At 38.0% G+C, this 72,089-nt stretch overlaps 3 protein-coding genes across 7 annotated transcripts; all 3 read right to left on the bottom strand.

Annotated features, from left to right (window-relative positions):
• Positions 1 to 28,768: 28,768 nt before the first annotated feature.
• ubash3bb (ubiquitin associated and SH3 domain containing Bb) lies at positions 28,769 to 49,437 on the bottom strand. Of its 2 annotated transcripts, none has more exons than XM_056263337.1 (14): positions 49,187 to 49,437; positions 39,820 to 39,873; positions 36,171 to 36,357; positions 35,883 to 36,081; positions 34,424 to 34,593; positions 34,102 to 34,277; positions 32,238 to 32,382; positions 31,997 to 32,117; positions 31,797 to 31,919; positions 31,611 to 31,703; positions 30,598 to 30,742; positions 30,402 to 30,508; positions 29,035 to 29,144; positions 28,769 to 28,949 (listed from the first exon to the last, which is right to left on the bottom strand). In XM_056263337.1, exons 1-14 carry the CDS (start codon positions 49,312 to 49,314, stop codon positions 28,812 to 28,814), a joined length of 1,896 nt encoding a protein of 631 aa, XP_056119312.1. In that variant the 5' UTR covers positions 49,315 to 49,437; the 3' UTR covers positions 28,769 to 28,811. The 2 variants fall into 2 exon arrangements, with proteins under 2 accessions (XP_056119312.1, XP_056119311.1); XM_056263336.1 differs by having other exon boundaries at positions 34,102 to 34,310; positions 49,187 to 49,435.
• A 951-nt stretch (positions 49,438 to 50,388) lies between these two features.
• gkup (glucuronokinase with putative uridyl pyrophosphorylase) lies at positions 50,389 to 58,575 on the bottom strand. The gene is made up of 23 exons (XM_056263338.1): positions 58,441 to 58,575; positions 58,149 to 58,255; positions 58,017 to 58,061; positions 57,690 to 57,843; positions 57,491 to 57,562; positions 57,147 to 57,235; positions 55,911 to 56,067; positions 55,725 to 55,802; positions 55,105 to 55,196; positions 54,916 to 55,021; positions 54,757 to 54,836; positions 54,477 to 54,545; positions 53,629 to 53,689; positions 53,513 to 53,529; positions 53,256 to 53,313; positions 53,068 to 53,160; positions 52,924 to 52,984; positions 52,321 to 52,434; positions 52,182 to 52,239; positions 52,006 to 52,074; positions 51,752 to 51,815; positions 51,540 to 51,611; positions 50,389 to 50,651 (listed from the first exon to the last, which is right to left on the bottom strand). Exons 1-23 carry the CDS (start codon positions 58,495 to 58,497, stop codon positions 50,565 to 50,567), a joined length of 1,860 nt encoding a protein of 619 aa, XP_056119313.1. The 5' UTR covers positions 58,498 to 58,575; the 3' UTR covers positions 50,389 to 50,564.
• A 4,276-nt stretch (positions 58,576 to 62,851) lies between these two features.
• usf1 (upstream transcription factor 1) lies at positions 62,852 to 67,739 on the bottom strand. Of its 4 annotated transcripts, none has more exons than XM_056263331.1 (10): positions 67,701 to 67,739; positions 67,561 to 67,610; positions 67,332 to 67,477; positions 66,817 to 66,930; positions 66,581 to 66,731; positions 66,361 to 66,448; positions 65,202 to 65,260; positions 65,023 to 65,117; positions 64,492 to 64,620; positions 62,852 to 63,184 (listed from the first exon to the last, which is right to left on the bottom strand). In XM_056263331.1, the coding sequence occupies exons 1-10, from the start codon at positions 67,706 to 67,708 to the stop codon at positions 63,095 to 63,097; spliced, it is 930 nt and encodes a 309-aa protein (XP_056119306.1). In that variant the 5' UTR covers positions 67,709 to 67,739; the 3' UTR covers positions 62,852 to 63,094. The 4 variants fall into 4 exon arrangements, with proteins under 4 accessions (XP_056119306.1, XP_056119308.1, XP_056119307.1 ...); XM_056263333.1 differs by having other exon boundaries at positions 66,394 to 66,448; XM_056263332.1 differs by having other exon boundaries at positions 67,362 to 67,477.
• Between the last annotated feature and the right edge of the window lie 4,350 nt (positions 67,740 to 72,089).

The following is a 72,089-nucleotide window of genomic DNA, read 5'->3' as shown; positions in this document are numbered from 1 at the left end:
TCCGGAAAATAAGGTGAGGCTGTCAAATGTGAGGGTGTAGCCTGTCCTCAGTAAATACAGTCCTGTTGATTCAGCTTTCACAACTCATCTGACAGCAGCGGGGAGCCACTTACACAAACCCTGGGCTGATCTGAGACTTTGAACATATTGCTCCTCTTGTACATGGGTAAATCTAGAAATATCTACAAAGATCGGATCAGCGGCTATTTTCGAACATTTCTAGATTACAACCACACTCATATTGGTATCATATTTCATATTTATAATCATAAATCAAAGCAGACTGATTTACAGACCTGTCTGTCCCCTCCAGACGTCTGATTCTTCAGGGCGTGGAGATGTACAAATCGGCCCAGGTGATTTACAAGCCCTGTCCCCACGTATAAGAGCCATCAAGAGTCACCCTCCCCCAAAACATGGGTGTCCTGCTCATGTCATAAAACACCAGGTAAAGATGCTCACTGCCCCAGACAGCAGACAAATCTGGCAGAGAGAGGAGGAGGAGGAGGAGAAGGAACAGAAAGGAAAGGGATGCTGAAGGCCCAACAGCTAAAAGCACTGCATGGCCCACATTCCTCTCACTTATCTGGGGCGGCAAAACAGAAAGTCATTTGGCAGAAAAGGCCAAGAGAGAGAGGGAAAATCGAGAGCACAGGTTGGCAGCACTAAGCCTAAATAATTACCTGTCACACCAGCAACAGTGTGACCGGCAGACACGTTTTGCCCTGTGAAATAATATGGAAAGATTAATAGTTCCCTGTCTATCCAACTTTCTCCCCTCTGCTGGGCAAATCTCTCTCTGCCTAACATTGTCTACACACAGGGAATTCTGAGCAAATGGTGATTACCAAACAGAGAAAAGGCACAGCAAGAACAAAAATACTGCAGACCTTGACAACAAAGAATGTAGATCAAGAGCAGTGATTCTCAGCCAGAGGTGTGTGTGTACTGCAGGAATACTTGGAATGTATATTCCAAGACTTTGCTTTAATAAACCTGGAAAGTAAATAAAACATTATGTTTTATTTTGTAAATATAATATTTTAAATTGAATATTAATAATACATTTTATTATGAATACAAAATAAATGAACTTATTAAATAAAGTGGAAAAAAAAACGATTAACTAAAATAATAGTAATTATGTATATGTATATATAATATAATAATAATGAAAATGCTGGTTGGGCAGATGATCTCTAAGCTTGAGCAAATGAAAAGCATGCAAAAACTCTATAAAACCTACAAAACAAATCATCTTAACCAGCTTGGCCAGACTAGGAGACCAGCCAAACACATTAAGCTGGTTTATGGTTTTGTTCAGTGATCTATTTTAAAAAGTAATGATATAGTATAAAACCATGTCATAGGTTTGATATCTAGGGAATATATGAACTATTTAAATGTACACTGTATACTTTGAATGCAATGAAATGTGCTTTGAATAAAAGTGTCTGGAAAATGCATGTACATTCAAAAAACTACAACTTGCTGACGTTGCGTCCAATAAGTAATTTGGTGTATAATTTACTACGTTATTATACAGTACATATTAATTATAACGTGTTACCCAAAACTGTATTTAGAAATGATAAAGTATATACAAATCCCTGTCAGGAGCTATAAATGTAAAAAGAAAATATACGTGAAATACTTTCCAATTACTGTGCTCTGTTGCTTATGTATATTTTATGCAAACAAAAAAAGCAAAAAAAAGCAGCGGAGAGTTTAGCCAGGCTGAGTTGAGGTGTGGTGTCCAGAGCAGCTGTGGGGGCCCGACCGCAGGGAGAGCTGCAGTCATTCTTCAACTCCCTGAGAGACACATTCAGCCATCACACCCCGTGGCAAAACAAACAAGATCTGTGATGATTGGAGCATGGCCAGCTTTTAGGCGAAAAAAAGAATAAATAAATCTCCCTCCATCAACCCTCGTCATCTTGCCTAAAAGCTATTAGGGCCCAGGAGAGTCACGCACCCTCTGACTCCTCTCATGGCGGGCTAGCAAATTAAATTAATAAACTAATCAAATAGAGCAGGACTGGGCTCCGGCCCTTTAGCCTGTCGGACAGTATGTGCCCATCTCTACAAAGTTGTAAGCATACAGTCATATAATTTTCCCCATATTACGCCTGAGGATGCAGTGAATTGTCCCGCTCTGTACTGGCTGTCAAACATGTTGGCCATTTCATGTCTCCTGAGAAATATGGGTCAGTGATTTTTAAATAACAGTTTTGCATCGTACAGTAAATGGGAAACATCTGATCTGTTATGGACAAAAGTGGATTGACATATAGTATACATTTCACTATATTGTTAAATATACTCATCAGCCACTTTGTTATGTCTGTTCAACTGCTCGTTAATGCAAATCAATGTATTTAGGCATGCAGATATGGTCAAGACAATCTTTTGAAGTTTAAAGTGAGCATCAAAATGGAGAAGAAAGGTGATTTAAGTGGCTTTGAACATGTTATGGTTGTAGATAAACAGAAGAGCGTCTCTGAACACACAACATGTCGAACCTTGAAGCAGACCACACCAAGTGCCACTCCTGTCAGCTAAGAACAGCAAACTGAGGCTACAATGCGACAATAGAAGATTAGAAAAACGTTGTCTGGTCTGATGAGTCTCGATATCTGGCGTTCAGATGGTAGGGTCAGAATTTGCCATAAACAACATGAAAGCATGGAACCATTATGCTGGCAAATTTTCTTGGCAAATTTTGAGCCCCTTAGTACCAACTCAGTATTGTTTAAACGCCACATGAGTATTGTTGCTGTCCATCCCTTTATGACCACAGTGTACCGATGGCTACTTCCAGTACACAGCTTCTGATGGCTTCTGATCACAGCTTCTGATGGCTACTTCCAACAGGATAATGTGCCAAGTCACAAAGCTCAAATCATTTCAAACTGGTTTCTTGAACATGACAATGAGTTCACTATACTCTCTCTCTCTCTCTCTCTCTCTCTCTCTCTCTCTATATATATATATATATATATATATATATATATATATATATATATGAAGAGTTCAAATGCAAAAGCCTCTAAGTGCCATTTGAAATTTTCTTCTAGAATGATCATTTTTATGAAGCTTGTATATTTAAGTTCAGTAATTTCACTCAAATGACAATTAATAGGTAATCTTCATTGCCATTTAAGTGAAATGACTGAACTTAAATATACAAGCTTGATAAAAATGATCATTCTAGAAGAAAATTTCAAATGGCACTTAGAGGCTTTTGCATCTGAACTCTTCATATATATACACAGTATATATATATATACAGGATGCGTCTGGTTAAGTAAAATAATGTAGTAGTAAATCGCTTCAGTGTACCGGTGATCATCTTTAGATTCAGCGCATGCAGCTCAGACAGCAATGCACAACATTAATACCTATGATTGTCATATTACATAACATTATAATGAGAACGTTATTTTAATAAAATGTTGTGAATTAATTTGGTTTAGTTGCCACGTTTTTAGCGCGTTGTTGCGTGAAGAGCACATCCACAACAGGAGTTACACATTCTGACTATAGCACAGTCAAGTTCGCTTGTGCATTCGCAGCCTTTTGTGCAATTGTAAGTTGCAATATTGTGTTTATTATCCGATTTATCTCATATAGGTTGTGTTTGGTTAAGTTAATTAATGTGGTTTTTTAAGGCAGTTCTGAAGGCAAAAGGGGGTCGAACCCGGTACTAGCAAGGTGTACCTAATGAAGTGGCAGGTGAGTGTATATAGAGTATATAAATATCATGTACCATCAGAGGAATAAATTACATTTTAAAATATATTAAAATAGAAAACAGTTCGGTTAAATTGTAATTTTTCCACAGTAATAGCTTTTTACAATATTTTTATGAAAAAAAATAAAGGCTTGGGTGAGAATAAGAATAAATAAATAAAAAAATCTTACCAACCCCAAACAGACATTAATGAAACATGCTCATAGTTAAAGCTGCATTCCGTAACTTTTTTGGGTTAAAAATTATCCAAAATAAATTGAGCATTACCAGTACATAACCAGCCAGTGTTCAAAACTATCTGCTTGCCTTAGCTCGATTCAAAACGGTAAGCTTGTAATAATGTTTTTAATTCCAGTGGTACTGGTGGATTTCCGCGGGAGATTCGAGCGTGTCTTTGCGTCATTACATCACATCTGTACACATAAAGAAGGAGTCTCGGCTAGTATAAGCTATATTGCGTGTGAGGATGTTGGAGGTGGAGATTTATAGCCTTTTCTCACAGCACTTGATATAATTAAACTTATCAATTTGATGGCGGATCCAGAAAGGTTCAAACGACAATCACCAGTGACAACTAGAGATTCACCCACTGTAAGACTTCGTTCGGACTTCGGAGTGGCTACAGAAAAAAAGAGACTGCAACCGGACCCATGCGAAAACAAGGATACATATCGGAAGGGCATTAAATGTAGTCACGCAATGCTGATGTTGTTAACATTAATAATTTGATAAAGTATAATTTGCACGGTTTGACGTGATATGATAAGCGATCATTTAATCAGCGCAAATTACGGCAATGCTTTTTTTCCCTTAGTTGGCCAGAACAAAAGTGGATGTTACTTACTTGTTCAGATGACATTTTCCGGTGAAAATTCTTATGTTGGTCATACTTCCAAAAAGAAGAATCTGTGATTCCGAATGACAGTATCGACATCGGCACGGCGACTGACAGCTGCACATTCTGACAACCCACGAAAAGTTGATAATTCCGCGAATAACTGCAATTGCAGATTTCGAACAAAGATGGCGACAAAGAGGAAAAAATACGGACTGCAGCTTTAAGGTGATAAATTGCACCTGTGGTTACCCTGTTAGGACGCATGTGTGAACTTGAGGGAATCTTACAGCCACTAAATCACAGTTACTAGAAACTGTAAAAATGGCTCAGAAAAAGTGATTCTATTCATTTGTTTGCACATTTAGACTTTAAGTGCGACATAAGCATCCAAATACTTTTAGGGGACGCTGTATAATAAATACAGTCAAATGGAAATAATAAAGCAAAAAATAAAACCCTGGCATGGACACTAGACATACACCCGTGACTCCAATCTGACCCAGCTAATGTTACATCATTTATAACAGCAGGGAGTTGTAGGATCCTCTCAGAGCATTTCTTTTCTATTCCATTTCTCAGTCTTTACACAAACACAGACCAGGCTGTATAGTTGATGAAAGATGAAACCCAAGACAATCATCCAGCGGAGAAAGAAAACGCACACTGAAGCAGGTCTTGTCTTATGCTAAATTGCAATCAAATAAAACTATTCCTTATATCAAGCATAGAGCTGCTCTGATTGGCCACAAAGTGCTACATATATTTTATCTAGTTCTGCTATGGGTGACAGGAATAATAAACCTGTAGGACTATACTGTACAATTATCACACATTTTCTCAAAATTGCTCCTAATTGCAGGCTCGAGTTGTTATTTTAAGCTTGGTCCTATGTTTTTGCAAGTCCCACCTTTTGGAGCTAAAGGGAAAAAAGGCTATATTAATCATTGAAGCCCTGTTTGTGTGCATTCTGCATCAGCAAGCACAGAAGATTTGTGGTTGCCCTAGTGATTGCACATCGTGAGAGTAACTCGAGAAAAAGAAAAAATGGCCTCTCTTTGCACAGCGACTGCAAACCGGTCCAAACGCCATTAAAGGAATAGTTCAACCAAAAAACTAAAAATCAAATCGTTTCAATCCTGTATGACCTTCTTTTTTTTGTGGACCATTAAAGAAGATATTTTGAAGAACAGGTTTTAAACATTCAGTTACAATGGGGTCCAAAACAACATTAAACCCATCGTATGGACAAAAAAAAGACATTCTTCAAAATATCTTTTTTTGTGTTCCATAGAAAAAGAATGTCACACAGGTTTGGAATGACAAGAGAGTGAATAAATAAAAACACAAATGGGTGAACTACCCCTTTAAATGGTACCACTTTCAGAAATGGCATGTGGGCCCTTAACTAAAGAGTACGAGTGAATACAGAGTCAGACTTGTATTAGAAGTGGTGTGAGGAACTTCCAGAATAGTTCAACAATGCCATGGAATTGCAGGGTATGCGTCGGGGACCGGTACCATTTGCTAAATAACCATCCTCAGAAAGGAACTGATCAGTAGACCAGGAACAGGCCAGTAAGATTAAAGAAACACACAGCCATGCCTCGTTTAGCCGGTCCCCTAGGAGAGCAAGAAACGCTACAGTGGGCATCTCACATTTATCCAATATCAGCAGCTGCTGTACCGCCCCTGCCCTCCCCTTCACTACCCTCCCAGTCCCGCTGGGGCATTCAGCAGATTTTAATTTCACTTCTAGCTTCTGTTCTGCAGCTTGTGCTTTAGGCACACAAAAGCCTGAGTTTCAAGTTGAACGTGAGAACCACCTCATCTCCTGAACCCTATTAGCATATGAATCCTCTGGCAAAATGATGGAACGGAAAGAGGAACGGGAAGACATAAGAGAATGACTGAACAGGAGGCAAAAAGTGTGCCCACCACCAAGTTAAAATCTCAGACAAGATTTTTTTTCTTTTCTTTTTTTTTTGTTGACAAAAAGGCACAAATTATGTCCTTTTGCGCTTTTTCAAATATGCTTGGTTCTTTGGGCATTACGCTTTTTATTAGCAATTCTTTTTGCAAGGTTTACAGACTTAAAATGTACGACAGGGAATGCTGCCATTTAAAATGTTCTTTTGATGCTTGAACTCGACCTTAGTGCACTCACTGTTTGTGCAGGTAAATGTGCCCATCTGGAACTAGCTCTGAAAGGGTTTTGAAAGAAGGTTATAACTGCTATTTGGCCAGGGTTTCATCCTCAGATCATTTATTGGCTGAGCAGCTAATCTGCCGGCAAACCCAAGATTGACCCCATTCTTCAGGGTTGATCTGATGGGTCTAGCTGGGGTGTTGCTGGGGGATGTACGATGGGGGGAAGAAATGACAACAGTTGCACTGACCCGATCCGTCTCTCTCAGCATGGCAAACAAAGGACCCCATACTTGTTCTTCTCTCCAGCTGTGGACAGAGAAACACCACTGTCAGTAAAGCAGAACAAGAGAAAATACACACAGAACAAATTGATGTGGACCCTTGTGACACCCAAAATGATTCATGATAAGTGTTCGAGTAAAATGTCTTTCAAAGATTTATTATGCAGGTCATTATGAGTCAAAGGATCATTTAAAAAATCCTTGTTAATAAAGCATCCTGAGCCAGCGACCCTGTACACAAGGCCATTTAAAACCGCACTTTTTCGTTTTTAGTGAAAGTTTCCAAAAATGGGGTTAGGAGCAAAGTATACTCATAATCATATTTCATCATCAACATAGTATGTGCGTATGTTCGCATGCATGCAGCCATTTTTCTAACCGCGTACAGTGTGCGCAGTAAGCACCGGAACGTAGTACCGACACTTTTATATTTTAATCTGTAGCGTACCCTCACTTTTTCTTGCACACTACCAGCACTTTTCATATGTTGCCGGTACTCTGGCCGCCCCACCCCAAGAACGATTTCCACCATGCTGTCTGAACTCTTGGCTACAGTTGGTCAATTCATTGCTGATATAGCGCTTAAAAAAACAAAACATGTACTATATAGGGATTAGTGAATACGTGAGTAATTGCAGTCATTTTAGCCTGCTGTCAAGAGATAAGCAATGGCATCGGCCGCTGAAAAACCCATATCGTTCAGCCACTACCAAGGGTCATGGAATATGTTCCGAATGAATCCAATAAATGCAAGACAGCACACATAAAATTGTTGTACCAAGCAGATAGTTGTAGATTTATGATCTGTTTTTATCATTGGTAGTCTGCTGGACCATTACACAACAAAAAGCGGCATCAATCTCCACTTCTGTCAGGCCATTAATGATGGTGGCGGTCGCTACCCCACTCTTCCTCTCTGCCCAAGTCCCATCAGCTTTTTGTTCCCTCTTATTTTATAGTGATGAATGATGGATGTTATCACAGACTAAGAGACAGGCTTTTACAAGCATGGATTACTTCTGTACATGACCAAAAACTACCACACTACAAGAGGCCAGGAGCATTAGATCAAAACACATAGCCACAAAGCTCTTCATTGTGACAGCAATCGAGATAAGCACCACACATGTAAGGGGATCATATTGTCTAATGTCTTCCACAGGACATCATTTATACATTTTTATTTGTCTTTCTCTCTGAGTTTGCAGAGGACTGGGGACACAGCAGTACAAGACGGGAGCGAGGCTCAGAGCAGCTGCCTGTGTCATTATTGCTCTACACCGCTTTTATCATTCCCATAAATCTGGTTCTGCAGAGCCCCATAAAATGGCAACCTGTGAGTGTCTGGCACGCCGAACACCCCGTGGAGAAGGAGAGATCGAGACAGAAAGAAAGAAGGAGAACCCCGGGAGCTGTTAACCTGACTAATGACAAACTCCACTTGTTCAAAAGCCCAGCGGACTCTATGACTGTGTTTACTGCTGCTTCTAATGAGTAAACGGAGATGGAAAAACAGAACCTTGGCATTATCAGTTTCAAAAATGACAACAACAATACATACTTGTACAAGAAATTGAATTGTAGTACAAGTGCTAGGCAATTTGGACTAATACAGTGTCCAATCCAGTCGCAAGAGCAACAGGACTTGCTTTCCTTGATTCAGTTCCGATTCATTTGGGTATATTTTGCTTATACATTAAATAAATTTGGTGCTCAAGAAAATGTTTGCATTATCAATGTTCAAAAAAGATGTGCTTTACATTTTTTCAGCATTCTTTCATTGATAGAAAGTTCAAAAGAACAGCATTTATTTGAAACAGAAATCTTTCGTAACAAACGTAAAAGTCTTTACTGTCACTTTTGATTAATTTAATTCTGAATAAAAAAAATCCTAATGACCCCAAACTACCAAATGAATTATAGTTTAAATTGCACTTCCTTGCACTGTGTAAATCTGTTATTATAGCAATATGTAAAATAATTACAAAATTAGGGTTAGGTCTATTAGTTTCCATTTACACTCCAAGACTCAATGCAGCATCAGTTTGGTTTGTCCCATCTGTTGCTATGGTTATATCACGGTCAACATAGGCGCCAATTCATGTTTCTACCATGGGTGCCCACCCCCCAAACCCCTGCCGTGAAGACAAACTCACCTCCTCCTAAAATTAAAAAAGTGGTCTACAGTGTACAGTACATCTATTATTTACATAGTGTTTACACTTTGTTGGTAATAATGAAAGGATTTGTGAGAACTCACTTTTTTTCATACAGAAGTCTTTTGAGTGGACTGGACTGTTTTGAGTGGTGTTGAGCAGATTGTGACTAACTTAAACATGTCTGATCGGCCTTTACATTTCCACGCCCCTAAACATGACGCGGAACAAAACGAACTGTGATTGGTTGCTTGCTTTACATGTTTTTGGCCAATGAAAGCTGCGATGGAGTCCAGAACTTCTGCCGTCAGTCTGAAGGTCTAGCTACACGAGACTAGCCATTAGTGTATAATATGCGTTGCAGCATTTAAACTTACAGCAAAGACGTAAAATGTTTAAAACAACACCCAAATTCAAATATCAACAGCAAAATTGCTGCCAGTTGCTGCCCATAAACCTTATAGAAACTCACATGTGAACAATTCCAGCTTCCACTACAGCATATGCTGCTTTTATCAGCTGATCTAATTTCACACTCAGCCTTCAAATCAATCACAGGGACAGGTACGATAGCTGAGAAAACAAAGAGCTCAGAAATAATATTGTTTCCAAGGGTAACCACAGTGTCCTGCTATTGTGGGAAAGGAAACACCTCATATAATACTTAGGACATTTTAAAAGTCGGAAAATGACTGCTTTCCTTCAAGGCTCAGTGGCCTTCTGCTGTATGCTTTTAGTGTTGTGTTAACAACTGAACTCTTTCACCCTTTACTCAAAACACACAGCTGATGTCAGTATGATAACGTTGCGTGAGCAATGACGTGTGTCTGCCAGACCAAACAAAAGATCTGACACATTCAATGTACTTTGGCCCAAAGCAGAGTGAGCCAAGACTTCATACAACAGGTTAAGGTTGCCCTGCAACAAAGCTACAGCTGTTATGCTATGCTATGCTATATACTACTTAATATTATCTTTAAAAATCAAACAATAAATTGCCCTAAATATAAATACAATACATTTAAATAAGAATAATAAATTATTATAATTAAAATAAAATAAAAATACATTTAAAAATGTAATAATGAAATAATAAGCTGTCATTTGAGGATTGTGTTCATTTGATTAAAGGAGCTGTATGTAAGAAATTTATTTCAATTAATCATAAAATGGCCCTGATATATCACTAGACATTAAGAAATCATGTACATTTCAAATACTTATATCACTGACAACAGTAGTCCGGCCAGGATATTGTCATTTAAAAAGTGCAGTTGCAGCCCTCAACTGATGTTGATGTTGTCATGTTGTGTTTTGGTCTGATGCTCCACCCTCCACCTATCTACCAATCACGAAGTCAGTAGTGTTGCGGCATCCGGGTTGCCAGCTCTGCTCTAGTTACCACAGCTGCAGCTCAGCACGTTCCTGCTGAATCCTGCAGCCTATCTGGCAACCTTGAGTCAGGGGGGAGGGGGAGGGGATACACCACTCTACAGTAATTTGAAAGTGATTGCAGTACCAGTTTTGGCCACAATCTTACATACAGCTCCTTTAAGTCTAAACGCTGCCCTCCGAACCCTGGTGCGCACCAAACAAGCAAACCAAGACCCCTGAAAAGGTGGGTCTCGGTTCGCTTCCAAAAGAACTCTGCGGTCCGGCTGAAATATGAACGCAACACGGACCACAGACATCTAAATGAAACAAAAACACCCCAAAAAAGACGTCCCGTCTCATATCAACCCGTTTCCGTTGCACACAAACAAAGATCTGCATGAGGGATGGAATTCCTGACGCTGTTTTTACTCCTTTACACATTTTATAAACTCTTCACGAGTTCTCAGCTTGTCAAAATACCATTATATGTTGTCTACGCACATAAAACGAGCGCATTTAGTCCAGAACACAATCATTGTTTTGGATGTTCGTTAAGCTCTGTCACAAAACATGTTTTTTTTAAGACACAAAACAAAAAACGGCTTTTGTGACGTGTATTTTGAGACGGAGTTTGTCGAACATCCAAAACAATTATGTGTGCTGGGCTAAATGCGCTCGCTATGTGCGTGCATATGATGGTATATGATGGAGCTGACAACACATGAAGAGCTTAGAAAATGAGTAAAGGAGTCAAAACAGCAGAGGAATCCCTCTTTCACACAGACAAAGAAGATCTGCTGGGAGGAGACACGGTTCTGATGCCTTTACCAAACTATAATGGCAACATCGTGACTATGAAAGGAAAAACAGGCATGCTTGAGCATTCTTTTTTGGGGTTGTATCTTGTGACATCATGTCCTTTTTTGGTTTGTTTACATGTCTTTGGTCCGTGTTGCGTTCATATTTAATTCAAACCGCACCGGAGTTCATTTGAAAGTGAACCGAGACCCATCTTTTCAGCAGTCTCTGGGAGGGCAAAGTTCACACTTAATCAAATGAACCGCACTAACAGAGCAATCGCACCAGGGTTTATTTTATTCAAACCAAACCTGCCAAGTGTGAACAGGCATTATTTTCTTTATTTTTCATCCGGACCAAAAGAACCAAACTACAAGTGTGAAAAATCTTCACAAGTTTTAATTCATTTTTTTTTTGTCCCTCTATTTTTGCGACTTTGAAGGACACAGCAAGGCAAGTAGAAATGATTTTTGACCATGAAAGTTCTGATACTAAACACAATAGGACAAAGTGTTGGCATTGGACAGTAAACCAAAAAGCTTTCATGGCCTCTGGCACATTGAGTGTGATGCTCAAGGTTGGTGGTTCTATCCCCGGTTCCACCTGACCAAGTGTCGAGGTGTCCATGAGCTAGCTAGACACCTAATCCCAGCTGCTCCCGACGAGCTGGATGGCGCCTTGCATGGCTGACATCGCAGTCGGTGTATGAATGAGAGAATGAATGGGTGAATGTGAGGCAATATGTAAAGCGCTTTGGTGGCCATGGGTCTGTTGAAAACGCTATATAAATGCAGCCCATTTACCATTTACCATGCTCTATGAATTGAAGATTTAGACTTCAGCATTCAGGACAAAGAAAATCTGTCTGCATCTATTATCGTGAACGGTTCAAGGATCTTCAGCAAATAAATGAATTTACTAAATAAATCAAGTTCAAGTTTCAAGTTTGTATTTATTTATACAGCACATTTAAAAACAGCAAACAGGGCTGAACAAAGTGCTGAACAATAGACAAGATAAATAACAAGGACAAACCACACATTCATGACAAAATATCACAATGAATTAAAAGCTAAAGAAAAAAAAAAGGGTTTTAAGAGAGGATTTAAAAACAGTTAGAGATTGAGCCGCTCTGATATAAACCGGAAGGCTGTTCCACAGCCTAGGGCCAGCAATCGCAAATGCTCTGTCTCCTCTATTCTTTAACCGTGATCTGGGGACTCTGATCACCAGACCTCAGGTTTCGTGTGGGATTGTGTGGACAGTAGGGCTGCAACAACTAATCGATAAAATCGATAATAATCGATAATGAAAATCGTTGTCAACGAATGTCATTATCGATTAGTTGGTCTACTTACGTCACGGGGAGCGTTTACTGGTGATTGGTTGAAACAGGCCAATCATAATGCTCTCTGTCTTACATGCGCTTCATGAGGCACACACACACGCAAGGTCTCTCCATAGATAGTAAAAGAATTGGACACAGCGACCCCATTGATTTCAACGGAGAAAATTGAAGCCCGTTAAAAGCTGATAGGCAGGCGTACTGCGCAGGCTCAAACTGAGCCTGTCACGTGAGCAACCTGTATGTCTTCTAGTAGCTGTGCCGAGTGAAATCTGAATAATTCCCTCCCGAATCTCACAGAGACGGAGAGAGTGAGTATTAGCTGCCCATGAACTAGCAGCAGGATCAACTTTATGACTCTCAATGGGCTTCTCCCTCGACTTTATGCCTCCACATCCCCCCAATTGCCTGCGAGCTTCTCCTCCTGTCTATACGGTAATTTCTCTGCTGTGCGACGGAGAGTCGATTCGCTATGACGCAATCGTTAGCCTATTTTTTACAAAAACTGCTTCTACGGGGCCATAACGTAAGATACAAGGTAATGGAGCCTTTTATACATTGTCGTGTTTATTTAGAAATAAATAATGGACAAATAGAGTCTTTGGACGCCTCAGATGTAAAGTTATTCGCTGTCAAAGAGACGCCAAAATGAATGGGAGTCAATGGAATGCTAACAGCAGGTGAAGTTCTGCTACAATGGCGGCTCCCGCGAGGCTTCAACTTCCGGCTGATGGATTACCCCCTTGGGTCTCTCTCGCTCTGCCGCGCGCACACAGTCTCTTCTGTCTCGCATGCGCGCTGTACTAGATTCCGGGAGTTTGAACTAATTTGCGGGCATCAGGGAGCCGCTATCAATATGCGGGTGACTCCCGGAACTTCCGGGAGACTTGGGATGTCTGTATTTTGTCTCGAGCATCAGGTTGCGCAAACAGTTCGCTCGCAACATAAGTGATGGATTAAAATAGTGCTATCGCAGAAATAGGTTAAATTAAAACGGTGTACAAAGTGAAGCACTAAATATAAAGGCTGTTAATAACAGCAGCAGTAAAATATTGTTTTTTAGTCACTGTACTCAGTGGTTTTCAGCGAATGCTTGTGCACTAATGCATCATTTTTCATGTCCTTTTAATCAAGCCTGTTAGCTTGCTGCGTACCTCCTTTCCGTTTATAGCATTTGTCTACTATTAGGTTTTAATTGTTTTTCAAACGCGATACTGCGGCTAAACCTTCACACACTTGTTTTTAGTCTTTCTATATTTATTTTATCAATTTATCCTTATAATTCAATTAATTTTAAATAAAAATTAAATGAATTATATATTTGAGATGTTTTTAGTTTATATCTTCACATCTGAACAACATGTCTGTGTAAATTTGTTTGAACAAAAATTGTGTTAAAACATTATATGTTGGATATGGTTGTCAACTTGCCATCAGCAATTATCATTAAAAACAATGCAAATATTGATATTAGTAAAACTCAATGTGTGGCTTCTGCACTTTTAAAGTACACTTTTACACATAAAAACCCTTGTGGCGAGCAGGACGAGGCCAAGGGACATGAGAGAGCGGCGCGAGTCCGGTGGCGTGAGTGATAATGAACGACACCTGTGAGACGCACCGGTCTTGCATCTCTCACGTCCCTCGGCCTCGTCCTGCTCGCCACAACCCTTATTTAGGGTTGTATTTAGTTATAATAAACAAAAAAATCAAATTGAAATTTTTATCCGATTAATCAAAAAAATAATCGTCTGATTAATCGATTATCAAAATAATCATTAGTTGCAGCCCTAATGGACAGAGTAGCTCAGACAAATAGCTCGGTGCCAGATTATTTACGGATTTAAAAACAAAGAGAAGAATTTTAAACTCAATTCTAGAATGCACAGGTAGCCAATGCAGTGATTTTAAGATAGGTGAAACATGACCAAATTTATGTTTTCTTTTGAGGAACTTTGCAGCAGCATTCTGTACTAATTGGAGACGAGCAATAGAGTGTATGGGTATGCCATAGTAGAGAGAGTTGCAATAATCCAATCGCGATGTAATGAGCGCATGGACAGCAATCTCTAAGGTTTTCTCAGAGAGAGAGAGAGAGAGGATTTGATCTTAGAGAGAAGACGTAGCTGGAAAAAACAAGAACTAATCATAAATGCTTCTGGTTAGCTAGAAATGAATTAAAAATATATATTGTGATGGGGTAAGTAGAAAAAATTGCTTTACAAGAAAACCATGGGCACATTTCCATCGGAAGACATATTTACTTGTATTCAATGGAAACATAAAAACTGACCACTAACCAAGAGTGTTTGGGTCCATAAAATTACACTCTTCCTTAAGTTTGTGAGTTTCTTTTTGAACGCGATGCATGTGTCTAAGTGCTAAAACAAGTACCTAAGAGTCAATGATTTAGAGTGCAAACACACTTTTCATATGCAGTATTGTGTAAGTTACTTACAAACAGTGCCACAGGGTGCAATGAAAATAAACAATATTAGTGGGTTATGGGATTGTCATACTGCTGTTTGTTGCCAAGCAGCACTTCCCAGATGTGAATTCCCAGTATCAAAGCATGGGAGTAAGTGTTATGTCTGGTGAGCCTTTATGACAAAACAAACAGGCTGTCAGAAAACACAGTTCATCTTTACATCTCCTGCTGCTGGAGAAGGGAGCTGCACAACAGCTGAGTGAGAAAATGATTTCATCGACTGTCACTGTTCCCTTCAGGACATTAAAATAAGAGCTTAACTTTTCTTTTCAAAAATTAAACAACAAACACAAAAGTTGCAACAATAGCATAAATAATAAATGGAACAAATAATACCAAATATAATGAAGTTGTGTTAGAATTTAAACCGTGTGCGGCTGTGCGCTCAAAAATCTGGACTGAAATAGTGTTAATAATGCCATTACTAATATGACGACATATTAGCTATGTAAATATATAGAAAATAATAAGTTTGACACTTCTGAGGAACTTCTGTTTCACAGGACAAATGACACAAACTATGTAGTGTACTAATTTAAAAGTTCGATTTAAAGGTTTAAAAGGCAGACAAACTTTACAGCCCTTCTAAGTGGGCGGCAACACAGTGGTGTCAAATGTGTAAATATGTTGCTCAGTACGCAATTAAGATCTAGCTTCTTGATTTCAAACTAAAAGTATATATATCTTAGCCAGAGGCCTTGAATCAACTTCCTGGTCTGACATATTAAAATAACACATACTGGTGGTTTCAGCATAGAGGATACGGTAACACTTTACTTTACTTTCCCTTATAGTTAATGTATTAACTACCATGAACTAACAATGAGCACTACATTTGTTACAGTATTTATTAATCTTCGCTAATGTTAGTTAAAAATAAGTTGTTCATTGTTTGTTCATGTTAATTCACAGTGCATTATCTAATGTTAACAAATACAACTTTTGATTTTAATAATGCTGAAATTAACATTGATTAAGATTAATAAATGGTGTAGAAGTATTGTTTATTCTTCGTTCATGTTAAAAGTAGTTAACTAATGTTGCCTAATGAAACATTGTAAAGTGTTACCAAAAATACATCGATTAGACTACATACAGTGAAATGGTTACATTAAATATTTTTGTACATCAAGGTAACATCTTGTAATTTTAGCTTTTATAAGTGTGACCAGAAATGATACGTTCCTGCTTATAGTATTGCTGCATTGCTGTATTACTTCAGATGCAGCAGGTGACATGTATATGTTAGTGCTAAGAAATCACAACATCTGACAACAGCTTGTGCCCCTGCAAGAACACACAAAAATCTGAGACTTTTTGAAAAACACATGACTACAGAAACTCTAGGAGTTGCAGGAAGAATTCAGAAAAACAACCACGTGTTTCGCACTTTCTGAAATCTGCCTTTTTTCATGGTACCCACGTGGCTGCAGTTGAGACAAATCCCTTCCGCCCTGCCGTCACATCCCAGACAGACATTCACCCTGAATGAGAGCAGCCACACATGAAGTGGTGATGAGACACTTCGAGCAGTTATGTAAAACTCTGAGCCCTGTGTCAATGTAGCAGTTCTCAGAATGTGTCCACGTGTCTTTCCAATCATAACACAAGTACAAGCCTCCTAACGCCTTTTTGCCAGCATGTAAACATACCTCCTGACCTTTTTTTATACTTCACTGGTTGCTTTCCATTTGAGCTTAACAACACTTCAAACTAAAGTTTCTTTGACCTCATTATTTCTAAAAAAAAAATATACAGACTGCTTCTTATCTTTCTGATAAAGTTTTCCTTGCTTAAAAGAGAAAATGTACAGGGGTAGAAAAGAAATGAATTAAGAAAAAGTGCACGCACCCATCTCATAAGTCTTCCTTTCAATGCTCTCCATCTTTTCCGGTGTAATCCACGTTCACCTTTTCAACCGTATACGCCATAGGTGCAGAAGGAACCATGCAGGGTGGAAGCCAAACAGACACAGAAGAGTATAACACAAGAGTCAGCGGCGTAACTTGCCCTCCCGCCAGTTCAAATTTGGGGGCTGGAGCCGAGCGTGCCTCAGTGAGCATGCTCTGAAACGAAAGGCACACTTTTATAGGCACATGACAAGTGATTTCCAGTCCCTCCTCCCATCCACATCCTCCCTCCCTTCTGCCTCCGAGCTGAACAGAACCCAGGAATGCGGCTCAGACCAAAGTCCGGCCTCCATCAGGAGTAGAGGAGCAAGAGAGAGACTCCCCCACTGGATCAATAACACGTCCAGCTGCCCGAGGCAAACGCTGAATTTTACCGGCCGCTTGCTTTTTCTTTATTGGAGGCAGGTGGCTAAATGGCAGAGGTCTGTACCACAAATGGGAGGGTCCCAGTTCCCAGTGCTGGGAGAATGGCACCTAACAACCCCCTGACCCTTCATCTGCCCCAGGGGCATCCCAAAATGACTGGCTTTCCCAACAAAGTGCGTTTTCTACTAAGAATAGGAATGTGTGAGGTCAAAAGACGTCTGAGCTAAAGCTTTTCAACTGGTTAAGTGAGTTGTGAAATATCCTCTTATGTTACTGCTCACAAGTTCTCACAAATCACAGGTCACACGCCTCCCTTAGTCAACCCCATGACCTCCATTGAAACTTAAACAGGTCTTAAATTGTTTCTTTATTCAATACCATTCAAATGTTTAGGACCAGTAAGATTTCTCGAAAAGTTTTTGAAGGAAGCCTCTCATGCTCCGATGCTGCATTTACTTATTCAAATAGAAAACATTTATCTTAAATTGTAATATTACTATTTATCTGAATTTTTTATTATTTTAAACTGTAATTTATTCCGGCGATGAAGTTGAACTTTCAGCATCACTACTCCAGCTTTAGTGCCACATGATCCAATCATCCTAATATGCTGATTTGCTGCTCAAGAAACATTTCTTCTTATTATTATTATGAATGTTGTCTTTATTGTCACTTTTAATCAATTTAATCAAGTTTCTGAATTAAATGATCAATTTCTTTAAAAGAAAGCTTACTGACCACAAACTTTTGAATGGTAATGTATATTTATACTTTAATTATACTTATTTAACTATTATCCTATTGAGTACAACAATAACATCATGTTTTACTATAATCTTAAATATACTTGATTCTGATTGGTCAAACACAGAATTCTAAAATGTTTTGGTATAATGGCCACTATTAACTGTTTATAACTGTTTCATTAAACATGCTTCTTGTAACATGCTGCTTTTTTTCTTTCTTTCTTTTTTATACTCATGCAAATAAAGCAATTTCAACATTTTAGGTATCTGTATTTATTTATTTGTCAAGTAGCCATGTAATAAACAGTATAATGTCATTAACTAAAAAATAATTTAAATGTATCACCCTAACAGAGATTATATTTTGCCTTAATGACCGGCTGATTGTACAACCACACAGCTGAAAAAGACTGAATTATAAGTTTGCATGCTGTATGTATTATGCTGTTAAATTAAGCTTGTTACAATAAAAACACTAAAACACAAACTAAACAACTAGAACACAAAATATGAACTCATGAAAGAGAACTAAAAGCAACCAAGTTGAGCAATTAATTTGTCAAATAGCCAAAAAATGTGTTATGGATAACTGTTCGCCATCTCATCCACCAGTACTGTTATCATTTACAGTATGCTGTTTCATATGCATATCCACCCAAGGGAAGAATGAGACACGCCTTCCATGGTGTTTTTCAGTGTGCACGTCTGTTTTCACTCTTCTATCTGTGTGCCAGTGTCTGGATAACTCTGATAAGCGCCTTGTCTCTCAGCCTACATGCAGATCTATTTGCCATTTCACTGATCAGCCGGATGAGACTTTTGTTCACCAAGTGTAGCAAAACAAACCACTGCTGTTTTCACACATACATGCATACTTATCACATGCCGCTCTATCTATCGACAAAAACACACACGACCCATGGAATCACTGCTCATATTCTCCAGCTCTCACAAACACACACTGAGCTGATAAGACTGAAGAGCAAACAGATTCATTCTAGAAAACGTGATTCCGCTGGAACAAGCTTCTATTCAGAGAATAGAAATACAAATCAAATGGGTTTCTGCTTTTTAATTCATCAAAACAAAACAAAAAAGATTGATTGAAACAAGTTAATCTGCTAATTACTGCTAAAATCTAATTTTTGTCTAATAAAAGTTAAGTAATGAATTGATTTTTGACACCAGGAATTACATTTTCTGGCAGTGAGTTTTACTGTGCAGGGTGTTTCAGCCGCGCTCTGGCGATTCTCTCTCTTGCCCTAATTTTTCAGAGAATCTGTCTGTATTCAAACCAGGTTGTACAATGAGGACATTAGTCCTTTGAGACATTCTCTCAGCCTCCCTCTAGCTCTCTCCTCTTTCACACACTCTCACTTTCTCTCCCCTCACTCACTTTTTTTTTTACTTTTCCTGATTGCCACCCTACAATGAGAACCCTACCCCGTTCTCTGTATTTCCCTTCCCTCTTAATACCTGTCCATCATACCATATCCCTGTAGGCACCAAACAAATGCCAAGTTAACATCTTACCTCAAATGGTTTCTATTCGTTGTATCTAGTAAAGGGGTTTTCGAAATGTTTGCAACAAGGGGGTCTCAGGCAAAAAACATTTGGCAATGTAAAAATGGCTGTAACATGTAAATCTGAATTGAATTAAAAAAATATTTGTTTCCTCCAATACAAATTATACCTTGCAGATAATATTTAATATCTTTAGCTTTAGTACAATAAATACATAAATGACAATTATTTAATTTTTAAACATGTCTTTATAATATTATATTCCCTGTTTTTCCTCACACTGTATAAGTTGGACTTATAATACATCACAACCTTCATAATTTAGGAAGAAAGTCCTTTGCAATCTTCTTGGCATGAAAAAGTTTGAAAACCCCTGATGCAGAGCTTTACCCTTATGTCTCTGCTTATCTCACAACATAATAACATCCCTCACAAATCTAGAGTATTCCAGAAAAAGTATCCTCCTAAATGGTTTATTCAGTTTAACACAAGTTCATTTTTATATTAAATTAATTAGCTAATATTACTTAAACAGTTTACACAAAACATCAATGTTTTGTGTAAACAAATCGCCCGATTAGTTTTGGCGGCTGTCAGAGTGACTATAAAATAAGGGAGGACTGCTCCAGATGATTGCAGATCAGACCTTAAGGTCAAAGGTTATGGGAAAAAAGGAGGTAAAAAGAGCACTCGTGCTGAGGTGAAGGTGGTTGTCTAACTGGGCAAGAACAAAACAGAGAGGTGCAGAAGTGGGGGAGGAACATTGTCATTATGGTGGACACAATAAAAGGTTTAAGCCTATGACCCTTCAAAGCCAAAATAATGCCAATTAAGCTTTAAGAGACCCTAGCGTGGGTTCAGCCAGTGGCTCTTAGCCCTGGTCCTATTTGTCAGTTTTAATGACCACTTTAGCCAGACAAACAGCTCACATTGTCCGTACATAAGAACAACATCAAGAACAAAGGCGGTACATTTACTGCCTTTCTCAGGTCACGCCTTACCATAACACAGCAGCATTGACCGGCAAGCCACTACACTGACCCTATGACTTTACAAAGTGAAAACAAATAAGAATGTGTGGCTTAAATCGGAGTTTCAAAGGCAGCTGCTGCCTGCCCCATTGATTCTGAATAGCATATGGTTATCTGTGTTCCCTCTGCAAATAAAAAAAAGGGAAGGGCACATTTAAAACAACTAAATCTCAACAAATAGTGCATGGACTATTTTCTTTTATCATGGTAAGTAAATCAGACCATAATCTCTCCCAGTTGTGTGCATTATTAAAGCTACTAACCTCAAGAGCCTGGAACAAAGATCTGTGCTAACAGCAGCAGCTACGGTGCAGGTCATCTGTTCTACAAACCAATGATATGCATCACACTTTGTATTTTTGTGGCAGAAAGATTTTTGATCCTCAAAAACGTAATGAAACCATGCAGCTTATTTAAAACAATCAGAGGTGGAAAGTAACTAATTACAAATACTTTCTTTACAGTACTTGAGTAGATTTTTCAATTCTTTCTACTTTCTTGAGTATAATTAAATTGTGGTGGTACTTTTACTCTTACTTGAGTAGAATAAAAATAAAGTATTCAACTTCGCTACATTTATTTTTTGCCAAAAGTACAAAGTACTTTGACAAATGTGCCGACGAAGCAACAGGGCGAGCTGGCATTTGACAGACACTTATCAAACTTCTGTGGTGAAGCCCTGCCCTTCCGCCAATCACAGACAGGTCTGAATCGCTTCAGCCAATCACAGACAGGTCTGAAGCGCTTCAGCCAATCACAGACAGGTCTGAATCGCTTCAGCCAATCACAGACAGGTCTGAAGCGCTTCAGCCAATCACAGACAGGTCTGAATCGCTTCAGCCAATCACAGACAGGTCTGAATCGCTTCAGCCAATCACAGACAGGTCTGAAGCGCTTCAGCCAATCACAGACAGGTCTGAATCGCTTCAGCCAATCACAGACAGGTCTGAATCGCTTCAGCCAATCACAGACAGGTCTGAATCGCTTCAGCCAATCACAGACAGGTCTGAATCGCTTCAGCCAATGACAGACAGGTCTGAATCGCTTCAGCCAATGACAGACAGGTCTGAAGCGCTTCAGCCAATCACAGACAGGTCTGAATCGCTTCAGCCAATGACAGACAGGTCTGAATCGCTTCAGCCAATGACAGACAGGTCTGAAGCGCTTCAGCCAATCACAGACAGGTCTGAAGCGTTTCAGCCAATCACAGACAGGTCTGACGCGCTTCAGCCAATCACAGACAGGTCTGACGCACTTCAGCCAATCACAGACAGGTCTGACGCGCTTCAGCCAATCACAGACAGGTCTGACGCGCTTCAGCCAATCACAGACAGGTCTGACTCGGGTGCAAAACCAATCAAAACTTCCAATTCAGCTGGGGGGCAGGGCATTCAAACGTCTTTGACATTCAATCAATAGCGCTCTTGTTTTGAAAAGGTACACTAACGTTTCAATATAGTGAAGTGAGCTATCCTCATGTTCTGATTTTGAATTGAAATGGGTCATACCATGTATATTACCAGAGCAATCAGCAGTTGAAGTTAACTGAAAACTCGGCTAAACGACGCAGTTATTGCATGAACGGAGCAAGAACAATGTAAGTGTCTAAAATGCATGCACACAGTTGAGCTCAATGCTTTAGCTTGCCCTCTTTAACTATGCAGTTAAACTAAATGTACGAAGCAAACTTGGTTCCATAATTTCTTTAATACGACCTCTCACTTACCATTCTTTGCTTTTGCCCTTCTTAAAAAAAACATTAAAAGTATCTTAAGTGGACTTACTTTTCCAAATTACCAATAAAACAATCGCTCTTGGCAACAGGGAGAGCTAGTATGTTTGCTTAGCATAGTGTCAAACATGACAATTTATGAGATTAATATCATGTTTTGCTCCAAATTCATGTTGCTTCTTATCACATAAACATAATGAGACAGAAAATATATAATTTTATTCAAATGATACAGGCTATGTTCCTTAGCATTGCATTATAGATATACAGCATTCTTATGAAAATACCCGAGTACTCAAGTAAATCATTTCTCAAGTAGCAATACTTTTATACTCTTTCCACCACTGAAAACTACGGAGTTAAGTTTTGATAAATTATTTTATGACAAACATATTACTGTCTTAAGTGAACTCATTTATAGTTATAAACTCAAATAATAATAATAATAATTATTATTATTATCATTACATTTTAGGCTACATATTTAGAAGACGCTTTTTGTCCAAAACTTAAAAAAAGGAACAAAGCAATTCGTCAAATATCAGCCATAATACAGGTTAGACAATAATAATAAAGTGCTAAGATTTTCACAAATAAAGAAAAGATTTTGATGCACGTCATTCACATTAAACCGTATATTCCACCCCATACCCGCTACAATTGAGAATCACTTTAAGCATGCATATGCAGTTAAGACAATTCGATGTATTCCACTTAATACACAATAAAACAATATACAATAAGATTTGTTAACAACGTACCTCCTGGTGTTCTTCTAAAATGAGGGCGAGCCACAAATCCATGAGTACATTTTACAAACCCGTGGGAACGGATTGTGAAAGCGTGGGCACAGTTTATGAATTTGTGGGTACAGATTGCAAAAACTGAAGGCATGGTTTACAAATCTGAGAGCGCGGATTAGAAACTCGTGGGTACGGTTTATTAATCCGTGGGCACGATTTGTTAAACCGAGGGAACAGTTGTTTAACAGTTGTTTCGTGAGTACGGTACGGTTTACTGTATAAACTGAGCGGAGTGCAGACGGATTGCAAAACCGTCACCACGGATTTCTTTTTTCTCCCACAGGTGACTTCCGTACTATTTGGCCCTTTGCTATGAAAACTTTTTTTTTTTATTACAATTACAAAATACATTTTTATTTATTATAAGTTATCAGTGTAAACTATAAAACAGCAAATTCACTGCAAATTTTCTTTCAATAGACACCTGCACAACACCACAATGGACCTTTGTGTGCAGACCTTGAAATAAAAGGGCTTAACAACCAGCAAAAAGTAGAAAACTCACAGGTCTTACACTGTTGCTGCATGAAGCAATGGACCGGCAGCTTACATCGCACCATATGAAGCTCTATTGCCTCCTTTTGGAAATAAATGGAAGTTCCTGAGGAAATCATTTCAGTCAGACAGTTTGCAGTTTGTTTAATTCCTTATGGCATTTAGACATATTTTAAACGTTTTTTTAATATCTAAAATTTAAACACAAAGATTATTCTTTAAGGACCATATATTATGAGTGAATGCAACATAAATATATTTTTTCTTTTGTCTTTTAAATTAAATTTGTTCGTTTATTTGCTCAAAAATATCCTGTTCCTTAACTGAAAAATATCCATTAAAAAATCTACATGAAAAGAACAAAGTAAGAAAACTGACATCTTACCTGAAATGGTCTGGTTAAGACTGCATAAATATTAATCATCATCGTCCATAATTTGTAGAAACAGAAGTTTCACTTGAAAGATTCAGACCTCTTCATTTTCACATTCTGCATGCAAAATAAACAAGCAAAGACTATAATATCAACACTGAAAAGCAAACGTTATTCCGGTGAGACGTCTGTAGGAGAGCCACGGGCTCAGTGTCTTTACACCCTGTGTGTGTGTGTGCTTCTTTCACTCCACATATAGGCTACGTGCCTTTGCCATCGGCATTATACTAATATATGTCTTGTCTTCAAGAAGGCACTTCCCTTTTTTCTCTCTTTTTGACTGGAACTGAAATCAATGGTCACGCAATTACAGAATGTGGATTTGTCAACTGACTTCTGGCTGTTAAAGTGCGTGTGGGGAGCACTATACAAATACCCAATAAGGAGTTCAATAAGAGCAGTAACACTGCTGATTGCCAACTACGGTCCCATCAAAACCAGACGGCCAGTTTCAGGTGTTTTATTCTGTCGAGAGGCAATACTGCATATTGGCAAAGAACATCGATGTTCACTCAAACGTCTCAAGGCGGTCTATTGACTCTCCACCAGGGAGCAGAGTCAACCATTTGGAAGTTATAGCTCCTTTCAAACAGTTTTAAGGTAGAACAAACGTTCAGAGCTGGAAAGTGCTGTCTCGAGAGGCTCCGTCACCGATAATTAGTGATCAATCACGAATTAGTTTAAAAGCTTGAAAAGAACACTGAGAGCATTATTAGATTGCAGAGATTCACTGCTCTCCAATAATGACTTGGATTTTTAGAGGAATGAAACCCCTGCAATCGTTTGTCAGTCTCCTCTATAGCCAATCAGGTCCATTAATCAGGGGAAGGTCCAACCGGTCCATATCTGAAAGAGCGCAGGTGCCAAACAGAAAGGAAGAGGGGGAAAAAGGCTGCTTTACAGCTTGTGTAATTAAAGGACGTTAACACAGATGGAGCCGACTGCTTCAGGTTCATCACTATGTGGTAAGTATGTTTTAAGTATTTAATAATAACTAAGTCTTAAAATGCTAATTATGTTAATTCAGCCACTGAGATCTAAACTGAAAGGTATTTGCTTAAAATTGCACTCATCTATCAGATGTAAGATACTTCTATGTCTGGAGTTTGCTGAAACCACTCCCTCCCGTGAGCATCTCTAACAGTAGCGGACCTGAACTGACCGGCTCTCTGTAATTGAACAAATGCATCAATGCTGCATTTGTTCAATCTAATTTCAGGATGCTGCTACTAGGGCATCTTTATCGAAGAGAACAAATATGTCTAATAGATCAGATTAGCCCACAAATCACAGGTCAAAGGAAGAAGCCATATCACAATATACCTGAGGTTAAACCAGGACATTAAAGATTTAATATTGTTGTCCTTTAGAAACCTGACCAAGGGCGTTTATCGTGGTGGCAATTGGGCCTTAATGATTCAGTCGGAAGCTAAAACTAAATAATAATAATAATAAATCAAACAGTTATAGTTTATATACTTCAGTTTCAGTTAATAACTGTCAACATTATTATATACTTGGATATTTTATCATTTGTTATTACTCACATTGTTTTGTAACTATCCTCTACTATTAATTGACTTCGGCAAACTGACTGTAAAAAGGGAAGGGTTAATTGGCAACACTTATGGTGATGTACTTGATAAAGGCGCTTACTCCGCGAAGCAATTGACAGAAATAATATTTTCAATCGACTTGTTTCGCGCCATAACACGTCACCTGCAGGCGCGAAACCAGCTGACTGCAAATGAGATACCTTACAAAGCAAGGCGTGAGACACTTCCCTGTCTTCTCAAAACTTTCATCTCCAGATCAACGAGATAATGGAAGCTCTCTAACAAAGAGCCGATTTTCTTAATGCACCCTGGCCCAAATTGGCACTGGACGTAATTTAATAAAACAATTAAATTAGCTTTGAGTAATGGCCAAAAGCAAATGAATTAACGTTACTACTCCTCGTACCTGTTATGGCGCTCTTTTTTAATGATGATATCTCGAGTCTGCAGTATTTTTCTTTTCAGCCATGAGGATTGAGGGGTTGTTGTTGCACTGCCCATGCTAGAGTTGAGGCGCTGTCTGTCTCTCTCACCCGCTGAGGTAATAAAGGTGATACCTTTAATCAGTCGTTCGAATCATTTCCGCCAATCGGTTCTTTCGGACATTGCTATAAAGCCATTTCTAGGAACATATTGCTGTTTATTGTGTGTTTTTAAGCAGGTTATGAGGGTGTTGATTGTACTTTCGTGTAACCTATCCCCAACCATATGCGTCAATTCAAACATTCAACTCAAATTCGTTTAGGGATCTCTACAGGTTATCATTCCAAAGTCCCTTTGTAGCTATATAATTTGATCATTCTCTCTCGAAAAAAAAAAACAAGTCACTAATAATAACAACAAAAAGGCAGCTGATTCAAATTTGAAACAAATGTGTTTAAAAACACTCAAACGATTGACCTTTTTCACGTAGGCTATCATATTATTATTATTAGTCGAAGAATTTTACAGAATGAGTTGAGTTGTCGCTTTGAAATATGGTAACTTTATATTTGACTGAATGAGTTTGATTTGAATTAGTCAGTGATTGTCGATAGCCTACTGCTAAATGGAGCCTTTCAGCTAGTCAAAAGGCCTACAGTAGAACTCAATCAATAGTTTTAATATAGGCATCCTATAGGCTAATAAACAGTTTTATTTAGGGAAAAAGAAGCCCACTGTTTCTGTATTTAATTTTGTGATTACCAATGCTCAAACTGGTCGCACAAACAGATAATTATGACGTCTCTGTCTCACGTCACGTAGTACATTAAACATCAAATTATGATTGACTGTTATTGTGCCGTGTCACACTGCATTTTCACATTTTAGTGTCAGTGTTGACAAAAAGCTTATTACCGCCGGAAACTTACCGTGATTCTTCTGGTTGAGATGGTGTAAAAAAAAAAAAAACTGAAGTGTGAAATACCTATTTGCAACAATTAACCCTTTCACATTTCTGGGTTTCTCAGAAGCGGAAGTCCTCATAGTTGGGTTAAAGGAGAACTCCGGCGCAAAATGAACCTTTGGTCTAATTACACATTACACGTTCGTAGATCGACTGGTAAAGACTGTATTTCAAAGATGGCTTCTGCCTGTATACGCGAAGTTGACTGTATGTTTAAAATATCTTCTTATTAAACTGTCTGGACACTGACAAAGTTCTCAATGCTTCGGTTTGAAGGTAGGGACCCTCATTATGCTACCGTGTTAGTGTGGGGCTATTTTGAGCCTTGTTAGTGGTATTAACAAGCGATTTTTATTTGTCATTACACCATGCCCAATATACTAGCGTTATATTAGCTTTATAGGCTAAACTGTTTTTAGAGATAAAACTATTTACATTCGATAATCATGAAAACAAATCTCAGATAACGGTTGACTAGGTAACAATGTGTAATTAGACCAAAGGTTCATTTTGCGCCGGAGTTCTCCTTTAACTTCTATAGCGGTAATCGAGAGAAAACATTAAATCTATTTTTTTGTGTTCTCATTTGCTCAAATAGCTAAAGAAAAAATTGACAATAGTGTTTTCACAACTTTCAAAAAGAGGGAAAAAATAGAGAAAGATTGAACTATTCAGAAGAGAGACATAGCAATTTTATCGTAACTCCCACAGCCGCTGTATTATAAACACCCTCACAGGAGCGTTAACTAGCTTTTTTTTAAATTTGATGGAAAGGTAATATAATACAAATTATAGTGTTATAAATGTACATACATTAAAAAAATTAAAATATACTTTTATATTAAATATACTAAAAAAATATAAAAAAAAACTTTCTAGGATTTACGATGCTGATGACCATTAAAACTGTGTGTGAAAAGGGTTATTGGTTTCAAACAGGTTTCCAGAACATTCCCCCTTGTCTATTATTGGTCGAAAAATTGACAGCCTCGCCCCAACTCATGCAGTTGGTTGAGCAATGCTGCAGTCTCCGGCTGCTCAAACAGTGACAGAGCCAAAGAGCGAAGAGGAAAATCAACCTGCAAATAACTTTATATTTATCTGATCATATTATTCTGAGAAGGGACAGGAACCATTTTTAAGATTAATTACAATATGAATTATTTGTTTTAAAAATTACACACTTCAGCTTTAATGTAAAGATATTACAAATGCATCTGATATCCATTCAGCTATGCTAAAACAAATATTACACTTTTTATGCATTCAAGTTACATTTGCAAGAGAAATAATTGAGACATGGCTGCCTTTAAGCTCTTGCAGAATTGTACATATTTGCATGGCAGGACATGATCTTTAATCTTTATAATAAGTGCTGCATTATGCCACTGTGCATTTTGACCAGTTAAAGTGATAGCCAATGCCCTGAGAAAGCCTCTTTAAAGGCTCAGTAAACACTACCACAAATGTTAATTTTTCAGTGGAGTCTCCTCTGTCCACCTGCAAACAAAAGCTCTGCCTATCAATATCTTATTTGCATAACTTAAAGACGTGACAGATTAGATCGGTTTAAAAAATATTCTCAGTTGTGTGCTTCCAGTGCAGGTAGCATTTCAGTCTCTTGTGGAATGACCCTGCAGATAAGATCATTCTTGCTGTAAGGTCTCTCTCCAGCTGAAGCTGTGGTTGGGCCCATGAGTTAAAGGAAGAATTGGTGGATCCACGAGCTGCCAGACTCCCGAGTCCCCCTGCTCCTCACAGGCACAGAGACCCAGGTATGGAATCTAGATGGAAAGATCGACTTCCATAAAGCATCACTTTTTAAAGTATAAAATTCAAATGTTTAAAGTAAAAGGGTGAAAAACGAACCTTTCGGACTACTTGCACAAAATCTTTAGGGTTCTGGGGAGAAAGACCCTGGATCTGACGAGTGCAGGCCTCCAAAGAGGAAGCATGTCCCACAAACAGAATATTTTTTCCTGATATAAAAAAAAAAAAAAAAGGGGGTTATTATTAGTAAAGAACAAGTGTGCCGCACACGTCCTGAAAAGTGAAGCCAAAACATTTTGATCGCCCCCTGGTGGCTGGCTGCAGTATAGGTCATAAACCCCACCCTCTCCATGTAATCGAATAGGGCACAAGTCCAACTTAAAAAATCCACACCAAAAAAATCCAATTTCACTTCAAATAATTTTTTTATTTTGTCATTTTCGGTACTGTAGTTCTTATCACACAGTTGTATGTTCAAGTGTTTTTCCAAAACTTTGGTTTTAGTTATTTGATGCGATAAAAACATAAAAATTGACAGCTGTGCTTGCTTGAGCAGGAAAATGGGCGGGACCTTGATAACGCGTCTCCACCAAGGGGGTAATCCATCGACCGGAAGTTGAAGCCGGCCGGGTGCCGCCATCTTGTAGCAGAACTTCTCTTGCGTTAGCATTTCCATTGACTCCCATTCATTTTGGCGTCACTTTGACAGCGAATAACTTTACATCTGAGGCGTTTAAAGACTCCATTTGTCCATTATTTATTTCTAAAGAAACACGACAATGTATACAGAGCTCCATTACCTTCTATGTTACATTATGGCCCCGTAGAAACAGATATTGTAAAAAAAGGGCTAACGATTGCGTCATAACCACTCGACTCTGTCGCGCTGTACAGAAATGACCGTACAGACAGGAGGAGAAGCTCGCAGGCAATCGGGGGGACGTCCCGTCAAGGGAGAAGCCCATAAATAATGAGTCCATAAAAGCAACGGAATACTTACTCCTGCTCCCGCACGCCAAAGAACTTTTTGCTCAAGTTCCCCGTCTCTGCAAGATTAACATTGGCAATTTTCACGCACAGCTACTAGAAGATTCACGTCTGTCAGACAGGTTGCTCACGTCATCAAGCTTAGTTTGAGTCGGTTTGAGTCTGCGCGTCAGGAACGGAAGTGCTCAAAAATCGCTAAAAATGGGCTTCAACTGTCTCAACTGAGTTCCAATGAGATGGCTCTGTCCACTTCTTATACTGTCTATGGTCTCCACCTCAGGATCACTACTACGCAGAATCGGGCTCCGAAGGACGTAATCGGCAACAACCATTTCAAGTTTTTTCTACAGTGGAGGGAAGTGGTGGAGACGCGTCGTCCAGCTTTTTTTTTTACAGTCTATGGTAAAGATATGTGAGGCAGAATACATACATACAGACGGCATTCATAGTCAAGTAAAAGCAGCATTTTGATCACTCACCCTTATTTTTGCAGTATGCCAAAATGTCTTTGGTCACCTGGTGGCTCCGACTTATGTACGTGTCATACGCCTCCGAGACGGTTAGCTTGCTAACGGGGATGTGGGGTCTGAGGAAAGGCAGCTGTTGATTAGGACTGAATTTGAAATGTAAATAGCTCCTACATAGGCCACAGTACATGATCACTCCAGTTGTTACCTGTACGTTGTGTCTACATTAAGATTGGCCGCAGCAAGATCTGTGGGGGGTATCCAAGCAGGCAAAGATGTCCCTGACACCCATTTAGTCCACTCAAAAAGCCCAGGCTCAACTCGAATGCTTATTGTGCCATCTTGCTGCATTCCTAAAGTAGTACACGACACATGTCACAGAGTTTTTAAATATAACATTTTTAATTCAATGTCAATAAGGATGTAGCACAACAGTGTCATTCTTTCACATTTATTATGATATTATAAGTACAAATCTAATACAATTGTGATTCTCTAAAACAGGGGTTTTCAAATTGGGGTCCAGGGACTCCCAGGGAGCCACAAGGAAATTCTAACTATCTATTGGTGGGTGGAAGAAAAGTGCAACTTAATAGAACTAAATATACATAAATAGATCGAAATATTCAATTAATATCCATTAAATATTCCAGCTAATATTTTTCACAGTCTGTAAGACTTTTTAATGTTCTAAAAGAAGTCTCTTATGCTCAACAAGGCTGCATTAATTTGATTAAAAATACAGTAAAACAGTAATATTGTGAAACATTATTACAATTTCAAATAACTGTTTTCTGTTTGAATATATTTTAAAATGTAATTTATTCCTGTGATGGAAAAGCTTTCAGCAGCCTTCAGTGTCACATGACCATTCAGAAATTATTATAATATTCTTATTTGCTGCTCAAGAAACATTTCTTATAATTATCAATATTGAAACCCGTTGTACTGCTTAATATTTTTGTGGAAACCAAGATGCCAATGATTTGTTACATTATTCATGTATTTAGTCACTGTTGATCAATTAATAAAAAATACAGTATATTTTTCTCAGTATTAATTCTCATTCATATCGTTAACAAGATATAAGAGTGTGATTCTTCCAAATGTATGTCATTTAAAACTATTCCCTAATGGCAAATTCTACCCTTCTTTATATCATGTTGGCATTCTTATCCATTACACCACTGCTGCCTCCATATTCCTGACTGCAGTACGTACCTCTGAGAATTTCATGAGCTGTCTGGACACATCGGAGGCTGGGCGAGCAGTACACAAAATCAATACTGGTATTACTTTCCAGCAGAGCCTCACCTGGAAATCAGACAGATGACATAAAAAGAGCATGATGGACAATTCAGTTGGTGAAATTGCATGTATGGACATTAAAACACTGAGCAGACATACCCACTGTCTTAGCCTGTGTAGATCCAACCACTGTGATAGGAGCATCCATTTCATAGTCCCTGTGCGCTCCACCCCAGGCGGGCAGTGCAGCAGGCATATTCAGGTTCCTCCTTACATACCTGCCTACAGGAAGACAAACTGAGCTGGCAAACTAACAGCACCATGTGAGCGAGGCGCCACGACCCGTCCGTTCAGATTACCTTTGGAGTCAGAACACTGTGAGAACCAGTGTTTCCCAAACACAACATCCATTCTCTCTCCATGCCGACATACAAACAGGGTCCTTTTAGGGGTCCGAGACTGCATGTTGGAGCGAAGCACCTACCACCAACAGCACAAATGCATTAATAAATTACTCAAATCGTTAGTAACTGCACAAGCCCTACGTTTATTTTGAACTCAAAATATAGTTTTTTGTTGTACTCATAAATTATTAGGCACCTGCATTGGTTGGCAAATAACACTCAAGATGGCAGACTCCCCCAGCTTTGAGTTTTCAAAGCATCGAAGGTTGAGCAGCCCATCCAATGCTTTGCTCTCTTTGGAACACTTTTCCGAAGGAGAAGTACAAAAGAAGGAGTGTGATCTGTTCAAGGAGCATGAGAAGAGTTAAACGCACTGCAAACCATTGTCTTTGGCAACATTTAACACTCAGTCAGACTGAAAATGAGATTACATTTTTACATTAATGCATTAATGTTATATGGTTGAACTAGGTTTTCTAAGGGTTATGTTGGTTTACACGACAACCCTGTACTAAAAACAGAAATTTTTTCGTGTATAGATGACAACATTGTCAAACAATCCCATTCACATGGATCTGCAAAAAACGACTAAAACCGTTGTATTCTGCATGCCAGGCCAGTAGTTGGTTAGTTGGTCAGTTGTTGGTCACTTTGTTAAGAAACACTTCACACGTATAGACTGAACTCGTAATACACATGCGCATGATGTCACAGTTTCAATGAATCGCATTTTTGTAGTTTACACAGAGACAATAATAGTATCGTTTTCAAAAACTTGCACACTTTAAATCCCGTTTTTAAAAGTTTGCGTTTTCAGGCCCCCAAAAGTGTAAATGAACCTAAAAAAAAAAAAAAAGCATAAAAAGTTTTCTGTTTTTAGTTGAAAACTGTCATGTAAATGGCCGCTTAGTTTGCCAAGAAGTTTCTGACATGTTTCTATGTATTTGCTATGAATTTTGGGCTTTGTTCAAATGCCTAAAGGGATAGTTCACTCATAAATGAAAATTCAGACATCATTTATTCACCCTCATGTCGTTCAAAACTTGTATGATTTTCTGTCTTCTGTGGAACACTCACAAAAAATTTACATTGGTGTCCAAACAACATTGGGCCCCAATGACTTCCATTGTATGGATAAAAAAAACAACCCACAGAGACATTTCTCAAAGTATCTTCTTTTGTCTTCCACAGAAGAAAGAAAGTCATATAGTGTAGGGATGATATGAGGATGGCTGCATCCAAAATTGCATACTTCCTTAATATATAATAGGTGGGAAAAAAGCACTATGTCCAAATTCACAGTATTTCAAAAACAGTAGGTGAAAAGTACCCGGATGACCTACTACTTCTGTCGAGATTCCGAAGTGCGCATCCAATGGACACTTTACTATCCCATGAGGCCACGGGAGAGGATTTCTGAATGGCAGCGAAATGACGCAACTGACGCTGGTAGGACAATGAAAACATGGCGAATGTAGTATGTCTGGATAACATTCATACTACACACATTCATACTATTGTGAGATTTATTTTGTGTGAATATTTAGTATTATATAAATTGGGTAATTTATTTTGGTGTTCATGGGTGATGCAATTGTGACATTATGGAATATGGATAGGTATGGGGAATTGGCAAGCTGACATGCGCAGTTATTGTTATATGTGAAAAGGGACATGGACATGTATGTATGACGAAAAAAAAGAATACCGTAGTATAGAGAGCACGTAGGTGAAGCGAGCGTTACTGCAGTGTGTTGTCTCCATATATGAGCTCTGACAAATAAAAGTAGCCAGTAAAGTTCCAAATTTCCTTGTATGCCTGCATTAATTCGTTGGACCCATTTACCAGAGACTGGAGCTTCCTCTTATATACACTATATAGAACATACTTGTTTAATGGATGCAAACAAAGTGATTTCTTATTCAAAAGATGTACCTACTCGGGAAGTATGCGATTTCGGATGCATCCGGTGAGTATGTTTTAGGTGAACTTTCCCTTGAGCCTCAAGCAATGTGAAAGAGTCTTGCTGAGAACTGATCATAGCATTTGGAGAACTTACCCGTGGAAAACCCACGTGTCAGACTCATCAGCAGGGCTCACATAATTCTCCGGCAGCAGTGCAGAGATGCCTGTTCCCAGAGACGTGCCGTGCACCCAGCCCTCACTGGTACTCATTTGCTCCACTGTAGATGAGAAGATAAAGTCTCCTGGCACCAGTTCCAGCTCATCGTCATTCTGAGGAGTGTAGGGGTACATCACTCGCAAAGTCTGACAGTGAAACACAGGTTAGTGTGCATTAAAGTGGATTTGCATGAACTAGTAAAACAATAAAATTGCATGAATGACACTAATAGTAGGACATTGGCTCAATTGGGCCTCACCTCGTGATTCGCAAATCGTATGTCCCGTGAAAAGAGGGCAGCTAGCCAGTCACAACCCAGCTTTACCTCAATCCCTCTTGCCAACTTTTCCAAGGAAGAAAAATGATTGGTTGGGAAGTGATAGGCTAGAGTCAAATGAAGCTGCTTTTTATGTGGTTCCACATGGACATCTATGAAATAAATAAATAAATAGATAGTGTCATGAGCATTTTTATGAATTTATAATCATTCTTTATTCAAATACCCTTTTTGATTAATGAATCAGCATCAGTTATTTAAATAGATATTTTAAAACATAAATCATTCATAATAGTTCTTTTAAACAGAAAATTCTGTCATCATTCACTCTCATGTCTTTGAAGTCATGTCTTTCAGTAAAGCAAAAAAGCTGAATGTTTTTGCTGCTCTTGTCCATATATTGAAAGCATATAATGTCCATGGGTGGTCAAGCTCCAAAAAGGAAAAAATAAGCATCATAAAACCATAAAAAAAGAAATCCATACATCTTATTAGCTTATCCTATATTATATTATGTGCATTATATGAGTTTTCTGAAGCAATATGATAGATTTGAGTCAGGGAAAGAACATTATTTTATTTTTGCTTATAGTATTTATTATATTTTTAATTAGCTTTTTTGTAATATTTAAACTTTTATCTAAATCTAATTTTGGTAAGTGCTTTTGTCACTTTTTTTTGTTTTTGTTTTAAATCTACTTATCTTTAGTAATTGTTTTACAGTTTTAGTAAGTTTAGTATTTCAAATTCTTCTTCTAATATTTCTAATTCATTTCAACTTTATTTCAATTAACAAAAATTATTTTTATTAGTTTTAGTGGTAATTCTACAATAAGGTCCAGTTAGTTAACATTAATAAATGCATTAACTAACATCAACTGACAATGAGCAAAACATTTGTAACAGTATTTATTATTCTTTGTTAATGTTAGTTAATAAAAATACAAGCTGTTCATTGTAAGTTAATGTTAGCTCAGGTCCATTAAATAATATTAACAGATACATCTTTTTGATTTGAATAAAGTATGAGTAAAAGTTGAATTTAGCATCAAATAAGATTAATGCATACTTTCGTTGTATTTTTCATTGTTAGTTGAAGTTAACAATAAATTAACTAATGTTAAGAAATGAAACCATCTTGCAAAGTGTTACCATTTTAGTTAACAGTAACAACTCTCATTCGCTGATAATTAAATCTTTAAAAATGCATAAAAAGCCCCAAAAATTTACTTTGTTTTTTTTTAAATGCCCTGCTTTCATTTTATTGATAAAAGCAGCTCGGACATTCTGCCAAATTTCAACATTTATGTTCCAAGTAAGAAAGAAAGTAATACGGGTTTTGGAACGACATGAGGATGAGTAATGAGCCGATAAAAAAAAAAAAAACGTGAGCACTATCCAGGCACCATCTGTGACAAATGCTCTGATCACGCCTCCCCACCAGCTTTAGTGGCAGCCTCCACAGCAAAGTCAGCCGCAAACTTCTTCAGTGTCTCAGCCACCTGCTCCTCCACAAAGAGGCCAATGAAGTTGGTGGAGGTGTAGAGCTCCAGGGGCAAAGGGCTGGGGAAGCGTCCTCTCCACTGATTCACTGTAGACTGCAGAGCTTCACACAGAGCCACTAGTTTATTGTCTGGACACTGTAAACACATAAAATGAAGAAATGTAAAAAAAAAAATCCACAGCATAATTAGAATAGATCAAGACTAAAATAGAAATTGTGACTCACCATAAAGAACTGGCAGAGTGTGATGTGTGGAAATATGTTGTGAGCTTTGTTCTTTCCACAAGTCAAGCGAGACTGCTGCCAAAAATGGGAAAGCTGGTTTTGTAAAGGCCCACTGGGGCGCAGGTAGAGCACATACTCTCTGGGTAAAGGGTCGTCCAGGAAAGGGTCATCCAAATGTGAGAAAAGCCTAAGGAGACACATGCACATGATCATAAATTCTAAAAGCATAGCTAAACCAGCATATAAAGTATGTGTAATTGTAACTGTCAACCAATTATTCTGCTTGTTTTATGTATAGAACAGCTGGATTGATGCAAATGAAGCACTAGAGGGCAGTACAATTCCTTTAGACAGAGGGCTTCAACCGTGCTCCTGGGGAACCAATGTAAAAAAGCATAACGCCTGCTAAAGCGGTGGTACACAGGGAAGGAGAACAGAGGCTGGATTTTTTTTAAAGGGTGTCAATGGAGGAGAGGCTTCACTACGCTGAATAAACCGCTTTTGTGGGAAAACGGCTCATCATTTAATGAATCGACAGCCAATCGGCTAATCTTCAACATATTTGCTCTTAAACATTAGTTTTGGATAGTTTACACCGAAAAAAAAATCCAGTTTTATAAAAGAAGTCATGGACATTTGGTGACAGGTATGATTCAGTTTACGGCACTTCTCATTCATTTCTATGGTATCTGCAAACAGTGATTGACTGTCGCACAACTCTGAACGAAATTCAATGACGTCAAGGCTGTAATGTGATTGGTTATCAAGGCACACATTATTTTTCATAAGTGTGCAGTGTCATAACTACATCTCTGACGTTTATAACAAACCAAACCGTTTGAAAATCGGTAGAAAATTGAGCAAGTTATGGTTATTTAAAAAGTACATGCACCATTTAACACAATGTTACGAGTGAGTTAGCTGCCTGTGACAAGATGGCCGCCAGGTGCAGACGTCGACCTCCATTGGCCAGCAGCGCGGACGAGACATCTAGCCTTTATTATGGATATCTATGCTCGTATCTCCCAATAATAAGACCACCGCTGCGTTCCAATTCACCTACTTATACCAAAGCCCGTCTACGGAAAGCCTTGGCACTTCCTATTAGCCCCATTGTGTATCATCTTGGTTGCAGTTCCATTAGAAATTCCACTGGAGGTGATCGCGGGCGAGTGCAGAATGAATGGGAGTCTATGGGGCTAGACGGCTAAATGTATCTCTTTCTCCTGCTTGTCGTTGAATCAACATAGATTTTGTCGTTGAATCAACATAGATTTTATTGTTGATTCCACAAGTTCAATATAGATTATAGACCAAAAGTCGAATAAATGAGTACTTATGTCTATTCGATTTCTTACAGGTTGGGCCGTTGTTGGCCGGAACACGCTAGCATTCTGCTATTATGTGACGTCATCACATTTTTGAACGGATTTTTAGCACAGATAAGTGAACTTAAAAATGCAGTTTTCAGCTGAGTGTATTATCTTAGTCCCCCCTTTTGAATGCAACTTTCAGATTACTTGACAAAAAATTACATCCTGAGAAAAGTGGATTTCTGGGGGTGAAACCCCATAGACTCCCATTCAGTCTGCACTCGCCCGCGAGCGGCCCCGCATGGACAGAGACGTGTTACTGCAGCCAGTTCAGAACCCGGAAGTAACCAGAGAGTGCCAGTTCTCTCCTATTAGACATTCTCTGCTTATACTATGCCCTAAAAGTATGTACTGTTTTTGTAAAGAAAAAGTACATACTTTTGAGTGTACTAGAATACTAGGCAAGCTTTGGGACATACTACTTCGTCATAGCGTTTAAAATGCCGTCAATCATCTTGTCACAGTTAAATCTGCAGTCCGTATCTTTTCCTCTTTGTCGCCATCTCTCTGTTCGAAATCTGTAACTGCAGTGATTCGCGGAATTATCATCTTTACGCGGGTTGTAAATCGGCATGAAACAGCGCGGATGAACACAGTGCTTTGAGGCGAGTGCTGCTGTCAGTCACCGCGCTGTGTGGATACTGTCATTCAGAATCACAGATTCACTTTTTGAAAGTTTGACCAACATAAGAATTTTCCTAAGAAAATGTCTTCTGAACAAGTAAGTAAAATCCATTTTTGTTCTGACCAACTAAGGGGGAAAAAGCATTCGACATGATAAGCTTCGTTAGATTTAATCAACGCGATTTACAGCAACCGTGCAAATTATAGCCTACTTTGTTCTCAAATTGCTCATGTTAACAACATCAGCATTGCGTGACTAATGTTAAATGTAATGTGTTTTATGGTTACCTGCGTAGTTCAGAATTCATATTCTCCATAATAGCAAAACGAGAAAGGCACAACAAAGGAAACTCCATAACTGTGTGAATTAAGAAAACGTACTGTAACACGATTGAACTATTGAAATGTCTTACTTGTTCAGCAGAAAAAAGCTGTCTCTTCTTCCGTTTCGAACCCCTTCAAAACACGGAGTTCACGCACTTTTCAAAAGCCCCGCCGATGTTTAAATCCTTGTGTTCGCATGAGACGGTTTCTTTCTCTTTCTCTAGCCACCTTAAATCCGAAGTACGAAGTCTTTTGGGTTTTATAACTGCTGAATCTCCAGTTGACACTGATGATTGTTGTCTGGATCTTTCTGGGTGCCATAAGTTTAATCATGTAAAGTGCTGCGAGAAAAGCCTATACATCTAAACATCTCGTCACGCGCAGTATAGCCGGCTAGCCGAAACTCCTTCTTTATGTGTACAGATGTGACGTCATGACGCAAAGACATGCTCGAATTTCCCGCGGAAACCCACCAGTACCACTGGAATTAAAATCATTATTACAAGCTAACCGTTTTGAATCTAGCTATGGCAAGCAGATAGTTTTGACCACTGGCAGAATAAGTTTTTTTTAATATAATTATTTTGGATTATTTTTAACTTAAAAAAGTTACGGACTGGAGCTTTAAATCCTCCACATACAATTTAATTTAATTTCCTACCATTTCAGATTGACATATAGCAGCACGTTGATCTGCCAGTTGTGGGTCTTTCATGCAGAAAACTCTCCTTTGCAATCTGCATAATGATGTTTTTAAAAGTACAAAAGTTTTACAAAGGTTCACAATGCAGTTGCAGATGAAATATAATGTGGATAACATTGAATACATATCTTTAAGTCAGGTTAGATACGGATCACTCAGTCAAACCCCTTTATCTAAACCTCTCTACTTAACCATCAGACTCGCACATCCGCCATGTTTGTAGTTTTTAACACTTTTTATTCGTGTTTGTAGTTCTAATCCAATTTTTTGTCCAACGCTCAATGGGTTGTGGCACAGGGCAATTTTAGCCATTAGAGTGTGCACGGATTTTCTACTTTGGATTCTAAATGGAAAAAGTAGACCATCCGAGTATCTTTGGAAAACTCACTTCAACATACTACTATTTGGGACACACTAATTCTAATTTCAAATACTGTTTAGGATGGATAGTATGCAAATTGGGACACAGCACATCTATGGTTTAGCTACAACCCTAAACAAACACACCCGAACCAGATAATCATGATCTTCATGTGTGCTGAAGCAGGTTGGAAATAAACTTTGCAGGAGATTGGGTCCGAAGGAGGAGGGTTGAAGACCTAGGGGTGCAGTTAAGAAACCTCACCAGTCACATGCAAGCTGAACGCTTCTGCCTCCAGTTGATGCCAGAGCTTTCAGCCTGTAAAGAGAAAATATTTTAGAATTACCAGTAGCTACAAGTTCCCCATCTCAGAGTCAGACAGCTGCCTCAGTATCCTTAGAAACGCTTTGAACATCTTAGAACGTCAATAATATAGTTCCTCATAACATCGTAATATACATAATTCACCAGCTTTATTCTTCGATTCTTCATATCAACAGAAAAATATACAGGGATAACATGGCTTCTCTTGAGACTCTCTTGCTTCACAGCATAGTAATGATATGCCATAGCCCGCCGGCACGTTGACATGATTGGTTACAGGTAGTTTGTGATGTAATTAACCCGTGTTTTTGAGACTGTCTTTAGATCACTACAGTTTTAAAGAGAAAATACTCAGCAATGGTGTTGACTTATGAATTTGCACATGGTTTGTCTTAAAGCATATTAAAAACACCACATAGACATATAAACAATATTAAAAAATAGATTTTTACCACAGGGGGTCTTTAAAGGTGCTCTACGTAACTTTTAGCGGCCTCTAGTGGTGATGTTTCAGATTGCAACCAAATTTTACAAGAGCGCTCGTGCTCGAACTCATAGACAATACCGTCTATTACGCAAATATCTCGGCGAATACTAGCCGGATTCGGCGAGCACCGAGCTCGTTGGGACCATCTAGTCGAGCTGAAAAGAACCATATAAGTTCCATAGTTTTTGGTGGTGTTTTCGCGGAGATATTAGCAGAAAACCATCGGGCGCGCTGCAAAATTGCGGATGCCGGTGACGTCACGATCTCAGAAGAAAATCACTCGTGTCTCTGGAACGCAAAGACCCAGAGAGCTCAAATTCGGGGGAGGAGGTCCCAGGGGAACCCTTGCCCGAACGCTAGAGTGGCGGGCCTCTGGGATGCCCCCTACCGGATCACCGTTCGCTGGGACCCCCGATTTCGAACGGCTATAACTCGGGGAGCCGGGCGAGTTGGACCTCGGGGGTGGGCTCGTTCGAAAGGCCCCGTCCAGCACTACGAACGATTAGAGTCTTGGGAATATTGATCAAAGATTGACTGAGATATAAGCCAATAAACGTGCGCCTTTAACCGGACGTAACTCCCTGACCGTCTACAATAGACTGTATATAAGGAGAGAGGCTCGGGAGCGCGCATGCACGTCACATCCGATGGATTTCGCGGTAAATCCGACCCGGAGACTTCACATAGAAATAGGAATACTGGCCTTCAGAGGTAAAAGCAAAACTCGACAAGTAAGTCATTTTAATGTGTGATTACAACTCCTTCACACACAGGCAATAAAAAAAGGATTCATTTTAGTAGAAAAGTTACATAGAGCACCTTTAAGCAACTGCTGTGCAGGCCTGAGCGAGCATACAGTATGATGAGAATATGTTTGAAGTCTATGAGCTGTTGTACAAGAGCCAAGATGCACTTGGTCATTTTCCAATGGGTAATTTTGAATCTAATAGACTATGTGCTCACTGCTCACACTATGACACTATGTTTTGAGGTCTGTGACAGTGGAACATGTGTAAAAAGAGATATGTTTTTTTAATATATATAATTTCTAACATGTGAGCCAGTGAAAAAGCTGATATGCTGCGTGGGAGAGGTGATCATCACACTTCTCTCACACCTCAGTGTCTCATACACACTGTGATTGCTTCTTGAAGTGAAAGTTCTGCTTTAAAAAGAGTACAGCTTTTTTAAGATGCATCTTAAATGGAAAGTATTGCAGTATTGAATGCAGTTTGGATCATATTTTCTTTGATCTTGCATACTTTTGTTCATGTTTTTCAAAGATCTTCTTTGAAAAATCTTTATTTGACTAGCTTCTCCCAAGTGACAGACACATTTGTGCAAAAATATAGTGGAGTTTCAACACACAACCTTTGAGATCAACAACAAAACATATGGAAAACATTTTCCATAACAATTTAAAAGTTGATAAACCTTATGTTTCTAACTATACATGATAGTATAGTTGGTTGGACTTTATTTGCGTATTACGGAGCCCCGCACAAAATGTGTTCCCTTAGAAAAGAAACGTAAGGGATTACTATTAATTTTTCTGTAATTTAATTACAGTTACTTCTGATGTAATTACATTAAATACTTTAAAAACTATAGAACAATTATTTAAGACGTTCATGAAAAAAAAAATAAGTCAGGGTAAGAATACACCCTAATTTGCCATTTTCAGAAAACTTGGACCCTGATGTCATAAGAAGAAGAGGTAAATTTAACAGCATTTGCGTGACCAAATAGACCAAAAAAAAATTTGTGAGACGGTTTCTGTTCTGAAAGCACAACTGAGTGACACTGCGGTAACATGGGATGTATTGTATTAGAGTGTTTCAGCCTGTGTGAACAGGTCATCATAAGACCTCACATAGCCTCATTTTAACTATTACCACTGAAGCGAAACCTCACGGTATACCAGGACTTCCCCTAAGCTCTGTTCTGCAAAGACCTCGAACAGGAAAGAGTTTACCCAGAGCCACGGACAGTCTGTATATTTCAGTTATATATACTTATTATATACTTTACTTTTATATAAAAGTTATATAATTTTCAGTTATTACTTCCCTGTGACAGTTTAAACCCTTTTTCTAGTACGAATCACAGCTTTGCGATAACATTTTACAATATTATTTGTTCATTGACAAGACTAATTAATTGCTGTAGATAACAGCAGTCAACATCTGAACATAAATAAATGACTAGATCGTAAAAAAAAACTTGAAATTCATAATATTTCCATGATCGCGTATGCCAACACCATGGAAATTATGAACTATTACATATGATGAAAGGGATTTTTTTTTTTTTTATAATACCAAAGTGTGCTTTACAATGCACATGAGACAATCACTGGGCTAAATATTGTATTAGTATTAGCCACATTTTCAGGAACAGATATTCTGTGCTAAAATATCACAGTTTAATTAGGCTCATGGCATTTCACTTGACAACAAACAAGACATGAAACTCACAAAAAAGTCAAGCGTTTTGTACTCCCTAATAGTTGATGAATTTATTTAGCGATTTTAAATATATAATATATGTTAAGATTGATTTGATATGGTTAGTTACATTTTATTATTTGCATTAAAAAAAAAAATTTTCATTTCCTCATTTTCTTATTAGAACAGACCAGCACTTTTTCATAATAAAGCAGCGCAGATCAAGTCATCTCACTCTACAGTGTAGTAGACTTAATCACAGTGGTAACAGGCCCGAAATACTTTCTCATGCACAGTATGCACTGAGTGAAAAAGAGAAAGAGGCCGAAGAAGTTTACAAGTTAACAAGCGGATGACAATTGACAAAAAACACAACACATCCGTTTTTATGGCAATCTCATTTCATGGAAAAAGCTCTTGACAACATGAAATATTAACGCGCATACCAAGTATGATAGTGAAAACATCCACTGATTAAAATTTAAAGTAGGTCATAACGCTTCAAGTAATATTTTCCCATCATATAACCAAATATGATCCTTAAAACGAGATAAAAACGGAATAACCGCCCAAGCGCCCACACACGCCCTGTCATGTCCTAAGATGCCTTTATGTCTTACTAGCTATTTCCAATTTACCCTGTATTACTCATATACAATTTGCTGAAGGTGCATTGGGGGGTGATGCTTTACAAATTCCAGTGACACATATGATAATGAAATAATTATGACTGTTCGTCCAAAAAGCTGTGATCAGTAAAGTCTTCCACGCCTATTTTAATCAATGAATTTTTACATCTATATTCTCAAGTCTATTGAACAAAAACATAAATGGAGAGGGGAAAAGATTTGTTTTTAAAAGCATATTCAAAAATCAATAATTTGACTATTTAGTACTACTGCTTTTTTTTTGCCACAGCTCACTTACATGAGCAAAATCTTTGTATTGTTATATGATATAAATGATCTAAAAGGAGATTATATTTTGTGGATATTTATATCATGGCTTTTAGCATTAGCAACTAGCAGCCTGTAAATAAGATTAACTTTACAGGTTTACTGCCTGTTCTATTTTTTTTTGTTCTTGTTTAATGATGCATCTGCTTTTAACTGTTTTCCACAAATCACTCCAGATAATCTCCACAAAGCGTCTTTCATAATCATCCATCTGACCAAACAGGCATGAACACACCGGCTCTTTGGGGAAATCCCACAGCTCAGACCTCTGCATCCCTAAGTTTCCTGTTTACAGATCTTCCGTTTAGCCTGATTCTTTGCCAGAGGCTCAAGAGTCACTGCAATCCAGAAGAACACTTTCAACAACTGGTTTTGCAGACAGATAACTAATGTCAGCGTATGATGGACGTACTGCAGTACTGGACTGTTTGCACTCAAAAGTAATAGACTATATGTAAAGATTCTAAATATAAATAGCTTTTATAATGGTAAGGATACACTAAAACAATCAAATGGGACATTAAAAAGACATTTATAATGTTACAAAAGATTTCTATTTCAAATAAATGCTTTTCTTTTGAAATGTTTTATTCATTAAAGAAGCTTAAGAAAAATATCACGGTTTCCACAAAAATAATAAGCAGTAGGCTACAACTGTTTTCAATCTTGAGAACAGTTTCCTATGGAAGCTTGTTTCCGCCACAGAATGAAAAATAAAAAAGGTAATTGCGAATTTTTATCTCACAATTGCGAGTTTACATCTCGCAATTCGGACTTTTTATCTTAGAATTGAGCGATATAAAGTCGCAATTCTGACTTTAACACGCAATTGCGATTTTATATCACGCAATTCGGAGAAATTAAGTCAGATAAAAAGTCGCAATTATCTTTTAAAATGTTTTATTTTGTGGCGGAAACAAGCTTCCATAGTTTCCTGAGCCCCAAATCAGCATATTAGAGTTATTTCATGTGACACTGAAAACTGGAGTAATGACTGCTGAAAATTCAGCTTTAGCAGGCATAAAACACTATAAATAGTAAAACATTTCACATTTTTAGCTATATCCTTGTGTTTCTTCCAGAGCTTCATTCTGAGCAGGAGGGTGGAAGGACACCCGCATTTGGACACACGGCTCTCATTCTGGCAATCGCACAACCGCCACAGATGGAGGACTCACAAATGAGAGAACACACACTGATACAGGCCCCTTATAAACAGTGGAGGAGTGGAAGAGTAGGCTGACTTTAGAACAACTGCTTCTGTGGATCCCACTCTTGTGCCTGTGTCTGTTTTTTTTCCAGAGGTGGAGGAGAGGTTCGCTCCCTATTGATGCTAGTGTGCTGGCCTACATCTGTTTCCTCTATCCCAGCAGCCACCGAGGGAGCTGAGCCAAAAAGGAAGCAGAAAAAGATACCATTGATCTCACTGACGCCCGGCAAGAGCAACAGACACTATCCCACAAGCCCCAAGGCCCACAAGTACCAGCTGCCATCCCTGCCACACAGAGCGCACAGCTGTTCATCCCAAAACATGGCCAGCCAACACCTGCAGGCCTGTCGGCAAATGTGGCCAGACCAGGACAGGCAACAGGGACAGCTGACGGCCCACTTGTATCCACAGAACATCGCATCACAACAGAAACATGAAATGCATCCTGCGAGGGACATAATGTGGCCTTTCAGTACGGAAGATGATCAGGATCTCAGTATTTATACACCAGGTCATGGTCGCCATTTCATCTCCTGCTTTGTCATCTTTCAGGAAGGAAGTTGATGACATTTACACAGCGTGACCCTGAGACAAAACCACAGCATTATTATACGCGCAGACTGACTACTGGTAAACGCTACCTTATGACAAGACAGAAACGGTGATATACGTAATATGAGCAAGAGAATAACGAGAAGGACTGGTTGGTGTAGTCAGACTTAACGGTTCAGCCAAGAATGAAATTACCGTCATCGTTTGCTAGCCCTGCTGTTGTTCCAAACCTGTATGACTATGTGAACAAAAAGAGGAATTTTTGAAGACTATCTTGCCCACACTTTTTTTAAATATAATGAAAGTTAATGAGAACTGTATTCTGCCAAGCTCCAAAATTAAAAAAAAAAAAATACACAAAAGTGTTATAAAATTGGTACAAATGACTCATGACCTTTAGGCTGTTATTCAGTGCAAATCTTGACATCTGCCTTGAACTTGAACTGCCACAAACTTGGTGAGTTTATGAGAGAAGTTGTGATCAGTGTTGGGGGTAACGAAAAAACGCATTACAAGTAATGCGAGTTACGTAATCAGATTACTTTTTTCAAATAACTAGTAACGCATTACTTTTAAATTTACAAAAAAATATCTGAGTTACTTTTTCAAATAAGTAACACAAGTTACTTTGTTTCCCATTTATTTATTGACACCTCTCCTGTCCCCATGTTTTTTTTTTTTGTTTTTTTTTTTTTTACAACTTTTAAGAAATCCTTTATATTATATCTCAAATTCTGGATATTTATGCAGAATCTCAGTTATGCTGTAACCAACATCATAAATCACAAATAATTAGTTCAAATGATGAATGTCATAATACAACCAACAGCATTAGATAATTTTTTTTCTTTGTTCATCTGGCAGGTATAACTCGGATACAACAGCCGAACAAAATCTCTCCTGTCCCCATGTTGAGAGAAATCAGGAGTAAAGTTCAGAGGTGTTGTGTACGCTGTGCATATATGATGGTTATTGTATTGTAGTTAATCTCACTTTTTTAACCAAAGTCTTTGATGATCCAATTCAACCATACTAATAAGCAAAAATAACTAAGATTTTGTTTTGCTGAAGTAAGAGAGTTGACATTTCCTGCTTCCTATTACTCAGCCATCCAGAATAGTTTAAGCTGCACCCTCTACTGTACAGCCGTGAATTTGCATTTCCTTCAGTCAAAGCTTACTCGTTTTACTTTTGGTGTGAAAGGGCCTTTACATTTGCACAAAAATAGAACTTTTGTGTCATTAAAGAACAAACAAGCAAGCCCAGCTCAGGTGAGGAAAAAGTAAATTTAAGCTTAAGCTAAGGTAATGCAACACATTACCTTCCATGAAAAGTAATAACGCAATATTGTAATGCATTACTTTTAAAAGTAACTTTCCCCATCACAAATTTGTGATGTCCAATTTGTGAACGAATCATTCTTGTGAATCAAATGTTCTCAAATAATCTGTTAATCCAGTTCACAAAAACTAGGCTGCATTTAAATCCAATTGGTTATGCCCTTCCCTTGCTAACTTCCCTCCGTCTCTTTCACTCGAGTGTACGTCATCGCTTTAAATTGCATGAGTGCTCACTACTGGCGCCCTTGATCACTTGGAATCTGCTATGGAGCTGATTTTTTTTTTTATATATATAGTTTATTTTCCCCATATGAATTTGTTTTATGCACCATTCTATATGCCTGTATGTATGTTTGGCCTGTTAAATAAATAAACAAATATTAAATGTGAATATATTTATATTAAATATAAAAAAATACACAAATGAAAATGATAATATAAACTATAAGGTAAGGTAGCTACAACAAGTATTAAAGGTAGTTACATGTCAAAATAACGCCAATATCATACACTAGAGTTGTGTGGGATGGGGGTGAATTGGGAGCGACTGCTGTGACGTCACAATCATGGTGCATTGTAGACTATGAATCCGCCTGATGTTGAGTAGACTCACTCCCTTGGTCAAAATCGAGGGGTAGAGGGTCTGTCCAAATAAACTTCTCTCGTCCACTGGACGAAGTAGAACGCACTTCAAAATGGCGGTGGGGACTCCCAGAGGGGAAGTGCGCAAGTATCTCTAAAAGTGGAGAATGATTGTATTGCTCAGAATCATACTGATCTGAATGGTTTTACTGATAGGAATGATTATTAGAACGATACAGATCAGAATGATTTTCTAATCGCTAACTGATCCGGTTGCAACAGTTAACAGCTCTCTGGGGGCGAAAGTTATCAGTGAATAATGATTTAAATTTCAATAAAATTCCTCACACTAAGTAATATTGAAGTTATATGGTGCTTTTTTTGGGTCATTTTGGAGCTCTGCATTTCACTTTCATTAAATGGACAAGTGGTCAGGATTTTTCTTCAAAAATCTGCTTTTGTGTTCCACTGAAAAATAGAAGTCATCGGGGTTGGAACAGCATGAGGGTGAACAAAGGATGACAGAATTATTATTTATTTCATAAAAAAAAAAAAAAAAAATCATGGTGATCATTTCCAAATGCAACAGGACCAAACAAGTAATCACCAGGACCACAAAAAAAAAAAAAGAAACAAAAAGAAACTTCCCACACTAGACTGAGCGCACGTCGGCTATGTGCTTTATTTAATTTTGAACAGCTGCATAGTCTTAGGTTTTCTCGTATATGTGCCAAAATAAGAATGAAAACAAAAACCTTGTGACTTACAAATCATTCATGCTGTAATAAGCACAGATGTTCCTTCCCACATGTTACAGGACACCTTTACAATCTTTTTACATTGACTGGGTCAGTATGATGGTGCTCCTCCTATCTCAGTTGGTTCACATCAGGGCAGTTGACATGTCTGAAAGCTCTCAACTTTAAAAGAGTCCTTTACAGGAAATCAGGACAGTTCACTGTTTCCTTTATGGATGTATTGACATAACAACAGAGGAAACGCATATTAATAACTCCTGACTAAGCTTGACACACACACACGCTAGTTAATATAAATGCACTTTTAGTGCCTTTAAATAATAATAAAAAAAAAACACTTGAATATATATATATATATATATATATATATAATATTATAAGTATATAGGCATATATATATATATAGTTGTATTTAAAAAAAAATTGTTACATTGTCACATTTATATAATATATAATTTTAGATTTATATATATTTGTATATAATATTAGTGAAGGGAAATCTGAAGGATGACTTTCTCAAATAACATGACATCGTTACATTGATTTAGACAGAGCCTAATTCCCTAGTTTAGATCGCGCTCTCTGTGGGTTTTTTGACACAATTACCAAAAATGGCTAGAAGACTTTCTCTTATGTGATGCTTAATGTGGCTGCAAAAACACATCAGTGACCTGAATGACAAACAAAAGCCTCTCTTGTAAGCGATATAATACAAGCCATTTGCATTGCATGATAGCATTATTTTCATGTCTAAATATACATTATCCCATAGGTTATCATTATTCAGTCAGTTTCGTGACTTTATACTGACTTGAAGTCAAAGTAATCCACCTCAACAATAATTTAATTAGTTTCTATAGCGTGTTAAGACACCCTACAGACGAACTTTGAGGGACAAAAACATCTTCATCATTTATAAATGGATGATTTTAAGTAGAACGCCATTATAGTCTATATTATAAATATGGGACTTACGCTCTCATCTGAGGAAATCCCATCGACAGCAGCACGTCCAGATTGGATCCATGTTTGACAGAGACGCAATTGTTCTGTCTCAGTCTGCGCGGAATAATCTTTGAGTAAAGATCCTCCTTTGCTGCCATCCTTTAGTCCCAATCAAATGATACTGACGACAGTCGGGTACGACACATCCACATCTGCTTATTTAGCGATTTACACTACTGCAATAAGCGCATAATCGGTCCCTCCTCCTGACAGCGGCAGCGTATGTTTGTATACAGTAGCCTAGTAGTACAGTAGATTAACGAGCTATAGATAATGTCTGCGTCTCAAAACCAGTCACCTGCCTACATACTAAAATACATTTTGACCATCAGGCGGGTTTCAAGCTCGGCATATTTGAGCAACGCGCCTGTATGCAAAAAAAGAAAAAAAGCTATCTATATGGTCACGAGGTTTTAGACACAGTTTTGTTATGCTTGTCAAACTAGCAGTGACTTGTTCACTCGTCGTCATGCTTGACACTAACCTTCTTTAATTAGTCTAATTTACCTAAAAGTCCAAAGTTAATAAGGTTGTACATTACTGTTAGTCTCTATGACCTGAAATAACAAGTAACTCCACACATTCAATCGCATAATTACCATCATTTACTTCCATTTAATTCCAATACTAATGTAAAGTGAGTCAAAAGGATTTATTTGATTCATTAACATATTGACAACATCTATGACAACATGGGAGAATTTTTTGGTGGTAATTTGGTAGTGCTGACTATAATAATACATAGACCGATATAATTGAATAAAACCTTCCATTCGCAACCACGTCTTATTGAAATAAAGAAAACACTTTTGGCTCTGCACAAAAACCTCTTTACGACACAAGAACAGGATGGGTGTGGAAGGCCATAGCAAGGTCAATTGTTTCTCGTTCTATCTGAAACGTACAACAATTGGAGCCCCACCTACTCCTAAACAATGACCTGTGATATAGAAGTCTGAAATAGGAAAGCATTGACAAGTTCATTTAAACTTAAGTTCAAAACTGGTTAAAACAAATATAAAGGGATAGTTCACCCAAAAATGTACATTCTGTCATCATTTACTCACTCTCATGTCGTTCCAAACCTGCATGACTTCTGTGGAAGACAAGAGATGAAAATTTAAAGAAAGTTAGTAACCAAACAGCTTTGGCTACCATTGACATCCAAAAAATCTTAAAAGATCTTCTTTTATGTTCCACAGAACAAATAAAGTCATACAGGTTTATAATGTATATTGTAAAAATTAAAATTTTGGGGTGAACTATGCCTTTAAGCTATGTTCCTTTAGCAGAGCCTTTATATCTCAGCTTCTTGGCCAACAATTAATACAACCATTTCTCCGAGTGATCAGTTCTGACCCTGCACTGACGGGTCATAAGGCACAATTAGACAAAACACACATCCCGCCTCTTGGAAAGCCCTCTTCATCTCCACCTAGTGGTAAAACATGAAATATATTTTTTACACTGGGGCACAAAAATATATACCACATCCAGTTCAATTTAATTTCAAATCAGCCAGTTACAAGATCCGTTTATGATAGTTGATGCTGTTTTCACATCATGTTAACATTTGTGCAATTACCAGTAGATTATTACTAGACCAGTAAAAATAAAATAAAAAAGCATCAAACTCATAATTACAAGTTGGAATGTCACGCTTCTCTAACTTGACTGTTTTAATGTCGTAAAAACAACAAAAATGGCAGCAGTTTAAAGTAGATCGGTAGCTATATACATACACTACGTTGCAAAAGTTTGGGGTCATTCATTATTTTCTTTAAAGAAAGAAATTAATACTTTTATTCAACAAGGATGCATTAAATCTATCAAAAGTGACAGTAAAGTTTTTTAGCAATACTAAGAGATGTTTCTTGAGCATCAAATCAGCATATTAGAATGATTTCTGAAGGATCATGTGACACTGAAGACTGGAGTAATGATGCTGAAAAATCATCTTTGCCATCACAGGAATGAATTACATTTTAAAATATTAAATATTAAAATATTTTAGATCTTTAGATCAAAAACATTTAAAAAATCTTACAGACCACAAACCTTTGAACACTAGTGTACATTTATGTTTGATATAATTCATAATGTCTTAATATAGAATAATTTCAATTATAAACCAAAGACATTAAAATGGTTTACAGACAGTGTATCTACAACAAAAGTTTTGATGTTATGAAAGTTAGAATTTCCCATAGCACATGAATAGCTCGGAGTAGAATCCTAAGTTACTTGTTGCCTCCTAATTACGGTAATTCACACATTGCATAAATTAAATTACATTATATAAAAGTCAAAAGATCTGCCATACCAGCCGCTCTTGGTCCATACACAAGCCCACCACAGCACCACCACTGCCGGGCAATTTGACAGCAGATTCAAACTGCACAGACAAGGAAAAAATCATTCAGACGTGCTGCTTTTTTTCTGCAGGTCAGATTACTTCTAGTATTATGGATTAACTTAGTGCACCAGTTAATTTACCACATATATTAGGGGAACAATGCATTGACATTCATTTACCTGTCTCGCAAGCTGTACCATTTTCAGATTTCCAGGGCCCAAGCATTCTTCAGTATACACCGACCTGATGGCAAAATGTAACTTCAACAGTGGTATCTATTTAGCTATTTATAAATGAACTTATATTAAAATCCTGTTTGATTTAAACCACATAATGAAGGATTCGTTGTTGGTTCTTTTAGCTTAAAACTACAACATTAACCCACAGATTGGTGACATGCTGTTAAACCTCCATTCAACTTAAAACATCATACCGCCGTAGCTCAAAGTTTTCATCCATGAGCTGTGCGAGTCTGGCCCAGTCCTTACACAGGAAGGCAGCCCTGCATACGGTGAGAAAAACTTTAAAGCACTTTTAAATGATCCGAATTTTAGATGAAAAGTACAACGCTACAATTATTGAAGGAGCAATGCTCAAAGATGAACCAACCGGGCTTGGTCTGTGAGTTCAGCAAACGATTTCATCGCTTCAACCACAGCAGAGTCACCTGTTCAGAAAGAACAAGACTCGTGAAAAGCTTTATTTATTCACTATCAAGACATAAACCAAGACATAAAGCAGGACTTACCGTTTAACCATCGCTGTCTAACATTACTGTGAATCCGTCCAGAATCACTTGGATCGCTCAAGTACGCCAGCCAGAACAAGGGAAGATCGTTCATGTCCAAGGGAATGTATTCTCCTATATAAAAGAATAGATTGGCATGCAGTACAGCCACTTAAAATGTAGGTTTCTATAGCAAATGCACTACCATTTAAAGGTTTGGGGGAAACTAAATGAATACTTTTATTCAGAAAGGATGCACAAGTGACAGTAATTATTTTTACATTCTTACAAATTTCTACTTAAAAAATGCTGTTCTTTTAAACAATGTTTTCAACATTGATAATAACAAGAAATGTTTCTTGAGCAGCAAATTAGAATGATTTCTGAAGGATCATGTGACACTGAAGACTGGAGTAATGATGCTGAAAATTCATATATTCTCCAATGTAATATTATTTTACAATCTTACGGTTATCACTGTATTTTTGATCAAATAAATACAGCCTTGGTAAGCATAAGAGACATTAAAAAAAATACAAAAACTTTTTTAGGTTTCTATACAGTAGAGTAATAAAAAAATGTATTTATATTGCCCAGAATAATATTTCTGTTCAAAGACAGTACCATAACCCCGCTCATCCATAAGCTGTTTGTTGAAGTCCATGTAAACCAAGCCTTCATATACCTATTAGAAAGTTAATACAGAGACAGTCATGTTCCACACAGCCTAAGTCAGATTGGTCAAATTAATATGCATATATACATCACCTGCACAACTCGATCCTGTAGACCAGCTGTGATGAACAGCTCATCCGTCTCTACATTGAGGATGAAGTTGGCTCTGACTGGTTTAGGAAGATCCTGACTCAGGATAAAGTTTATGTAAGCTAATAGTTTTTTCCAACATTAAAAAGTAGTTCTAAATCTATCCACTGATTGGTGAATGCTGAACATACATTGTCTGTGATGTTGTAAAACTTCATCAGGCACTTCAGTGTGGCAGACACAATAGCACTACACAGAAAACACCCAAATGCTAATGTTAGAATACTCAAATTTGACCCCAATAACAGCAGATGAAACGGCAAGTGTTTGACACTTGAATAATGAATATAATGCATCTTGTTTGATTCCAAATCAAATTGACATGAATGAGCTTTGGAGAAACTGATTGTTAATGTTCATTGAAGTTTGGAGTCAACGTTTTACTTACCTACTGCCAGCTAAACCCTAAAAGACATCAAAGAAATGTAGTACAGCGTTACTCCACATTCTTAGTACTTCAACTCTAGATAGACAACTACAAATGTCATTAGTAATAAGTCTTACCACTTGCCGAGGAATGTTTGTGTCATACTTGAGAGTAAAATTTTGCTTGGACAGAGCAATGCTGTCAGCAAAAAAAGAAAGCAAATACAGTCAGTGTCTTAAGGCCCTTGCACACCGAGTCCGAAATTTTCGTATGCGTTTTTTCGTATTCGTGATTCGGTGGCTCTGAATTGTCAAAACACCATTCAAACTGCTTGCTACGAATGCGAAAAACGCAGAAAATCGAACCCGATTCGATTGTTCACGCTTGCACAGGTAGTGTGCAAGCGTGATTGACATAACGTGAGGTCGTATTTATTTTTTAACGTGCGAACATTTCGGACGCGAATTTCGGACTCAGTGCGCAAGGGTCTTTACTCATTCCAATTACACAACAGATCTTTTCTTCTGTATTATTCCATACATACTCAAGTGTAATGGATTATCGAAAAAAGAAAAAATATAGTGCAGGGATTTGAATCATTCCAGTGGTTGTTGATTGGATTTTCTTTTTAATTAAAGTTCAATAAAATCAGTTTGCAAAGAAATCTATGATCTCCAAAATACTTATAGATCAATTATTATCTTAATTTATATACAGTATATCCTAATGATAATGAAAACACATTTGTCAAGTTGCCAGACATGACGAAATGTATTGCTGTCCAATTACAAAGAAGAGACAAACTTATTTGTCTATTTCAATATAGTACATAGAACAATACTTCAATAAAGAGACAGTATTGTATTTAAAAAGAGACACTGCCATTGTATCACTGTATTATAAGCCATATCTACATAAAGTGATTGGACCCAGATAATCACGACTTTAAGAATGTATTTATTCAATTATGTTCATTGGATCTCACCCTTTTTCAGAGCAGAACTGGTAAAACTTTTTACAGGTGGCTTGTAGAAGTCTCAGACCTCCCAAATACCTGTAAGGTAAATAAATTAATATTAATGATAATAATTGGTTTTGTTGTATCGTAAACATTCTGCAGAATATATCATGAGTAAACGATGAGAGATTGTTAATTTTGCACGGTTTATTCCTTGTTTAAAGTGTCCATATTGTTGAAGTCCATGCAAAAAAAAAAAAAAAAACACCAAAAAAATCTGAGACAAATACTTGATGTTTGGACAAACCCTTCTTTCCGGCTGATCTGAAAGAGATCCTGCAAGCTTCCGAACTCCGTAGGGTCGTTCAGAGGATGAGGTAGAATGGCCTTAATAAAAACAGTGAAATATATGAAGAACAGTGCTTTTCTTGATGTCTTATCTCAGTCTGTTTTTTGTTTGTTTTACCAGAGTCTGGCTCTCCATGAGTGTGACCTCAGCCCAGAAATTAGCAATGGTCATAGCAATGGTTTTCCCATTGAAACCATCAGAGGGGTTCCCCATGAGTCCAACCCTGTGAGTAAACACACAGACCTATGTATAGTAATGAAAAGCAGGTAGGCATGTGTGGATACTAGCTAATGTGTTCTGACTGACCTGGCATATGAGCGGCATGTAATAGGTTTAGATGGGGACAGCTGCTGTTTAGAAGAATAGTGAGTGAGCCATTTCGTGTAATCAGACAGACCCTGTAATAACAGATGTTAAAATTCTCAACATGTATTAATATAAAATTTACATTGATAATATAATAAGAAATGTTTTTAAACACCAAGGATGATAACTTTAACGATAATGATAAAGATATAGTTTTAAAACTCGTTGTAAATATAAAAGAATAGCAGAGTCCACAACTATACAATAATGGCACAGAGTAACGATATCATTGGAATCACTTTCAGAACGATTTTTTTCCAGCTGAAGAAAGATAAAAACATTGACAGCCAATCAGAATCCATTCTCGAGCATTTAAAGTGGCGGACAATAAACCTGCAGCGTGCGCTTAGGATAAACAGCATTATCGTTTGTTGATGTCGATGTTAATACAGTTATAAATATGGTTATCTTTATACTTATTGTTCTTGGTGTAAACAGGCCTTGAGAATGATTTTTGAAGGATCATGTGACACTAAAAACTAAAAGTTATGGCTGCTGATATATATATATATATTTATATATATATAAATTAACCAAAATAATGCTACATTTGTACCCACCACTTGTCCAATTAGTTGAAATCCTGTTGGTAACTTCATCCCATAAACAGGAACCTTCTCCTCATTTATAATCCATTCCTAAAACCAGTAAAATCCTATTTAATATTGAAGTTAACATTAAATTTAAAGATACAGAAACAAAGGTTTAATGCTTTACATTTTAAAAAGATCATTTAAAACATTTACCCAAAAAAAGCCAAAGGTTCTATCTTTAACGTCTGGGTGTTGAACAAGGAAATCAGAGATGTACGGTAAGGACTCTTTACGCAGACAGTAGAACACCACACTTGCCAGACGGGATGCGGTGACGCCCTCCCGAGGCTTCTCAATGAAGCGCATGACCCTGGTGTGCACATAGATTCAGAATCTTGTAATGAATGATGCAGAGCCAAATGACGTCCACCTTCTAGCTCCACCCATTATGCTAATGACATCTAGAGAGGGGGAGCTGGCCACCCATGTCTCTACAGTAAGCAGCCTCTCCGTAAAAAATAAATAAAAATAATTATTACATCTTCCATCGGGCCATATATAAAAAATGTCTAATTGTCAGTTTGAATTTTAAAATGCTACTTTTTTTATTTATGTCTACATACAGTATATACTTCTAAACATAAGCATACATGTTGACATATGTAAAAAAAAAAATCAGCCATCATAATGTCACTTTTCTATCTTAAAGTTTATTTTTATTTATGTTGTGGTGGATTTTTAATAGATAAGATTAATTATGTTACTAACCATTTTTATCTTATGATAAACTTGTATCACACTTCCCATTTTCATGTCTGATGGTGACTAACTTTCCATTCTAGATCTAACAATAAAACAAAATAAATCTTACTTCCTTTTATTTAGGATGTAGCCATCAGATGAACTTTCGATATGATCTAACCTTCTAACAAACTTTTGACTCAATGTAACCTTGGTCAATGTAACTTTGAAAATGGACTAAAAGTTCAGTTTTTTTACTGTATTGTGAAATGATTGACTGAAATATTAATCTTGGCTAATTTTTATAATACCAGAGGGTATTTCTCCGACCTGGCAAGATATTAATGTCTATTTCTATGTTTTTTTAATAACAGATGCCACTGCATTTTAAAGCACTACTTTTTTACTTTACAAGTATGTTTATATAATATTTACTTGGCTATTCATGTTCATTTGATGTACAATTCGTTTGAATCATGATGTCACTGATAACGTCAAAGACATTTCCATTTAATGATAAAATTAATAAATGATAATACACAAAATCCTGCTATTAAGAGGGCATGACAATGGCCATTGAACACAAATTATTTTATTTTTTTTAATAAAGAATCTACACTAATCTTGGCTAATTTGATAATTTCAGAGGGTACTTCTTCCATGACAACACAACAAAAATAAACGTAAAGATGCTGTGTCATGTCTCACCGATGGGTGTTCGGACAAACTTCAACAATTCCTCTGGAGAAGCTCTTCTCTCCTGACTCCAGCTCATAATATATAGCAAGTTCTCCAGGCTGAAGTATTAAATTGAAATGAGAATTAAAACTGAGCCGAAATTACAAATCATTTTTGCAGGTTAAATGAGTAGAAAATAATGATGATTTAAAGTTATGAAATGATAAGAGAGTAAATTCAGTTGTCTGTGCCACATGAGAATCCCACTATGGGGCAAGCAGTAAAGTACGAACCTGACTGGGTCACTATGTTTGACATCTCACCCACAAGAATCAACTTGTTACAACACAGTCAATATGATAAGTCTCTCTTACCTTAGATCTGAAAAAGCGAATGACTTGTGCAATATCAAAGTTTTGATCAGCACAAAGCATGTCTCCTGCAATCTGCAAATGCAATATGAGAACACACAATTGAAAACAGCCCTTTCAATTTAAGTCAAATAAAATAGGTTTTGGAAAAAGGTGTGACTAAAGGTGTGCAGTGTTTTAATAGCTCACTGCGGTGTCATACCACCATAATGTCATCTTGTAGCTGTCGGCTTCGGATGGCCAATTCAAGGTCTGCAACAGCCCCGAGTCTGTCATCCAAAGTAGTGCTTCCATCATTCACAACATTCTCCACTGGAAAGTCATTGGCTGTTGCCCACCGCTCATAGTGTTTGTATCTGAATTGAGTGCAGTTTTGAATACAATTTTAAATTAGTTTAATGGCTGCTATTGTGTATCTTAAACATACAAAAAGCCACACTTCCTGCACTTATTTTCACAAAAGAAAATGTAAACATTGCAAAAAAACTAGTTGGCATACATGTCAAATGACAGAACAAATAGGACATACTTATCAGCATTCGTGACCAGATAGACTTCACTGAAGAGCTGGCGACTGGGAGAGAGGGTAAATACTGTGTTGCATTAGTTTGCATGGAAAACACCTTTCACAATGATTCAAACAACAAATATAATGGCTCACGTGTTGACGGTTTCCCACCAGAAATCCAATATTTTCTTTCCACCCACTCCAGGTAACAGAGCTTTGGGCACACCGGCCAGATGAGCATACAGACCTGTAATATCACTCTTGAAATATAGAGACATGTTTGTTAAACATTGCATTACATCTTTTCTTTCTTTTTTTGAAAAGAAATTAACAACGTGGCATTAAAGTTATTACAAACGCTAACTGCAAAATAATGACACAAAGTTTTACGAAATCATAATCGTTTTTGCAGCTCACAGGAAAACGTTTAAATCAGTTGATTTACCTTAATCTGTGTCTCTAAAACCGTGCCGTGCCCCGCAACTAACAGTATGCAAATCATTGCTCCGGCTTATTATTTATTTGAAATAGCAACGCATAGTCCTTCCATCACAGGGTCCGTAGAAAGTCCATAGTGCAACTAATAACACAGTTACAACTTTGAACTTACTCACGTCACCGGAAACCCTACAAATCCTTAAAGAAACAGGCTCATGATTTCATTTGTAATATGGCAAGCCGTTTTAACATTTAGTAATTTAAACAAACTCTTTGTTTGTATACTAGTAGTACTTATTAATAAATGACTAGTACACCATTAATAGATACTAGTAGACCTGCTTATTCAAAATACACAATAATTGATCCCAATTTTATTAGTAATAGTTCAGGTTTCACTATACACAGACCCGGCCCGGCGCCAGACACAAATTCACGGACGGGCATTCATTTTTTTTCAGGGGGGCACAAATGAAAACAACCTCATTGCATCATAACAGAATCGATTATGATACTATGCAATGATCGATAGAGCATAATAATTATATAATAGGCTACTGACGCTAAAGGTTCGATCTTGCCGTCCAAAATTCTCACATCTAAAATAGGCTACGACCTCAAGTTGTGTCAATCACGTTTACACACTGCCTCCGCAAATTTCGTCCGTCATAAATCATTTTTTTAAGTAGGTTTGAGAGGTGTTTTCAGGGCCACTGGAAGTAATTGTGATCAGTGGGTGCTGTGTGAATTTTTTTTTTTTTTTTTTAAATTGGGCATGCTGTGTGGACCTCTGTCCCTAGGGGGGTTCGGTGACATTCTCCGCCGCAAGAAAATTTTGTACATTTTAAGTTTAAATGCATCAATCTGGTGCACATTGAGAGCTCAAAATTAAGAGCTTCAACCGGCTTCGACCCATGAACTGTGCACATTGAACAAAGAAAAAGCATTGACTTGTACCTAAAGAGGGCTCAAACATCTTGTTAATTATAGTCTCAGTCTACATTACATTGCATTTTATATTAAGCTATAGAATAGGACAATTACACTACTTTTGTCCTAATTTCTTCACTTGTAAGAAATAAACCCTTGAGCTTTTATTTAGGAGAAAACACAAGATCACCATGCTGATCGTGTGAGCAAGAGCGCACTTTTCTTTAAATCACACAGCAGCACGAATGGCTAACGTTACTTAATTAAAGTCTTGTGCTGTTTAGCCAAAAAACGAAATATAATACCAAAAACACTCGACATGTCAACAAAACATAAACATCTTCCCAAACACATATCAAGCTTATTTAAAAACCTCGAAAGCATAAACACTCATTCAAAGTAATACAACGTATTACGTATTCAGAATACAAATTATGAGTAGGCTAACAGTAGTCTCCACAGAGCATAAAATATTCATTTCATTTTATTTTTCGTGTTCGCATTTATGAGGAAAAAACAATGTTACGGACGTGAGCGCTCTAAAAAGCGGCACTAAAAGATGCTTTAAAACTTTCACAGAGATATCAAACAGAAAGCAAAACCTTTATTTAAAGTGAATTTCGTTTTGTATTAATTGTATCTTAATTTTAATCAATGTTTCATCAACCAATTGCCTGGATGGATTTAATAAATAAGAAGTAAATATAGCAGACGATAATGACGAACTGGAGGCGCCAGCGCGTGAACTGGAGCTCGTCGCAATTGAACCGAAACTCAGTGTAGGCCTAAGGTAGCCTACTCGCCTCACAGACATGTCTACTTTTTAACAGAACAATTCAAAACGAAAGAAAACAGACTATAGACTGCTCCCTGCTCATGTAATCCGTATGAAATGTGCATTTCTCTATGGCGTTTGAACGAAACGTTTGAATGAATGACTCAAAGACTCGCTTAATAAGACCGGGCGCTATCACATACATTTCCGCGCTCTCTATCGACAAACCAATCAATCCGTTTACAATTTTAAAAAAATCAGACCAAACACTTTTTATTTTTATTCAGGAGTTATGTATATTCAAAAGGATAACTTTTGATAACAGTAGCCTATTGATAAAGGGCGGGCACTAGTGACTCACAGGGCGGGCCAGGCCCCCCAATGCCCGCCCATGGCGCCGGGACTGACTATACAGTGATGATAGCTTTATAAGTAATGATGACTAGTCAGAATGGTTACTTTATACATACCCCGCCCTATTCACTTCTGATTAGTGCTGTTAACTAAATTTGTTCCAGGTTCGCATTCCTGTTACTAGTTCTCTTCCAGGTAGCCTACTAATGTAGTAGACCATTTCACCGTATTAGGCTGCGTTGGCAACAACATGCGACCTGTATCTGGATGTTGTCCACATTATCATACATATTGAAAAGACAAATGTAAACGCGCTTCTGATCGGAATGTTATCCGATCAGCGTGTCCAGATTAATCGGATCACGGTGATCGTATATTAGTGCCAAGTGTAAACGCAGCCTTAGAAACTCTGTAATCGTAGTATGTTAAAATGAGTATTCCAAAGATACCCAGAGGGTCTACTATTTCTGGTTAGAATTCGAAGTGCAGATCCATGCACACTTTAATGACTAATATTGCCCAAAACCCATTGCGTGTTGTACGAGGATTCGATTAGAACTACAAACACGAATAACAAGTGTAAAGAACTACAAACATGGCGGATGTCTGAGACCAACAGTTAAGGGGTTTTAGTGAATAATAATTAGTATCTAACCTAACAAAAAAAAAAAATCAATGTAATCCACATTATGTTTCATCTGTAACAACACTGTGAACTTTTAAAGATGTTTCATCATTAACTTTTAAATGCAATTCTCCACATGAAAGACCTACGACTGGCAAATGAACCTGCTAATATCTCTCCAATATGGTAGGACATTAAATTCAATTGAATGTGGAGGATTTTAACTGTGACCAGATGATTGACAGGGCAGTTTAAACAGTGACAGGATGCACATAACTAAGCGACAGTACGTTCTGTTAAAGATTAAATTATGACAAGGTAGTATTGCCTAAAGCTTGCCTACCATTCTGCTACACACTCAAAAACATCATGCACATACTTTTTCCTTCACAAAAACAGTACATACCTTTAGGGCATAGTATAATAGGTCAATTGGGACACAGCATTTGTTCCTGGAGGGCCACAGCCCTGCAGAGTTTAGCTTCAACCCTAATTAACAGCACCTCATCCAGCTAAAGTCCTTCAAGATCATTTAAAAACTACAGCTATGTGTGTTGGTGCTGGGCTGGGACAAAACTTTGCAGGATTGTGGCCCTCCAGGGGCTGAGTTTGCCAGCCCTGCTCCAACTCCTCATATGCGTGTTAGGGCCATCAAAAATGTGCAGTGTTGGGGTACTCCAGGACCAGGATTGGGAACCACTGTACTAGTACATAATTAGTATAAATACACCAGCCACCATTGGAATTCTGTACAAGTATCTAATGGTTACTAGTAAAATGTAAAACGATATTAGTCACTATTGGATTACTTTCTATTAATTTAAAAAAGGACTAGAAAAACATAACCTTGTTAGTTTTAAGAAATAAATGGCTTGCCATAATGTCCATGGTCATAGAACTCAGTTCCTGGAGGGCTGCTGTCTTGCAAAGTTTAGCTCCAACCCTAATTACACACCTGAACCAGCTAACCAAGGTCTTCAGGATTATTAGAAACTTCTGGGTAGGTGTTTTAGAGCTGGTTGGAGCTAAACTTCGCAGGAAAATAGCCCTCGAGGAGCGGAGTTCGACACATGTGTCATAGAGGAAGGTCTAAGAACATTGAAAGCAGGTTCTTTAAGGCCTGAAGTGCTGCATGACCCTAAGTCTTGTGCCTTTTTGCTTACCAAATATTTGGTATTTAACAAAAATAGACAAGAATATCTCCAGGAATCAGAGATATTTTTGTCTATATATTTTCAAAACTAAATATTTGACAAGTGAAATGGCATAACATAACAACATACACTGAGGTGTTGCAACACAAAACATTCTTAAACCAGAGTCTACAAGAATGGCATAGGGGAAATTTGTCTATTTATTTCAGCACTCTGAATAGTGAAATCTCCTATGATACTATATGTTGTAAATTGTCATTAATAGGCAGTTATTTTACATGCTCATTATTCGAACAAATTAAATTGAAAAACCTTCTGAAAAGTATGAAAAATGCATTAATAACAAATATTTGACATGTATAATTTTCACAAATTTAGAAGTAAAAGTACAAAATGAACAAATTCTGCTGACCTGTCCTGGTACATAAAAATGAATGCTAAATTACATTAAAGTATGGGGGCTGGAAGACGCAAAAAATAAAAAATAAATGATGTACATAAGGCAAGATCCTGATGGAGAATCATCACCAGCAGTGGCGTGCACAGACCTCTGCTGGGTCAGGGGCGAAATCACGTTCCGGGGGCATGGGGGGTCCCCCTAGGTTGACATCGCCTTCTGGGGGCACCGCAATACGACCGAAAGTGCACTTTTCTATAAGCGATTAAAGTGCACACCACTGATCACCAGTAGGTTGAATACTGCATTATGTAAGTCATGCATTATGCGTTGTTCAAGGTTGTTAAAAAAACTGCAGATATGTGCATCTCCAGCACTGAATGTTTTTGTTCTAAATTTCCAAAACTCCAACATCCTTAGAATTCTTCACTGGGAATCTGCACTTGCTGCTGCAACTATGCCGTGCTGTCGGAGTTGGTTCCTCAAAATCTGATTCTTAGATTTCCAATCTTCCACCTTTAAAAAACAATAAGACAAAATAAAACTGTCAATGAGAACAATACAAAAGAGAGAAATAAAGAAAGTGATAAAGACAGATAGGAAAACATGCCAAGTCAAGTCACCTTTATTTACTGTATATTATGCTTTATACGATACAGGGATGCGTTTCCCAAAAGCATCTTAAGCCTCATAGACATCGTAAGTAGATCATTGAGTCCTTTGAGGCAATTGGTTTACGATCAACTTTGACGCCAAAGAAGAAGAAAACGTTGGGGAAGAAAATCTGTGCTTGAACACACCGAAAGGACTACAGGAGACTGTCAACTAGCACATGTGTTCTGCATCAGCATGTCAAGGAGATAACTGTCTATTTAAGCAGATATATATTCATCATTCAAAAAGGGAAAGCAAAACTAAGACTGCAGGTATACAAACCATAAACAGAGCAGTGCTTGCTTACCTAATGAATATCAATCATGCTGATCACGTTTTTTATTTCGCTCGCTCCTGTTATTATGAAAATATTCGCGCATTGAATGCTCCGGTAAGATGACGTAAAATTAGAACAGCCTTCTGTCTGTGCCGTCATGACTTTGCTTGCTTTCATCACTTTTGCTCTTATTCTTGTGTTCGCTAAACTGAACAGCTATAATCAGTTCACTCTAACCGACGGCCCGACACTGATTCTACATGTTGAATCGGACCAAAAAAACCCAACATGGTCTGACTAGAGCCAACGGTGCAGAACAGACCGAAAAAGTCGGTTGACGATCAAAAACTTGGTGTGTCCCTGGCTTTAGGCTCACAATGCTTCTGGGAAATACAGCACAGATTGTTTCAAAGCAGCTGTACAGTAATAAAGAGAAAAATAATGATTAATGATGCAAAAAGAATTCCGTTCAGCTATAAAGCAGCTCTAAAAAATACAATACTCAGTCTTATTATTCATCTGATGTCAGTTCAGCAACTGTGTAAAGTTCATCGATTATGAAGTTCAATTTAGCTATAAAGTATCTCTGCAGAAAACAGTGATGTCAACATTGAGCTCAGTTCAGTTCTCATCCGATAGTGTCTGTCTGTCTATAATGTTGATCTTGGTTTTGCCAATTCATTTTAAATAACAAATTAGGTTTTAAAACCTTTACCTCTGATTCACTTTGAGATTTAACTGGAGTTTAAAATAATTCAGGTTCACTGTAAAATTTAAGCTAGGATCAAAACTATGATTAAAGTGCAACTGAATTATTAGACTAATTTAATCTAGATTTAAAAAATTTAGATTTAAAAGATTTAGCCCTAATTGATGCAAACAAGTAAAATACCTCTTGCCGTAACAGCTGGTTATCCATCCTCAACCTGTCAAGGCTGTTCATTTCATCTCCTAACCGGCTGTTACTTTGTCGCAGCTCCTGAATGTAATCGCAGGCCTTTGATAGAATCCCACCCTTACTCTGTAACACACAACAGCAGATATAATGGGGTTATGTGCAACAAATTTCCATATTCTGTAAAACAGGTTGCATCGTTCAGGTCTTTGGCTTCGTTAAATAAAGAGCCGTTTTACTCAGATCAAAGATGAGCATAACCGATGTCCATCACATATCCAGACTGATATCTAAGCTTTTTTTTTTTCTAACATTAAGATATTTAAATCGAATAAAACATCAACAATAAAAAGAACTAGCTAGGATAGCTGATAACCTTAAAAGTACATAGATATTGCCGTCAGTTCTACTGCCAGTAACACGTTCTCCGACAAGCGGATGCAATGAGACTTTTCCTGTTTGTTCATGTGACGTTTGGCATACAGTAGATATTGCTGATACAATTACATTCACAAAACTAACACATACCTGTCCAGTTTTAGTGGGATCGATGGTGCAGTCTGGAATTGTTTTTGAGAGCTGAACAATCCAGTTGTTAATTTTGTCCCTACGTCTTCGCTCAACTGTAAAGTGGTTTGAAAATAATCACTCAAAAATATATTACACAACAAACTGCATGTAATAATTTTTCAATTGAAAACCTTTACCTTCATTGTGCTGAGCTCGCCTTTTATCATCTCTAGAAGTTCTTGGCCCCTCTGACTTACTGCAAATATTGAAAAAGTGTTACAACTGTTTTTTCTTCTTCTTTGGAACCATAAGCTAATCCATGAATTCAAAATGTAATTGTCTAGGGAGAAACAATGAGTTGTATTAGCAACACTTCAAAGTTTGGAAATACAACTTACAACAGATATCCATTACTTTTTATTCATTTTACAAAAAACAGTAGCTTGAATACCTCTGCACCCAACTACTAGAATATGGAAATAACTTTTACTGTATCTTCTGATCGCACTACAAAAAAGTGATGTTCTTCCTCAGTATATTTGTCTTCCAGTTGTTTGCATTTACTGGAGACATAAAATATGAAGTCTTGTTTTCTGTAAAACTTTTTGTTTTAAGCATTAACTTAATTTTGTTACATTTTTTAAGACTTCATTTTACATTTGGATCTCGAGTAACTGTATTTTGATTTTAAGATGTTTTGATATTTGTACTGGAAAACAGGATAAAAATACTGAGGAAGATATTGAGTCTCATTCACAAATTTGTGCGTGAAATCTGTGTACGAACCACGAAGATGGTTTGGCCGTGTTTTACGCAAATGACTAACCTCATCCACGCGCCGCTCATTTAAAAAACCTCCAAATTCACTAACATTAGAACGAGATTAAGAACAAATGCATGTGCGTACGCATGTGTTGTGAATTAGGCAGAGATTTTTCGTGAGAAGGTCTCCTGTGCGTACAAATACGAAATCATCCACGCAATTATTAGTGAATGAGACCCATTCATTTTTTGCAATGCATGCAACATGTAATGCTATGACTTGACTGCTCTGATTTAAGACCTTTTTAAGGAGTTAATTTGTGTAAGGGCGAGGTAAGAATTTTTAAGACCCACAAACACCCTGTCATACGTTTATTAACAGCTCAATTACACTATATTTTTAACATTTAATATAAAATAGAATAATGGCATGCTTAGACTGATATCAAAATAATAAATTGAGTTTATTATTTTTATTTTGTATTATTGTTTGTGGTCACTGTGGTCAATAAAGATAGCGAAACAGCAATAACTGAAAAGAGAAATGTATTAAACGACTGAGTGCTTTTAAGAGGCTGGAAAAGGCAACATTACGCATTGTAAGGTTGTGTACGAGGTGCAATAGACCTCTGGTTGGCTCCAGTAAGGACCTCCTGCGGAGACATCATAACATACAACTGACCTAAAGCAGGAGCAAAAAAAAAAATATATATATATAAATATAAAAAAAAATCCAGGCTGCTTTGCAACAGAACTGTTGCATTGTTGTGTATTCATGCAAATAACAGAAATTGAAAAGGGTTTAATGATGTACCTGCAGGAGCACTCTGACTAAGCAGAGCATCTGAGGCCTGAACACTGGTCACCATTGTGCCTGCTGCAGCGTCTGAAATAGTAGCAGGATAATACGTGTAATGGGTTTCTGTGCCATCTCCATCTAAGCCTTCTGAATGAGAGAAAACCGCCTGAAAAACATATTTAAATGAAGTTAGTTGTTATCAGATTTATTTATATGATCTATTTCAGGTAAAATAATAAAGGCTTTTCCACCTGTGTGACAGGCTGTGTTGTACCCGGAAACCCAGTAACTACACTAACAGCTGTTGCACCATCAGTTTGAGCTTCCAGCTGTCCATCTGCGACCTGGATTACTCGATATGTAACCTGAAGAAAATTAAGATGGAAAATTATGTTATGCAATATAATCTTTCAGAACTACACTCGTCTGTACATACTACCTAAAGTGAAAAAAGAGAGATCACAGCTAAATCTTTCTGAATCGTGCATCAGAAAGAACATTCTATGGGAAGAATTTAGGTTGGTTTAAACCTGGTATTAACATCTGTCTGGTATGGACAATGGTATTTTACAAATCAATTTGTAAAATTGTTCTCCAAAAGGACTCAAAAGGTCATGACTGTGGTATGTTTGAGAGCAAAAGTGAGTCTGTCTTTCTTGACTGACCACTTGTGATCAGATGACTGAGACGAATGTCACTACCAGGAGTAAACTGGACCTAAGTTCTTACTCAGGTTTGAATATAACCCTTCCTCCCCATCTCCTACCTGCCCTGAGGGAGGGTACAGCTCCCCTACCTGCCCCCCAGCTCCCTCTGTCTTGAAGAGGTATTTAATCGGCTGCTCCGAGGAAAACGTAGATGCAGACTGAATAGTTGTGATTGCCGATGGGTCCTCTGCAGTAGCAACTGCCCCTGAGAAAAGAAACCACACACATCAATTCTCAAAATATCTTTTTTTAAAACTGACATTACTGCATTGCTTAATCTGATAATACCTTCTTCAATGACTGGAACATTGACATCAGGTTCAGAACTTTTCTGTTGTCTGAAAACAATATTTTAGATCATAGTGTAGTTATAGTGCAGCACATATTCAGATCATTTCTAATCAGTGACAGTAATACTTGCTACTAACCCTTTCATATCCACAGTCAGTATGTAACAGGAAAAAGTGCCTTTAAGTTAGCAGCTACTCCTTGTTGCCTGATAAAATCTGTAATGGAGCCAATAGAGAAAAACAACTATTTGAACGTTAGCACCAAGTTACTAGTGATTATACAGATAACCATTATTAACAGAACTGGCCAACAGGAGTCACTCCTTGCATTATTACGCTGGTTGAGTATTACAAGGTAAATATTTTATTATAAAATTAATAAATATTATATTGCAGGAAATAGGCTAACAAAAAATCTGCACACAAAGAGATTTATAAGCCATATCAATGGACATTATAGACTCAGTTCAAAGGATAGCTAGCTAGCTCCTAGAGCTATCTGGAAAGCATAGACAAATAACGAAGCGTGTTTTAAATGAGCCGCGAACAAGAATAAATAATTTGCATCTACATATAGCCATCATAAAATTGGTGTTGAAATAATGAAAAGAAACATGGGATTTAATTTACATCTCACCGTTTACTGTTTCTCCTGTCGTCTTGTTTACAAGAGGGCAACCGAGCGGTTCGGTTTCTGCGCATGCGCACATAATCAGGTCCAACACAGGAGGACATCTTCGTCGATTGAAACTAGTGCTGCGTTCCAGTCAGTGGTGTAGTCTACGTGATACGCAGGTATACGCCGTATACCCACTAGAAAATGTCAAGGATTTCCGTATGCCCACTAGGAAATGTCAAAGATCTCCGTATACCCTCTTTAAAAAGCGTGAGGATTCGTAACAAGATCGTTTTGTGAAAGACCTTTCATTCATAAATTCACCCCGCAGCCCGCCCGCCGTGACGTCTTTGTTTGCGCAGCGACACGGATCGAATCGCGGAATCCAGCAACAAATGTAACTTATCTGTAAAGTGTAACGTCACGCAATTTGGCCATTTTTGAATGAACAAATCAAAAGTAATGATACAATGAATCAAATCTCGATATGTACTAAGTGTATATGAATATTAAAGCATGTTCTGCGTGTTTCTGTGAATGAGCGCTCAATGTGTGCTCTACTACACACTGAAGCGCGCGTGACACGTGACGCGCTGTGTTTTCAGCGTCTATGAGGAGGACATGCACACATTTGAACTTCATCGCAGAGCTTTTATGAGAGTCACATCACAAGAATTTTACCATTTCATTTGATAAAACTATCGTCATTCATTCGTATCATATACACACACTCACAAACTAGTCTTCATGACAACCTGTCAAAATCAAAGTTTTGTATAACTTGATGAAAATATAACAGAAATATATTACTATTGCACAGTAGAGTATACTTCAAGTAGGCCTAATAATAATAATAATAATAGTTTATTAAAACACACAGAAGCTCAAATGTCTTTAATTTACAACCCACCAAAATAAAAGTTTGTAGAGAGAAATAAAGTAACTCGAGGGAATTATGAAAGAAATTGCATAGTAAGATGTACTTTTTAAAATAATAATAATCAAATCTATTAAAACATAATTTTAAAGGAATATCACACACGTTTTTAAAAAGTAAATATTTATTTGTGCTTATAATGTTTAAGTCTTTTAATTGTCAGCTGATAAAACCTGTGCTTCAGGGACCATATTCATATAACATCTAAGGCTAAATGTAGCTCTTTACTGGCTTAGTTAGATGGCGATTAACACTAAACAGTAGAAAATTGGGTGGTGGTGGCGGTGGCGGCGGGGCGGCGGGGGGGCGGGTTGGGGGTTGGGGGGGGGGGATTTGGTTGGGCTGGTATATCACAGTATACTCACTACAAAAAACTAGACTACACCACTGGTTCCAGTAGCCTAGAAATCTAGACGCACCCTAGCGGCAGCGAAAATTATTTCGCAGCCAGTGTGGTCTAGTAACTCTCCATAGGCTTTTGAGCTGTAAAAACCAAAAACTGGTCAGGCCAATCACATCGTGTATAGAGTCGGCGGGCGGGCTTAACACAATGACGGCACAGTTCATGACGTTCCGCGTGATTTCCATAGGTGATTTTCCTGCTACTTGAAAACAATGAAGATGCAGCGGTCTTTCGAATCGGCTTTGGCCGCGACTCTGGAGGACTTGGAGTTAAGAGAACGTCACTTAAGTCATTCTTAAAAAAGGAAGATGTGTTCGGAGTTTTACCGACCTGATACGGCAAAAGTTTAATATATCAATTAGCTCCACTGGTGGAAAAACGCATGGGACTCACTCATCCACAACCGTTCGTTGCTCTGGTTGGTTGTAGCGCTATCCTATTGCGTGCAGAGGGATTTTGAAAGGTAACCGTTTATCCCGCCCCTCGGATTGAGGTATGTAAATGGAGAGTTCCCAGACCTAACATCTTGATGTAGGTCTGGCATGCCATAGCGTTCCAGTCGAAAATTATGGAAAATTGTCATGCCCTTCACTCGCTAACTTCCCTCCATCTCGTTCACTCGGATGTACGTCATTGCTTACGTGCCCACTACTGGCTACTTGGAATCAGCTATGGAGTTGATTTTTTTTTTTTTTTTTTTTGAATTTGTTTAATGCAGCATCCAAATGTATGTAGATGTGTTGTTTGGGTTGTTTTAAATAAAAAAAAATATCATCGTGGTGATATGACGAGATCTGCGGCTATGTCACAATCGTGTTGCATTGTGGTATATGGAGCTGCCTGAAGTGTACAGGGCTGCGTTCCAGTCCACTTTTAGGCCCTGTCCCAAATGGCACACTCCGGACTTGTGGACTTCCTCAGAGTGACATCATGTAGTGCAGACCTATAGGGCCCTTAGCGCAAGTCCGCGAGGGCGCATTGAGAGGTATTTTTGGGACAGACTCGATCGTCACGCCGGAAACAGGAAGACGGTCTGATTGTTGTTATGGACAGGAGCTACAGGTTCGGGGAAATATGCTGCCTATTGTTGTTGTGTTTATATATGACTCAGTAAAGCCCTGACATTCTGTTCTATTTATTTAATGAATCATAATGCGATCGTATTATTCAGCTCGCTATTATTAGCCTGTGTTTGAGACATCAACCACTGGCCGATGATCATAATGTTTGTTTGTATAAACTTGTCATAAAAACTGTAATGATAATTACACTTAAATATTTACTTCTCAGCCATGTTAACAATTGTCCGTGAGCGAAATCTCCTCCCATCCGTTGTCTGATTGGCCTTTCGCAAGGATTCCTGGGTAGTTAAAGTGCGTGGAGCCTGCATCTATGCGGGCTTCGCGGAAGGCCGCTTCAAGGGTACAAAGGGGGCGCTGCTGAGCACACTTCAGAGCGTTAAAATGCTGAATGGGACAGCCTACGTATACTCGGCGAGCACGCGCAATTTAAGTCCACGAGACCGAAAGTCCGCATGAAGTGCGCCATTTGGGACAGGGCCTTAGACACGCACTTGCGAACTTCCCTAAGCACTTTCCCTCGGGGGAATCCCTGCCGCCATTTTGAAGTGCGTTCCACTTCGTGAAGTGGACAAGGGAAGTTTATATGGACAGACACTTGTTCCCTCGATTTTGTCCGAGGGAGCGAGTCTACTTCAAATGTACACTTCAGGCAGCTCCATATTATATACCACAATGCAACACGATTGTGACGTCACCGCAGATCTCGTCTAATCACCACCACCACAAACAACTCTGATATATTAATTATATATATATTTAATTTAAAGCAACCCAAACACACCTATATACATTTGGATGCTGCATTAAACAAATTCTTAAAGGAAATTTTAAAAAAAATAATAAATCAACTCCATGGCTGATTCCAAGTGATCAAGGGCTTAGGACGTTCCAATTCAGCCAATTCAGTTTCCGCCAGTAGTGGGCACTCGTGCAACATAAGCAATGACGTACATCCAAGTGAACAAGACGAAGGGAAGTTAGCAAGTGAAGGGCATGACAATTTTGGACTGGAACGCAGCCCATGAAGTAGACTCGCTCCAGGGAGTGAGGTTCTGTCCATACAAACTTCCCTCGTCCACTTCACGAAGTGGAACGCACTTTAAAATGGCGGCAGGGATTCCCCCGAGGGGAAGTGCTTAGGGAAGTTCGCAAGTGCGTGTCTAAAAGTGGACTGGAACGCAGCATAGATATAGCACAACTTGAACTGTAAACCTGGGGAATCATTTATAACCATTGCATACGCAAAAAAACAGGCCATGAAAGAGGCGTACCCCACTTCTGACGCATAAGTTGTGATTTTATAAAAACAAACTTGACGGGAAAATTTGCGCACCTGCACGCAAACTCTGACCCATGCATACGAACGGTTTGGAGACGGAGCAGTTTGGCGACACCGATGGGGGTTAATGTTAAGTTAAATGGAGTTAAATGTCTTCTCCAATAGAATCTGTCTGCAGCCTGCAAGACTTCAAGTTACGCCCACTTCAAG

Source organism: Rhinichthys klamathensis, unplaced genomic scaffold (assembly GCF_029890125.1).
Source record: "Rhinichthys klamathensis goyatoka isolate OS25496 unplaced genomic scaffold, OSU_Roscu_1.1 h1tg000206l_1, whole genome shotgun sequence".
In the NCBI taxonomy this organism is placed as follows: Eukaryota; Metazoa; Chordata; class Actinopteri; order Cypriniformes; family Leuciscidae; genus Rhinichthys; species Rhinichthys klamathensis.
This window is presented reverse-complemented; position numbering and strand designations above follow the sequence as displayed.

Excerpts from the sequence above, each read along its gene's own strand:
- ubash3bb (XM_056263336.1), bottom strand. The coding sequence starts at position 49,314 with ATGGCAGCAAAGGAGGATCTTTACTCAAAGATTATTCCGCGCAGACTG. Across the intron at positions 34,311-34,423 it reads TACGATTTGCGAATCACGAG|ACTTTGCGAGTGATGTACCC; the intron begins GTGAGGCCCAAT and ends TTTCACTGTCAG. Across the intron at positions 30,509-30,597 it reads AATGTAGACACAACGTACAG|ACCCCACATCCCCGTTAGCA; the intron begins GTAACAACTGGA and ends GCCTTTCCTCAG.
- gkup (XM_056263338.1), bottom strand. The coding sequence starts at position 58,497 with ATGATTTGCATACTGTTAGTTGCGGGGCACGGCACGGTTTTAGAGACA. Across the intron at positions 54,546-54,756 it reads CAGATCAGCCGGAAAGAAGG|GTATTTGGGAGGTCTGAGAC; the intron begins GTTTGTCCAAAC and ends TTTACCTTACAG. Across the intron at positions 52,075-52,181 it reads GAACTCACAGACCAAGCCCG|GGCTGCCTTCCTGTGTAAGG; the intron begins GTTGGTTCATCT and ends CACCGTATGCAG.
- usf1 (XM_056263331.1), bottom strand. Across the intron at positions 66,449-66,580 it reads TAGTCAGAGTGCTCCTGCAG|GTCAGTTGTATGTTATGATG; the intron begins GTACATCATTAA and ends CTCCTGCTTTAG. Across the intron at positions 64,621-65,022 it reads ATCCCACTAAAACTGGACAG|AGTAAGGGTGGGATTCTATC; the intron begins GTATGTGTTAGT and ends TGTGTGTTACAG.